This window comes from Xenopus laevis, chromosome 5S, assembly GCF_017654675.1.
Source record: "Xenopus laevis strain J_2021 chromosome 5S, Xenopus_laevis_v10.1, whole genome shotgun sequence".
Taxonomy (NCBI): Eukaryota; Metazoa; Chordata; class Amphibia; order Anura; family Pipidae; genus Xenopus; species Xenopus laevis.
In genome coordinates, this window is record NC_054380.1 from 111,026,958 (window position 1) to 111,099,046 (window position 72,089).

General features: G+C 39.7%; 1 protein-coding gene across 1 annotated transcript; it reads left to right on the forward strand.

Moving 5' to 3' along the window:
• The first annotated feature begins 6,118 nt into the window (after positions 1–6,118).
• slc25a36.S (solute carrier family 25 (pyrimidine nucleotide carrier), member 36 S homeolog) lies at positions 6,119–42,285 on the forward strand. The gene is given in 7 exon segments (NM_001099898.1): positions 6,119–6,481; positions 24,051–24,221; positions 26,572–26,649; positions 27,919–28,019; positions 37,968–38,034; positions 40,455–40,732; positions 41,304–42,285. Coding segments are annotated over 7 exon segments (930 nt in total). The 5' UTR covers positions 6,119–6,440; the 3' UTR covers positions 41,498–42,285.
• The last annotated feature ends 29,804 nt before the right edge of the window (positions 42,286–72,089 follow it).

Sequence of the window (72,089 nt, forward strand, 5' to 3'; positions counted from 1 at the left end):
CAGGAGTTCAGTGGTCTTCTCAATCCCCGGGTGACCAGCTTGTTTGGAATTGTGAGTTTGAGATAGGATGGCCTGGCGACACTCAGGTGGAACAAAAGCAACCCCCAAGGGAATGTTATCAGGAGCAGAGGCCTGGGCAGAAAGAAGTTCAGAAGCCAAGGAGGGAAACAAGGCAGCAACAATCTTGGAAGGAGGCACTATAGGTTCGGGATCTTCAGAATAAGAAATCTCGGGAACAAAACTCCTGGACAGCGCATCAGCCTTTCTATTTCTTGAGTCAGGACGAAAGGTGATGATAAAATTAAAACGGGAGAAAAATAAAGACCATCTGGCTTGACGAGGATTTAAACGTTTCAGGGACTGGATAAATTCAAGGTTCTTGTGGTCTGTAAAGATGGTCACAGGAATAGAAGATCCCTCAAGTAGATGCCTCCACTCCTCCAGGGCCAATTTGACCGCGAGCAGTTCACGATTCCCAACGTCATAATTCTGCTCGGGAGAAGAGAATTTTTTGGAGAAGAATGCACACGGATGTAACTTCCCATCCGAAGAAGACCTTTGAGATAAAACGGCTCCAGCTCCCACATCAGAGGCGTCCACTTCAAGGAAAAAGGGCAGAAGAGGTTCGGGGTGTCTCAGAATTGGTGCAGAAGAAAAGGCCTCTTTCAATGTTTCAAAGGCTTCCACAGCTAGAGGGGGCCAGTGCTGAGGTTTGCCCCATTTGCGGATAAGAGCAAGAATAGGAGAAATCTTGGAGGAAAAGCCTTTAATGAACTGCCTATAATAATTGGCAAAGCCAATAAACCTTTGAATAGCCTTGACGCTGGTGGGTAGAGGCCAATCAAGAATTGCAGTAACCTTGGCTGGATCCATCTTGAACCCCTGTTGTGAGATTATATACCCAAGGAAAGGGATGGAAGGCACCTCGAAAGAACACTTCTCCAACTTGGCGAAGAGTTTATTCTTTCTAAGACGAAGAAGGACTTCCTTCACCTGACAACGGTGTTCCTGAAGATCTTTGGAGAAAATGAGGATATCATCCAGGTAAACGACTACACATTGCCCCAACAAATCTCTGAAAACGTCATTTACAAACTCCTGGAAGACCGCAGGGGCATTACATAGACCAAATGGCATTACAAGGTACTCATAATGCCCGTCACGAGTATTGAAAGCGGTCTTCCATTCATCACCCTCTCGGATCCGAATGAGGTTGTAGGCGCCCCGAAGATCAAGTTTGGTGAAGAGATTAGCGCCTCTCAACTGATCGAAAAATTCAGAGATTAAGGGGAGAGGGTAACGGTTTTTGATAGTGATTTTATTCAGCCTTCTATAGTCGATGCAGGGCCGCAGACTGCCATCCTTCTTTTCGACAAAGAAAAAACCTGCTCCAGCAGGAGACGATGAGGGACGAATGAACCCTCTCTGAAGATTCTCCTGAATGTAGGTTTTCATGGCTGCTGTTTCAGAAGGAGACAGAGGATAGGTGCGGCCACGAGGAGGCATGGAACCAGGCAGGAGTTCAACTGGGCAGTCGTAGGATCGATGGGGAGGAAGAGTCTCAGCGGAGCCCTTATTGAAGACATCCGAAAAGGATTGATATACAACTGGAAGAGAGGGCTTAGAAGACACAGAGGAAACTTTGACAATGGGCACAGCAGGTAAACAGTTCTGTTGGCAATGTGGACTCCAACGGGCAACTTGTGAAGAAGACCAATCAATGACTGGGTTATGGGTGCATAACCATGGAAGACCCAGAACAATAGGAGTAGAAGGGCAATCAATAAGAAGAAAGGACAGTCTCTCCAAATGCAGGGTGCCCACTTTGAGTGAAATTTCCGAGGTGGTCTGTGAAATGATGGCAGAAGACAGAGGACGATCATCAATTGCCAGAGCTCGCAGAGGAATAGCCAGAGGAAGAAGAGGAACAGCATGTCGGCTGGCAAAAGTCTTGTCCATGAAATTCCCGGCAGCACCAGAATCTACGAAGGCTTGAACCGGGATCCTCCGGAAGCCAAACTGGATCTGTGCCGGAAGTAGGAAACGATGACCAGACGGTCGGGGAGAAGGACAAACTCCACCCAGGTAAGTCTCCCCAAACTTACCGAGGCATTGGCGTTTTCCAGGCTTTACAGGACACTCGAGGATGGAGTGAGCTTTGCCCCCGCAGTAGAGACATAATCCCGCCGCCTTTCTCCGGTACTTGTCCTGTTCGGAAAGACGGGCCCGTCCAATCTGCATCGATTCCTCAGCAGATGTAGGAGAGGAAGAAGCAGAAGCCGCAGGAGGTGGAGAGGGCGAGAAGTAAGCAGGATTGTTGAGCAGGGGTCTCTGGAAGCGGGGGGCCAGGATAGGCTGGAAACGAGGGTTCCTCTTAGAATGCTCACGGTCTAGCTCGACCTGGAACTCCCTCTGGCGAGTATCGACCTTCACGGCCAAGGCGACCAACTCTTCCCAACGGGGAGGAATTTCCCGGGATACGAGGTCGTTCTTTATTCTTATAGCCAGGCCGTTGTAGAAGGCAGCATGATAACCATCATTGTTCCACGACGTCTCCGCTACCAGGGTGCGAAACTCAATGGCATACTCCGGAACCGAGCGGGAGCCTTGCTGGAGCTGGAACAACCGAGCCGAAGAAGCTATGGCTCGTCCAGGAGCATCAAACACTGTCCGGAACTCATGGAGAAAGGTACAGGCATTATCGATCAGAGGATCCTTCTTTTCCCAAAAGGGTGATGCCCATTCTAGGGCCTTTCCCTGCAGACGAGAGATAACATAACCCACTTTGGCTCGCTCCGAGACAAACTGACCTGGCAGCAGGGCAAACTGGATCTCACATTGGATAATGAACCCTCTGCAAGCGTCAGGATCACCACTGTAGAGAGGAGGTGCGGGGATGCGAGGCTCGGAGACTTGGAGCGGGGTTGCAGGTACAGCGACTGGTGCCACGGGAGTCAAGGTAGACACTTTCTCCAGGACTGCGCCAATGGCCTGACCAAAGTGAGACTGGAGTACTTCATAAGAGTCAATTCGGGAGGCCAAAGCTCGAATGGTTTCACCAACATCAGGCGAAGCATGAGTCTCCTCCAAAGGGTCCATGGCCCAACTATACTGTAAGGGGCCCGAAGGCGCAGTAATAGTGTAGACCAAAGAGGAGACCAAACCAAGTTCGAGGTACAAGAGGGTTTATCAAAAGAATCGTCAAGGTACAGGCAAATAGATCAGACCAGGCAGCAGACAACAGGAATCGTAATAACAGGCAAGAGTCGGTACACAAGAATCAAAAGCAGTATATCACACCCAGGAACAGACGAACAGGAACCTATAGTTGGGCAAGGACTGGAAGGGGAGAGAGGTTTAAGTAGTCTCTGAGTTTGGCGCCAAAGTTGACGCACTGGCGTCAGACGCTGACGCGCTTGCGTCAGACGCAGACGCCAGCGTCCCCACGCTGACGTCCTGACGCCGGCGCCCATTCTGACGCCGGCGTCCATTCCGTCGCCGGCGGCAAATCCGGGAGCAGGAAGACGATGACACCATGGAGCTGCGCCCATCAGGAACCATGCGGTGAGGCAGGGGGTCGCCATCTTGGACGCCATCTTTGGAAGGTGAGTTAGAATCCATTACAGCAAGTAGCTTTAATGAATGCTGTGAATTTGCATAATGCCAAAACTGTGCTTTGCTTCCCAGAGACTGATAAATACATCACTGGTCCCTGACCCAGGGGAGTTTATAATCTAGCTCATCATGAATTGACAAATTAAAATAAACAACATGCTCATAAATTTCAAATTTATGTGTGGATTGTCTTGCAGAATAAATAAAAGTGTTTTTTGTGTAGAGTCCAATACCCACTTAATGTTGTTTGAAATTATTTTGTCCACGGAGACTTTTTTTTCTCCTTGCAGACAGTGGGTAACTATAGAGGAAGCAGACTACTATAGAGGAGCAGACTACGTGGTCGTTGAGGGTCTAGGGAATGGGGTCAGCTTTTTGGCAGGGGGCCCCAGAAAGTTCTTGTTTTGCCGCTGCTTGCAGGCTTTGTATTTGTTCAGCATGGCAGTTCCTTACTTCAACAGCACCTTTAACCTGTAGAACAGTGATCCCCAACCAGTAGCTCGTGAGCAACATGTTGCTCTTCAACCCCTTGGATGTTGCTCTCATTGTCCTCAAAGCAGGTGTTTATTTTTGAATTCCAGGCTTGGAAGCAAGTTTTAATTGCATAAAAACTAAGTATAGTGCCAAGTAGAGTCTCTTGTAGGCTGCCAGTCCACATAGGGGCTACCAAATAGCCAATCATTGCCCTTATTTGGAACCCCAAGGGATTTTTTCATGCTTGTGTTGCTCCCCAACTCTATTTACATTTGAATGTGGCTCACGGGTAAAAAAGGTTGGGGACCCCTGCTGTAGAATAAACATGGGAATGACCTATAATGATGGGAGTGTGAGAGACTTTAAAGGGGTTGATCATCTTCCAACACTTTTTCAGTTCAGTTGGTTTCAGATAGTTCACCAGAAATAAATACTTTTTCCAATTACTTTCTATTGTATATGTGTGACCGTTTTTGTAATTTTTCTTCACCTTTTTAAAACTGCTCTGGGAGAGGGGGGTTGCTGACTCTGTTCTAAATTTATACATTTAGTTGATACATTTATATTTGTCCCTGCTGAGCAGAATCCCAGAGTTTCATTAAAGGCAGCTGTTAGAATTAATACAATAGTTGCTAATATTCCGGAGATGCTGCTGAGAAATGTATCAACTAAATGTTGCAAAATTACAACTGGCTGCTCTGAATTACAGAGCTGCCAGACTCAAACACCAGAGACAGGAACCTAACATTTTTACTTTGATTTTGGAAAAATTGTAAAAAAAAAAAAAAAAAAAAAAAATACAAAATGGAAAGCAACTGGAAAAAAAAGTCTTTATTTCTGGAGAACAATCTGCAAACAACTCAACTAAAACAGACAACGCTAATTCACCAAAATCTGAAGTTAAAGTTGAATGGACGTATATGTTGCAGCAAATAAATTACACTACTCAAGCCCGGGAAACCTTAATAAAATAAAATAAAGTTGTTATATTGCCCTACACATGAGCCCAGTGTATAGTTTATGTGCCATATGTTAGGAAATGTAGGGGGGAAGCCAGTTACCCCAAAAAAAATGTATGCTCTTTTTCAGCCTATCACCCTGAAAAATGAAAAGAAGCTAGAATTTTTGGGACTTTTGAACTATTTTTTGAGGAACTCCTATCTACTCTATTGCACGTCGCCTGGTCTGAGGTGGATAAGGCAAGTCTGGCGCAAGAGGTAACGTTCAGTAAAATCTGCATCTTAGTGAATTCGCGTAGTTACGTCCATTCGCCAGAGCACATATTCGCCAGGCGTTAGGGAGCGAAGTACCGCTAGAGTCTATCTCCTTTGCTAGCTTCGCCGTTTGTAAAGCAGCAAAGTCCCAAAATAACGTCACTTCACCCTTTAGTAAATTTGCCCCTTTATTTCTGGAGAACAATCTAAAAACAACTCCAATAAAAAAGCGTTTGGAAGGTGTACAATCCATTTTTTATGTTTATTCTTATCGTCATTGCATTAATTGTATAATATATTTAGCAAATGAGCTGTAGCATGGGTGCACTTCCCTATTATATGGGCCCTAGGCCTAAACTTTACTGTCAGAGACTCCTGGAGTGAGCAATAATAGTCTCTCTAAACCACATCCCTATCCCATGATACAAGCAAGGCTTTACATGAAGTACAACCTATGCCCAAGTGTTTGACTTCCACATTTCTATCATAAGAGTAAGGTGACAGTAGAAAAGTGAAAGTAAAACCCCTGTGTTGTGCAGTGTGCATGCTCTCTTTAATCTGGGTTATGTTTTTGGATTAACCTCTCTAGTACTGTGTGGGAGACCGATTTGCGTGTCGTCATTTCCGCCTGAGCCAAAACAGCCAATGGGAATCTGTGTTTATGTCTAGACGCTGCATATTCATGAGAGTCAGGCGGTGGCGGAGCAGGGGGAGCGGCGCTGCGCTTCACGCTGAATTATTGCTGCTGGGAGTGGGAATAATGAGGTTTAGGCGACCACTGACCGACTGCCCCTTTCATGTTTAGTCCCGTATATATAAATATAGCGAGACGGAGCTGTGCATGGTTTGTAGGAGAGGGAGGGTCGTAGGAGCAGCAGCTGTGTTTAATGGCAGCGGGCCTAGCTACAGTCCTACTGCTTATGTGTGTGCGCCCGTTTCCTAGTTCGCTTTATTAATGATTCTTTCGGCTGGGCTACAAGGGCACTTGCATTCCTGGGTGCGACTATAGGGACGTTGTAGGTTCCAGCTGTAGTGGGAAGGGCACTATAGACTTTGCAACAAGGGTCAGAGGGAGAAGTGCTTCCAGTGGATCCTGCCCCACTGCTCCCCTTCTGCTGGGGACAAGAATGAGAGAGAATGAGCCAGAGAGACACCCTGGTGCATCTGTTTGCTGGAGGGTATGTGCCTTTTCTTCATTCAGGAATGTCCAACCTGTAGCCCTCCAGCTGTGGCTCAACTACACCTTCCAGCACCAGGCCATGCTGGGAGATTTAGTGTTAAAGCAGCTGGAGGGTATCCTTGTGAATGCATGTTTTCCATATTTAAATGCCTGTCATTCATCTTTTTCTGTCTTACATGCCGTTCATTGCCTAGCAGCACTGGCCGGAGGGCATCCTCGCAGTCTTACCGTGCAAACGTTGTGTATTTCTATTCTGCGCAGAACAACCCAGCTAGAGTATGGCATCGAAAATTGTGATCTAAATTATTATAGCAAGAAGAGGCCATTGCCCCAGAGAACAGATACACCGAATCCACTTTTTTGGATTCGGCTGAACCCCCGTGAAAGATTTGGCCGAATACCGAACCGAATCCTATATGCAAATTAGAGGTGAGAAGGGGAAAACATTTTTTACTTCCTTGTTTTCTGACAAAAAGTCACTCAATTTCCCTCCCCACCCCTAATTTGCATATGCAAATTAGGGTTCGGTTCAGCGGGGCCGAAGGATTCGGCTGAATCCGCATCCTGCTGAAAAAGGCCAAATCCTGTCTGAATCCCGAACCGAATCCTGGATTCGGTGCATCCCTAAATAAAAGTCTCAAAGAGCAAATCACTCCAATAAGACTAAAAATCCACAATGTAATATTGTTCCTTAAACTGTTATTGCATTGCGAACTTTAATTGCACACTCTTAAGAAGTGCTTGAAGGTGTCGTAATATTTTGGAGCAAACATAAGGACTTTTTCAGTAAGAGGTTTTATTACATTGACTGCGCATTGGCAAAACTATCAAATTCGCAAACTGTCTTCCACTGTTGGAAGTGGTCGCTAAACAGTATCCAGGTTCGCAAAGGTTATAATAAATTCGCGCAAATGCATAACTTTTCGCATTGCAAATAGTTTTTCCGTTACCGACTTTTATTACGTTCCCCTGATAATGTCAAAGCAAATCTTTATACTTTCCACCCTTATCTGTAAGTGCCAGAGGAGGGTGTCCTTTCGGTGTTGACGCCCCTTCTCATAAACGAATGCTTGTATTTCTTACATATGGGGCAGTTGTAGATTAGAAGGGTCTGCATTGACTGGCACTGCTCCAAAAACTTTTTTGCAGTCTGTCAACTGTATGTGTCAAGTGCAAGTTCAACTCTGCTGAAATGTTTGATGGACTTAAATATGACCTATATTTATATCCTACGCTGATTTAACACAACTGACATGGCAAGAATGCACAGGCATTTGTGATGTGGGAGGGCAGCTGCGTGGCCGTGGTGCTGTAAACGTTAATTGGGTGACATGCTGCGTATTTACACAGATTTAGAATAATGGCTTCATTTACCCAGTTCCTATATTCCTGTTGTGTTCTCATCATGTAAGACTTGTTGTGTTTGGTTTGAGTGCTGCTATTGTGCTACAGTGTCGTGAATGTGAACTTGCTCTTTTGAAGTTGAGATTACAGTCATGTTCTCTCCGATTCCTTCCTTCAGGGGGAATATTGCAACGAGCCTGAAAATCAGGTAAAGCATTGAGGATAGCTTGTGGCAGTAATAGTACAAATAAGACATTGCAGGAGGTTGCATCGTTCTGCTAATGACGAAAGCTTTCTGTTTGTAGGATAAAGGCAACATGTTCGTCCGTTATGAAAACATAAAACTGTTACACCAATGTTGGTAACTTTGTAGTTAGACATTTTATCAAGACAATTTTCATGACATATAAAAGCCATTGCAGTGTTGTAGGCTTTTGATTTGATTTCACTATTCACCGCTACAGGGCATTTAGCTTGGCAAATTATTTCATTGTATATAAAATTGGACATGCTCAGCAGAACTGAACACCTGGACTTGACTGTTGGCAATCCCATTCTGGTCAATTAGGCAACTGGATGGCTAAAGTAGGTCGCTTGTCTGAGGGACCTTATCACAAAGTTTTGCTCTGCTGATGACCTATTACAGTTGTAGATTTTTTGCCAACAGATGGCCTAGTTTTCTCTTTTGCACAGTTAAATCAGAATTTTCATTCTGTTGAGGAGCCCCAAACATACATCTGTAGTCATTGGTGACAGAATGCTTTCTTACATAATCAGCTTAAACACTACATATTTCTCATATGATATTCAAACCCCACTTTATTACTTCAATTTGTTTAAATAATGTTAAAGGTAAGCTTATTGTATCTTTAAATGAAAAGAAACTTGCATATGTCTATATATATATATATATATATATATATATATATATATATATATATATATATATATATATATATATATATATATATATATATACACCTACCTACATACATACATACATACATACATACATACGCACACACACAGGTATGGGATCCGTTATCTGGAAACCCATTATCCAGAAAGTTTCGAATTGTTGAAAAGATGTCTTCCATAGACTCCAATATAATCAAATAATCCAAATCTTTAAACATGATTTCCTTTTTCTCTGTAATAATAAAACAGTACTCGATCCCAACTATGATAGAATGGACCCTTATTGGAAGCAAAACCAGCCTATTGGGTTTATTTAATGTTTACATGATTTTCTAGTAGACTCAAGGTATGAAGATCCAAATTATGGAAAAATCCTTTATCCAAAAAACCCCAGGTCCTGAGCATTCTGGTTAGCAGGTCCCATACCTGTGTGTATATGTACGGTATATATGTGCAAAAAATAATAATTCCCCAGCAGGAAATCCTTTATAGCACTAAATGATCCTGCCCCAACAGTTGAGTCTTAATCTTAACACAGGCAACGCATGCTAAAATAATAAGAGTAAAGTTGTGAATTATTGAGTTTGAACACCTTTAGCATACATGTATGGAAACTGTAGGACTAAACTGTATGTCTCTGAAATAGTCCTTAAGATAGTAAAGTTCTGGAGCCTTGCCCCGGTGCTGTCTTATTACAGTCAGAAATAAATTCACTTCAGTGTTGCAGGCCTGACAGCTCTCTAATTTTGTCTTCTGCACAGGGTTCAAACACTTATTTGATGTCTTGCAGCTTTAAATAGAATATATGGTCTATTTATAAGGTTTTCCTAAGAAGAGACTGTTTATGTGTGAGGAGCTACCAGATAGTGTCCACTAAATATTCTGGGATGCATGATCTCAGCACACCATGTATATTATACATAAGTTATTATTTCATTGTGCAACTGCAGTTTATTGTCTAATCAAGTCCCGTGGATACTGTAATTTTCCATTTTCCATTTCCATGTTTCATTAAGGGATGATTTTTGGCTATATAATAAGACATAAGCAGCGATGGGAAAGCACTGCCTAACTTCTCTATTTTAACGATGACTCAACCTATGCAAAAATCCCTTTATTTTGCAAACATCAATGTACAAAGTGATTTATAAAATGCATTGTAATTTCAAGTTGTCTTTGTCTGGCTGTGACATTAGGACTATAATACCTTATATTTTCCATAATGAAGCAAGTGGAAGTAGTGATCTCCGCTGATCCTGTCAAAACGTTATCCTCTGTATATAGGATATATACATACATATATGTATTTATAGGGGATTTCTTTCAACAGTGTCAAACTTTTTTTCCCTACATATATTCTTGTTCTCTACAATATATAACATTTCTCTCTGGTGCACCTATTACACCTTGGTGGAATTTTAAATTACTCACGGATCATACCAGTGCAACTAAATTCAATTGTCTTCATTCTTGTTGGATTTTCATTAGTGGGCACCATACCCATATATCATTAAGTTAGATAATGATTGGGGCAGGTGCAGCTACATGCCCATCATGAATATAGGCCCATCATATTTTACCCATGAAACAGCTGAACCCCCCAATTTATACATCAATATATCATCATCTTATGGTGCTTTAGATGCACAGTCTGTGCTTCATCAGTAGATGGGCTTAACCAACCTCTACAATAAAGGATTAATAATGCTTTTCATTAAATGATCACACTGGACCACAGCAACAAAGATGGTTATTTGTGATTCAATTTGTTCAGTTATGTATGTTCTCCTTTTTTATGTGGATGATTAATGTATGTGATAGTTAATATGCTTCATCTTAACTATCGCCTGTAGTCTAAAGGCCCCCATACACGGGCCGATGAAAGCTGCCGACAGACTGAGTCGGCAGCTTATTGGCCCGTATGTGAGGCCATCCGACAGGCTTTCCCCATCAATGTCTGGTTGAAAGTCGGACCGATCTCGATCGGGCATGTTAAAAAATCCCATTGGATCGTGGCCACATCTGTGCGTTTATGCGGTCCCGCAATCGACTGCCCGTATCGGATGCATTCTGGCCCAATCGTTGGGCTCTGGGACCCATGAACGGATCAGCCCTGATATCGCCCACCTCAATGTGGGCATATCTGGGAGAGATCCGCTCATTTGGCAATGTTGCCAAACGAGCGGATCTCTACATCTATGGCCACCTTTAGACATGCCTGGTGAACTTGCATTTCTGTTACAGGCAAACAGACTTGGCAAAATAATATTTTTAAAGATTTAGGGGGAAATGTAATAAAATTAGCAAAGAGAACAAATTTGTGAATAAAAATTAGCATGTTATAGTGTAATATTCTTCATTATGCTTTTATTGCATTTCGTATCTTTAACTCCTTTTGAAAGTGGTGTGAACTTTTGAGGCAAATGGAACAACTTTTTCATTAAGTTTTTTTACATAAACTGCACACTATCGCAAACTAAAATGATTAATTACTATTGTTTATTTAGTAAATCTGATCAGTTACTATTATTAAAAACTAAAAAATTCCCAATCGATATCCTACTGTCACGTGAGGGCAAAATTATTCACTTTAAAAACTATTATTTGCATTGCAAAAAATTTTGTGTTAGCGACTAAAACTATGTTCCGCCATTTGTGTGTTTTGGCTCCTAAACAGATATCAACAATGTATCAAAATGTATCCATGCTGATAACTCTTCTGGTAGTATCAGTGCTACTTTAGTAAAATATTTATTAATTTGAAATAACGTAAGTAAAAACATAGCATGTGTTCCTTTCAACACAAGAAGTGATTTCCAATCAAGAGTCTAAATGATTTTAATTCACTTTCTGCTGTAGCTGAAAATTACATATACTAAAGGAGCTAATGGAGAACCACCATAAGCAGTGTGAGTTTCTATTTTTGGGTCCAAACGCAAATTAAAAATTCATGGTATAATCCCAAGAGAGAGAGACATCAGGACGAAATCTGGAAAAGCATGATAAATTAAAGAAGAGTATACACCATCCAATATTTTTTTAAAAGCACAGCAAATCCTTGACCGTGGGTGCTGGGAGCTGTAGTTCACAGTAACTGGAGAACACCAAATTGACAGCTCTGACTGTGTACTCGTTGTTAAATGAAGTGTTGTCTCAGATTATGATTTTTGCCCTAGGGATGCACTTGTTCCCTTGTTTTGAAGTACCTGTTAGTTGTTGGATGCTCTACACATTAATTTGCTCTTTATTATACAGCTATATTGTGATAAATTTGATTTATTTCCCTAAATCTTGTGGTTTGCCAAGCTACACTTTCTTGCCAGAATTCACAGCAACTCCTTGTTCTGCATACATTATTGCCTATTTTGGCAGAAGAAACAGTTACAAAAAAGGAAGAGGGAAAAAAAAAGCAAAGCTAGGAAGATATAACTCGGCGATCTGTTGACATTGGCAACAATATACTACTACACGGGCATTGCCCTAACAAGTGTTGTAATAACCATGAATCAAGCCACATTATTGTTGATTAAAGGCTATTGTTATATTTGCTAATATGAATGGAAAGGCCGCAATGTAATTACTGTTCATTTCTTTTCTTTCTGCGCTGCTTATTTCCTGGATAGGACAAGGTTTCCTCTTATAGCAAAAGATAAGAGTCCAAAGAAAAATACTTAATAGAACTGCACATAACTGTTTTAAAAGCAGCACATTGGCAGTTTAACCATGAACAATCCCTGTAAAGTGTTGCATAGACATTTTACCTCTATATAAATTAAGGATAGGAGTATTGAATAAAGAATCGCTTTTTTCCCTCTCCTCTTTGTGCGGATCTAGCCTTGTTGAAAATGGCATCCCCATAATTACTAGGTGCCATAGGAAAGTTGGTGCTACGAAGTATCTCATTTATTTTATTTTTTTATAGGTCTATGGTGCATTGTACTGTTTGAGGCCTTGGGTGCTTACATATTTTACGCGTGGTTATTTTGCATTTGCTTGCATCTGTCCGTTTTCTCTCCGGCCAGTGCAATTTATTTTTAATTAATTCGTTATGAAAGTCCAGGTAGACCCTTTTTCAAATCTGCCCTCTTGCATTAAGGACATGTACTATATGGACAAAGCATCTGGTCTGAACCTGCCTGTCTGATATCTTTTTCCAAAGCCAATGTTATGAACAAGACGTTGATCCTTCATTTTTTTCACTTTAACAGCCTCTGATTCTGAGGGAACATACTGGAACATTGTTGGTTGGATTTGTTTCCATTTAGCGTGGCTCCTAATTATTCTTCCAATTCATCTCACAGTAAAGCAGTTGTACATGGGGACAATATTGTGCTGTAACAGGAAAGGGCCTTCCCTAAACTGTTGCCTCAAACAGGAAGCATTGAATTGTCAAGATTCTCTTATGGCATGAAGTGTCAAGGTTTGCCTTCACTGGAACCGTGGACCTTAGCATAGGCCCTGAAAAACAGACCATTATTCCAGATATTACTGTCAGAATTATGCAGGCAGATTTTTCTGACATCCACCTAACTGCAAGATGAAGAAGCCTCTGGTCTCTCTAGAGAAGTGATTCCCAACAAGTGGCTCAGGAGCAACATTTTGCTCACCAACCCCTTCGATGTTGCTCCCATTGGCCTCAAAGCAGGTGCTTATTTTTGAATTACTACTTTTGAGACAAGTTTTGGTTGCATGAAAACCAGGTATACTGCCAAATAGAGCCTCCTGTAAGCTGTAAGTGTACATAAGGGCTTCCAAATAGCCAATCACATCATTATTTAACAGCTCAATGAACTTTTTTCATTATTGTTTTGCTCCAAAACCCTTTTTACATTTGAAAGTGGCTCACAGTTGGGGACCCCTGTTCTAGATAATGTTATTCATCTGCTTAGTAGTCTGATGTTGGTGACCTTTACACCACTCCATCTTATGCTTGGCATTGTGCACCTTAATGTTAGGTTTGTATGTGTCTGCTTGCCTGTGGAAACCAAAGTTGTTGTGCTCCCAACAAATGGTTCTTGTCCTGATATTTGTTCCTTTTCTTTGAGTTTGGGTGTCTTACCACTTTACAATCACAATGTGGTTTCTACTAGACGTTTCCTCTTCAGTTTCTTCACTTTCAGTTGACTACATCAATTTCCTAAACTGACTTAGCACCATGAAAGGATGGAGCCTCTCTAAGTCAAAAACTGTCTGTGTTTGCTCCTAACGATTACTTATCTATGTCCTAAATTTATACAAGGTCATTATACAGTGCCATTAATTTGTGTGTTGTCACAGGCCTATTCTAACAATATCATCGCATGAAAACATTTACACACAGATATGTCTTTATTTATACAGCAACAAAACCAACACGATGAAGCCTCAGGAGAAAGTACAGCCTGTGATTCAATAACTTGTAGACAATCTTTAGTTTATTACATGGATGTGTTTTCTCTAAAATGGATATATTGGTAGTGTAAGTAAATGATGTATTTTCTGCTGAGCCAATATGGATATTGCCAGCACCCAAGACATTCTTACACAATGTTTGGCAGTAGAGCTGTGGTGGGTGTAAGTATCTCTGTACAACATTCTTAAAGAGGTAGATCAACTTGTAAATACATTTCTTCTATTAAATAAGGATTTTAGCTTAAGTTTTCATTTTTGGAATTTCCCTGTAGCATCTTAGCAAGCCAGGTTGCCTACCTTTCAACATGTATTTGCTACATTAGTTGATAAATTTCTCAACAACATAAATGGAATTTCAGCAACTAATGTATAAACATGAAGAGGTACTCTATGCCATTCTTTAGTAAACTAAGTGAGAACAATCAATAGGGACTGAGGCTGCCCCTTCAAATAGTAACAATTAAGAGAAACCCATTGGTATCCCCAAATATAGTTTTTCAATTGGTCTATTGGTCAATGTTGAGCCTTCAACACAAAATGTTGTTTGGATTCAAAGTCATTGATCCCAGTTAGACTGTGAAGGTTCAGCTATATTATGCTTGTCTGCTTACATTTCTGTTTTGAAACAAGAGGATAGGACCAAAAGAGAAATTTAAGCAAACAAGCATAATATAGCCATTTTATTTCTGTTTTGGCCCTCTCCTATTGATCCCCCATTCTTTCAAACTGTTGCCTTGTTAAACAAGAGTTATACCAAAGATTTGAAGGATGGTGTATTATATTTTTTTTTTTTTTTTTTATGTATACATAGAAACTTTGCACCATATGTATGCTGCCATACATGTTGGGAACTGGTTTAGTGATCTAGTTGGCACAGATACTTTTGTCATAAATCACTGGTCACAACAGAAAATCTCCCATTATAGCACATAAGAATTAGGAATGAATTTGCATGCTATTGGAACTGACTGAGAATGGATGGCAGTTAATGTTTGTGTGGATATACTTGTCATCTAACTTATTACACATTCTTGGCTGTGAGCCGCTCACAAGTAGGCCAAGGGTCATGGCAAGCCGTTCTTTGGAGAAAACTATGCTTAGGAAGGAATGTAGTCTGACTTGGTAAAACAGCTTCTCGTTGTCTAAAAGCAAGATATTCCCCTTCATTAGAAAGGTACTCAATGACATAAAGGACACACTGTCTGAGAATCATAACATGCTACATCTTCTTTTGTTTATAATTGTATCGCCATTACATTTAAGTCACCTTCACAACAATAGACTTTGCTTAAAGGACACCTGTTGGGCAAAAATATCATCCCCAACCAAAAGTGTGGGGGAGTCTGTACTCCAGTTGGGAGAAACAGAGCTAAGAGCAGCCATGTCGACATGTACACCGCGCATAATGTGCTTTTGACATCATGCGCATAATGTCCAAGTCGGAGCATTTGTTCATTATGCACCTGCATTGCCCCTACATGGCGGCTCACACTCCGAGCTCCCTCCTGGTGCGAGTGTCCTAGCTCTGTTACTCCCAAACAGAATGCAGACTCTATTAGCCCACACCTTTGATTGGGGATAATATATTTGCCCAACAGGTGCCCTTTAATGTACAGTTCCGCTCATACATAAAGTGCAGAATAAGCTCTATTAAAGTGAACATACCACATTTTAAACAATTTCTAATTAATCTTCTTTGTTTTTAATTTCTTTGTTTCGCAAAGCACTGATTTTAGGCTTTACTGCTGTCTTGTTAAAAGATCGGAGCTGTAGCTAGCTAGTTAGTTAGTAAGGTGAGGACCACCTTCCACTTTTGTGCTTGGGACCCTTGGGAGTTGTTAAAGGAAAACTGTATCCCCCCCACCCCAAAATGAGTACTTAAGCAACAGATAGTTAATATTATATTGAGTGGCATATTGAAGAATCTTACCAAACTGAATATATATTTAAGTAAATATTGCCCTTTTACCATTGTTGCCTTAAACCACCATGGTCTGTGCTGCCTCAGTGATCACCTGACCAGAAATACTACAGCTCTAACTGTAACAGGAAGAAGTGTGGAAGCAAAAGGCAGAACTCTGTCCCTTAATTGGCTCATGTGACCTAACATGTTTGGTTTGTTTGTGTGCACTGTCAATCCTAGGATCCCAGGGGGTGACCCTTATTTTTTTTAAAATGGCAGTTTTCAATTTATGATTACCTAAATTTATGATTACTAAAAAAGTATATTATAATGAAAATGATTTATTTACACAAAGCAGGATTTTACGTATGAGCTGTTTATGCGCTATATTTTTATAGAGACCTACATTGTTCGAGTAGTATCGTTTTCCTTTAAGCTTACCAGGTAGCTGACTGGAAGGAGGTGGAACTATTATTTCAAATCCGTTCCGATTAGTTACACACAGAAAATGAAATAAACCAAACTGTCTTGGGTCATTTTCTTTGTCCGTGCCAGAAATGTAGACACCTATCCTTATTATAGACTTGAGAAAATGTGGAGCGGTATGATCACATGGCAGCTCTACCTACAAGCACTAAATAGAAACTCTATACCATAAGTACATTGCATATAGATCACATCATAAGGCATTTATTTCACTTAGGCTAATGCGCACAGGACATTTCGTCTGCCACTGTCATACAGTGGAACATATCAATGCTCAGCGGCGGATAAAATGCCCCTGTCCATCTTCCACTGCTTGTAATGTTAGCTATACATATTAATACATATTTGTATACCCCCAGTTAATTTGATTTTTCCCTCCCCTTCCAACACTTTTTTTCAGTTCAGTTGGTTTCAGATAGTCCACCAGACTTTTTCCAATGACTTTCTATTTTCTATGTGTGACTGTTTTTCTAATATTTAAGTGTAAAGTGTAATTTTTCACCTTCTAAAGCAGCTCTGGTGGGGGGCCGACCCTGTGAACTGTTCTTAATTGATACTTTTCTTATCTTTGTTCCTGCTTAGCAGAATCCTTCAGTTTCTTTAAAGGCAGCTGATAGAATTGATCATAGACGCTGCTAAGAAATGTATCAACTAAATGTTGCAAAATTGTACTTTTCGTATCTTTGTCCCTGCTGAGCAGAATCCCTGAGTTTTATTAAAGGCTGCTGTTAGAATTTATCATAGATGCTGATGAGAAAGGTATCAGCTAAATGTTGCAAAATTGAAACCGTTCAGAATCTGCACCTGAATAGCCAGACTCAAACACCAGAGACGGGAAATTGGAAAAAGTCTTTATTTGGTAATTGGAAAAAGTCTTTATTTCTGGTAAACTATCTGTAACCCCTTTAAGAAATATATTTTATGTTTGTGGTGCATATGGATATCCAGTGGCAGTGTTCTGGCTATTATGTTAGACATCCAGTCACTCCAGCCTTTATATATTACATTTTTGTCTAACTAACAATATTGAAAACATGTTTGATTTTGCACATCTTTTTGCCCAGTTTTTATTTTTACACTGAATAATTCCTTTAATTGCTGCTGAGCCCTGACACCTTATTACTTGCTTGGGTAGAGGATTATTTTCTTTTTTTATTCCTCGCACACATCACTCCTGGCTGCCAAGACTGGCCACACAAAAGAGGCGTCTGTCTTGCAATTAGGCCATGGTGTTCCTTTCCCGTAGTGTTTGTGTAAAAACGGTTCGTTAATGGGCATACTGGGCAGAGTGCTGCTCGGCACACTTCACTCATTAGAGACATTGTTGCTGCCCTTGTTCCCTTTTTAATATTGCGCACACTGGGGCTTCAGTTTGTTTACTTTTATCTACAGTATTTACAATACCATAATGTTGCTTTAGGTTAAAGGTGTGTGTTTCCTTTGAGGTAACTTTTAGTATGTTATAGAATGTCCAATTCTTAGCAATTTTGCAATTGGTATTCGTTATTTATATGTTTTAACTTTTTTAGTTATTTTCTTCTGACCCTTTCCAGCTTTCAAATGGGCGTCACTGACCCCATTTAAAAAACAAATGCTCTGTAAGGCTACAAATGTATATTTATTGCTACTTTTTATTACTCATATTTGTATTGAGGCCTCTCCTATTCATATTCCAGTCTCTTATTCAAATCAATGCATGTTTGCTAGGGTAATTTGGACCCTAGATTGCTGACAATTGCCAGCTGGAAAGCTGCTGAATAAATAAAAAAAGAAGAAAAAAAACCCACATAAAAAATGAAAACCAAATTACAAATTGTCTCAGAATATCACTCTCTACATCATACTTACCGTTTATTTAAAGGTGAACAACCCCTTTAATGGCAGACTGAATGATTTCTAGCTTTCTGTCACCTGAGCATTTCTTGCTGCCCGGGGGGAGGATAAGTACAGGTATAGGAACTGTTATCCAGAATGCTCAGGAACTGGGGTTTTCTGGAGAATGGATCTTTCCATAATTTAGATCTTCATACCTTAAGTCTACTAGAAAATCATTTAAACATTAAATAACCCCAATAGGCTAGTTTTGCTTCCAATGAGGATTAATTATACCTTAGTTCGGATCAAGTACAAGCTACTGTTTTATTATTACAGAGAAAAAGGAATTCATTTAAAAAATGTGGATTATTTGGATAAAATGGTAACTGTGGGAGAGGGGCATTCCATTTTTCATTGCTTTCAGAATAACGGGTTTTCCCGGATAGCAGATTGCATACCTGTACTGTAAATGGGCTGCATTTAAACCAGTACTAACCTGACGCCAAGCTAGTACTTGGTGCTGATTCTTACTGGAGGTGACCTACATATCACTGCCTGTGTGATAAACTGTATTACATAAGTTATATTTGTTTTTATATTAAGGGTTTGCTATCCATTTTTAACCCTGTTTTTCTTAAGAAGGCATCCAGTGGATTATGTTATTTGTTTTAATAATGTAACACTAGAGGTTAAATACCTATGAATGGACAATGTTTGTTCTGTGTGAAGTAGACGTAGGAAAACTTTTTTTTTTTTTTTTTTTACAGCTTCCCCTCCTACCAGTTCATCCAGTAAAATGTAAGAGGTGAACTGATAATTTGTAGTTTCCAGCAATGTCATATTCATATTTATTCTTTATGCATGTAAAGTATAACAAACACCTGAGTCTCTTTCTCTGGTAAACAATAATAGGGAAAACACTTAATAAGTGTAAAGTTGGAATAGCGATGTGAAGAAATTGCAAGTGAGAAGGATTAGAATAATCATTGAGCTAAACATGGAATTTAGGTTTTATTCTACACAGACCAAAGCTGAAGTTAAATACAGCAGTAAGAGGTACTTGTATTCCAAAGCTACTGCAAGGGAGATTCTGCATAGCATGAAATATAAGATGTGGCTGTTATTATCTAATATTTTGTGTTATTATATTCTTATAACAATACTCCCATGGAGCGGACACATTTCTGGAGGATAAGCTATTGGCTATGATGGATTGTGTTCTCAAAGACAGAATCATGAATGAGAGGCTGCCTTTTAAAAATAGTCATAGGTCATCTTTTGACCTCAATCTGCTCAGTTCTCTCCTTTAAAACTAACGGCACATCCTCAGCAACAGTTATGTTGGTAGAAAATTTGAAACAGTATATCTAATATAGGTAATTCTAAAACAGGAGTGTCCAAACTTTTTGCAACGAGGGCCAGATTTGGTGAGGTGAAAAATGTGCGGGGCCGACCATACAGCCTGACACTGATATCCCTTCCGAGGTAGCTAACTAGCGATTTAGGCCCTAAATCTAAATCATACTTTTTTTTTAATTTAGCCGCCTTGCCCAATTATCCTCTTCATCTAAATACTGTGTTATTGTTGCTAAAAATCTTCTGATTGGAGGTGATAATATAATTGGTTACAGAAAACCCCACACATTCTCCGTGGCTGTTCCTTTAAATCACTCATATTTGGCTCTGACTGCACCTTCTGTTGCGGCTGCCCATAAGGCATCAGGGGACACTAGAGAACTATTTGTTAAAACTGGCATCAAAGGCGGACAATGATCAATATTCTTTTTTTCACTTCAGTAGGGATGCCAGGTGTCCACATACTGTCATTCTTCCCGGAAATTGCCGTGCACCTAAGGGGCTGAGAACTCAGTGTTGCTTTACTCCTGGCGCGGCTACGTCATGGCACCTCACAGGGCACTTACTTGGCTCTGTAGATTTTCCTCTTCCGTGTCAGCCATTGGTCGCACCACGCAACCGCTTCGGGTCAGTGTAATAGAACAGCGAGGTCGGCCACTTACGTTACACGGGAGAACTGAAGCCTCGGTCTCGCTAAAACTATTTGCTAAACTGACTGATGCCACCAGATGGCGCAAGGTGGCGTTAACTGTGACTGAATACAATGCATGTGTGTTTCACTACTCATCCGAGCAGCTTCTTCAGTTCAGCTGATTGTTGTGGGAAGTCCTCCGCATATAAACTCTTCACATCCAATCATAACGGCACATTGTAACTCTTCAGAGAGGTGACATCTGAGACTCACAGAGGTTGTGAATGCTCTGTAGTTACTGTGATAGGATTACCAAGGTATCACGCAACTCCTAGAAACGGGTATTACTTGTGAGATATGCATGAATGGTTGTGTCATTACGGGAACTGACTGTTTCGTCAATGTTATCTATATCTTGTAAGCCTATCCCCACCCGTTGACCCTACATGTTATTGACTCCCCTTGCAAATAATAATCATGCTACATTTTTATACGTACGAGCAGACTTTGCTCCATTATTCTGCACATGCATCAGGTCCCCAGTTCTAGCCTAAATTGCAAGTGATAACTACAAGTCCTGGACATAAGATAAGGACATTGTATGTACAAGAAAGAAGATGGTAAGCATGCAAGGTTTACTTGTCCTTTAAAGAAAAATGTCTGTATTTGCATGGTGTTCAGTACTAATGTGTTTTGCGCAAAATATAAATGAAAGTGTAAATATGGTAAATTTGTCTTAATTCTGCAGCATCTCTTTTACAATCATTGCCTTTGTCTTCCCTCTGGTTGCCCTTTATTAATGGCAGCATGATGATGTCTCCCTTGGGGTTGTTTAACACTCTGGGGTACTGCTTACCCAACCAGTTTGTGTGTTGCCTATTTATAGCACTTTAATCATTTCCCCATAGTGGGATTTATTTGTCAGAGGCACCTTGGCACCGTGTGTCAGTTAATTGTGAATAATTCAAAGGGAACACAAATGAGACCATCTATCTTGTGATACATTTCAGTCACAAGCTGAAGCTTTCTAAATAACCGGTTTCAGAATCATAGATTCCATATTTGTATTTTGCATACTTTATGATAATTTTTTAACAATGTGTTTTTGTGTGCGTTCTTTTTTTTTTTTCTGTGTGCGCCTGCCAGACCAGGCATGGCTCTGCTGTACAGTTTTACACTTGACTATAAGTAACCGTCGGTTCACCTTGCTATTTGTCTGATTAGACCTTATCAAATTGCCCTCTGTGGCAGTATAGCCTGTGAAGTAAATGTGAAGTGCTGTTATTTATGGCTCTTATTTTTTTTGTTATTCACTAGAATACACCATGTAACCATCGTTATGTTATACTATATACTACCAATGGGCCCCCAGTACCCATCCATTTTCATAGTAGGAAGGTTTGACCTGTTGCAACCGAGCAATAGAGTCCTTTAGATTGCATTTGATACATCCAGGTATGGGACCTGTTATCCAGAATGCTCAAGTCCTGGTGTTTTCCGGGTTATGGATCTTTCCGTAATTTGGATCTTCATACTTTAAGAACCCACTAGAAAATCATTTAAACATTAAATAAACCCAATAGACTGATTTTGCTCCCGATAAGGATTAATTATATCTTAGTTTGAATCAAGTACAAGGTACTGTTTTATTATTACATAGAAAAAGGAAATTATTTGTAAACATTTGGATTATTTTGATAAAATGGAGTCCAGGGAATCCTCGTGTTCCATACACCCGACTTACTGTACCTACACCTCCTACATACAGAGGCTATTACAGTTACATACTGTGGTTTGCTTGGCCTTTATTAGCATTTAGCTTTAATAAACCACCTGCCCCAGTCCCCTCTGGTGTGTGTTGTCTACTGCAGAGCACAGAAATGTAAAAATAAAAATGCACAGAAAGGTATAAATTAATATTATGTTAAGACAAGACAAACATCTGTCTTGTTGCATTTAATAAGTAATGCTATATGTTTCAACTTACATACAAATTCAACTTAAGAACAAACCTACAGACCCTATCTCCTACGTAACCCGGGGACTCCCTATAATTGGTATGGATAACGGATCTCAAACCTTTCTTGCCTTTTTGGCATTCACCTGATGTACACTGCCGCATTCTCCTGACCCTAACCACCTGAACAACTCCTTTATTATTATAGTTGATGTATTAAATGTTTAGTTTTACAGCAAAGTCTTTCTGATCTGATTAGCAATGGAAACACTTTTATTATAGAATCTTGTATCACAAGCCATAAGGTGCAGCCCTTGCTCTCTGCTGGGTCATTAAACTCATTGATGTCCTGGAAATACACGAACCGGTGTCACTTCTGCTTTATTGCACTTTCCTGTATCTGTTGGATGATTGAGATCTGTAGCCATTCAGCGATAGAAGCTGTACCTGGCTTGCATTGCCCTTGAAGCTGAGCATTGTTGTTGTTATTATTATTATTATAAAGTATTTTTAGAGCACCAACATATTGTGTTGATTGATAAATCACTCCAACACTCAGAACATTGTTCCTAGAGTCAGAATCAAGTAACAGATACTGCTTTCAATAGCAATCACGTGCAAATTACTTTGCAATCAATGCAAATTTGTAATTTATGTGTTTTGGAAAAGTTGCCCAGAATTACAATTCTTACATTATGGAAACAACTCATATTGTCCTGTTCTATATAAACAGATAACTTTTCACGGCTGATGCCACATGCACACAGTTTAATGGGACCGTTTTATGATAAACCATTAGACAGAATCTGAGCTGCACATGCAGATTTCACTTAATATGGTGGTTGACTCATTTATTTGTCCACAGCGTGTGAAGAGAAATAGAACATTTGGACTGAACTTTGCCTTAGTTTGCATTGTGTAAAGTTCTGAAGCTAAAAGTTTATTTGAATTTTTGTATCTTGAAACCCGTATATATCAGACAATGGTAAACCATCTTTAAGCCCATACCTGGGCATATCAAGGCCTACTAGTGGTAAAATGCTCACAGTGAGTGAAAAAGATCCACAATTAGTAAATGCAGTTTAAAAGTTTTAGTAACATTTAATAAGTATTTATTAGGACATTTGTAGCCTAACACGTTTTGTGCCAAATAGGCTCTACTTGTGGTACTCCTGGTGAGGGTCCCAGATGATGATCCCATATTTTTAATCTCTAAATTGGGCAGTAGGCTAATTACTTTGTGATGGCCACATTGGTTTAGATGAAGAAGTAATAGAAAATAGGGAGGGGTGACAATGGAGCTTGGGAGAGAGAATCGAGGATGGAGATTAAGTAAGCAGTTGGGTAAGCAAACAGAAAAAGGATGGCAGGGTGTCCCAGAATAAAAATGTAAGGGTAATGATACACAAGAAGATTATCCATGGTTTTGTCATCTGAGCATTTTCCCTCTCCAAATTCATTTATTCTTTTTGGTAATTGCCTGCAGCTAGAAATCAGATGATTTTTGCTGAAAACCGCTGGCTAATGCATTTTCCTTCATTCATTCCATTTCAGCCAATAATTGATTGCAATTCAGAGCATTTTGTAGAAGCTTTGTACTATTTAGGGAGCGTTTCTTTGAAGAGTAGCACTATCCAAAAAGTTTGGAAATTGGATATACTACAGTAGGTTTTTTTTTTCTGAAGTCATAACTAAGTTGCATCTTAGATTCTTGCCATTTGTATCTCCAAAAACTAATAGTTTCCTTTTTGTCTTTCCTACCATAGTTGTGGAGGCACTGTTGGTGCAATTTTGACTTGTCCATTGGAAGTTGTAAAGACCAGACTACAGTCCTCATCAGTGACTCTGTACATCTCTGAAGTCCATTTGAACACTGTTAATGGTGCCAGTGTCAATAGAGTAGCAAGAGTATCACCAGGACCACTACACTGTCTCAAGTAAGTACAAACTTAACATTCTTGATAGGAAGGGAAATTGGGCTAGTGCCTGGTTGTGATTGTGCTGTCTGCAATGTGATGCTTTGTGGAGATTTTATATTTCATAGTGGAAAGACTATGAAAGAAGAACACTTATCAAGGCTAAAACTGCAAACAGAGTCCGTAACACTATGGAAAAATAAAGCAAAAAGAAAATAATATTTTCATCAATGAATGGTCTCATTTTAAACATTTTAAAATATATTGTGGCATTGCCCTTTAAAGGAAAACTTTACCCCCAAAATGAATAGTAACATTGGATGGAGCATCATTTCTACAGGTCAGGAAGGATGAAAAATAACTTGCCACTGCCAATTAGTTCATGTTGGTTGGATATGCAGTGAATGACTTAGCTGAGTGGTAAGCTGTTACCATTGATCCATTTCAGACTGGATTTCGTGTGTGATACATAATTCAGTTCAGTCATCGGTAAATGTTTGTGGCGTTCTCTGATTTACTGAAAAGTTTGTTTTTCAGGCTGATTAGGAATGATTAGAATGAGCGTGATATGAGCATAATGCGTGGGTTGTTCGGTTCATAGGAAGTTTCCGGCTGCCTTCTGCCCTTTTTCTGCTAACAGAACATGCACAAACAATTAGTCATAATAAAGTCTACATAAACTTTCTAGATTTCATCAGAATGTATGGTCTTGCAGTAACCAGAAGAAATAGTAAGAAATCAAGAAAAACACTCATTTCTTTCTTCAGTCTTGTCCATCATTAATCCCCAAATAGCGCCAGGGTTTCACTGCAGTATAAGTGGAAAATCTCCATGTAATTGAATAGTGTTTGTTCACAAGCTGCCTACCTGATGACAAGCCTAGGGTAATATAAACACTGCTAATGTATGAATGAAACTGATATATAAAACAGATCAATGCAACAGGCATCTAATAAATTGAAAGGCAATTTGCAATGGGGACATGTGAAGGTCTGTCTGCAGGGAGTCCTTTATAGACTGCTGTCACCTTTTTCTCCAGTTTCAGCACCAAGGCCAGGTTTCACCATCCTTTTTCCATAGAGGTCCAGCATTCCCTAGGCAATTGCCCATTCATCCAGGCATTTAGGTTCTCTTTAGCCCCTAAAGAATTAAGGAATTTCAGATGAACTAGATGAGCAGGAGGGAACAAAAAACCTGTTTAGAAAAGGGGATGTAAAGGCAAAAAGATAAAATCCCATCTTTACGTTCTTTAATGAAACAGAAATCTATCTCCAATATACTTTAATTAAACAATTACCGTTTTTATAAGAAACCTGACTGTATGCAGTGAAATTCCCCTTTCATTTTACTTGCTCTGACTGCTGCGGATAGGAAACCTTAGAAGGTCCCTAACTGCTCTGCAGGGAAAGGATCATACTTTCAAATGGCTGGGGGGAGCCGCCCACCATACTTCCCTGAACTCAAGCAGCTTTGTTTGATACCCTGCAGAGCAGCCAGTGATTGTGTAGAGATTCAAATCTGCAGACCCAGTGCAGTCTGCATATTCTGATTATTAATCAGTCCTGCTGTATCAGCTTCTATGGCAGATATTATTTGACTTGTGTTGTTTATGACGATCCCTAAGCTTAAGCTCCCAACAGCAGCCCAAACTATACTGAGCATGGTCTTGGTCTTGCAAAGATGTTTCAGTTAAAGATGCTGCCAACTTTGAAAGCACAAATCATTTGTTTTATTAGGCTTCTGATGCAGGATGTTCATGTTTATATTAAGTATACAAAATACAGAATTTCTAACATTATTCTGTTTTAGACTTTAGTTCTCCTTCAGTAGTTTAGTGTAACAGCAGACATACAAACATTTTTGGGATGTGACGTATGCCTTTACTTGTCTTTTCTTATACAGGTATGGGATCTGTTATCCCGAAACCTGTTATCCACAAATCTCCAGATTATGGAAAGTCTGTCTCTCATAGACCGCATTTAAGATATAATTTGTCCTTATTGAAAGCAAAACCAGCCTAGTAGATGTATTTAATGTTTACATGATTTTCTAGTAGACTTGGATCCAAATTACTGAAATATCCATTTTTCTGAAAACCCCAGGTCCTGATAACAGGTCCCATACCTGTACTTCAACCTCCAATCTTTCATTGCTTGTAATAGCTATTTGCTCTTTACACAATTCTGGAATTGTTTTTATTGGACAGAATCAAATTTGAGAAGCCTTTTTATATAACTGAAGACCTCCAAGTTTTTTTTGGGGGGGGGTCCTTCTCTCAGTTCAAAGATGGCAGACTTTGTTCTATTCTAAGCTTTCCACACACTTCCTTCAATTTATTTTAATTACACATACTGTCTTGTTTGTTTTCCAGAGTAATCTTGCAAAAGGAAGGTCCTCGTTCCTTATTCAGAGGTCTAGGGCCTACCCTGGTGGGCGTGGCTCCTTCCAGGTAAGTGAAACTCTAAGCTGTATCTGTGTTGCTCATTTAACCCTTCCAGTACTGTCAAGTGTGATGAAAACGTGCATTTTTGGACCAAAATCTTCCCCGTGTGAAATCACTGAACAGGGCATAGATCAGAGCAGATTGGAGTTTTCTCTGCTGGCAGAGAACACGTGTGTGACGGTTAGGGTGACATGGTGTTTTCAGCACATAATATTTCACGCTGCAGCTTCCACTGACACCTGGAAGCAGAGTTGCACCAGAAATGACACTTTCAGGTATTTTCCATTCAAGGTAAGGTTTTAGCCCTGTGACGGCTTTCAACTGCTTTGTCTGACACTTTTTGTCATGTCACAACCTTAAATTGGCACCTGTCCGTTGCTGTGTGTTTCATGAGAAATGCCTGATTTTGGACATTTTGCCATTGTGCCAAAAAAAAAAAACAGCTGGCAAAAGCCCCATGTCCTCCCCTCCCCATATGTCACAACATTATGTTCTATTTTACATTGTGCTTCCCATTTACAAAGCTTTAACATGAAATGTATATACTAGTTTATTGTTGTTCTTGACTGATTTATATGCTTGTATAATCAGGTGATATATTGGCCAATAACCTCTTCTACAAATATACTACAGGTATAGGACCTGTTATCCAGAATGCTCGGGACCTAAGGTTTTCCGATAAGGCAGGCCCGGATGTGTGGAAAGGCCACCAAGGCCAGGGCCTAGGGCGGCAGGATTTTAGGGGCAGACATGCTGCCCAACCACACCCGCATTGGTTATGAAACACTAGGGATGAGTAGGAGATACAATAGTTTTTTAAATTTCCCGTCCTCCAATCCCCATTGCTCCGGTCCCCATTATGAAAATTTTCACAAATAAAAGGGAGGGGTTGGGGGCGACAAAAAGCAGCAGGCCTAGGGGTGTCCACTATGTAAATCAGACCCTGGGATAAGGTATCTTTCCGTAATTTTGATCTTCATATCTTAAGTCTACTAGAAAATCATGTAAACATTAAATAAACCCAAGAGGGTGGTTTTGTTTCCAATAAGGTTAACTATATCTTAGTTGGGATCAAGTACAAGGTATTGTTTTATTATTACAGAGAAAAAGGAAATCATTGTTTAAAAAAATTGGCTTATTTGGATAAAATGGAGTCTACGGGAGACAGCCTTTCTGTAATTCTGAACTTTCTGGATAACGGATCCCATACCCGTACCAATATTATGTCATGGAAGCATTCTCTGATACTAGAATTCATTTTTTTTTTTCTTACAGAGCCATCTATTTTGCAGCTTACTCAAGCTGTAAGGAAAGGCTGAACCATGTATTTGCAGCAGATTCCACCCAGGTTCACATGATCTCCGCTGGGGCAGCAGGTAAATGTCTATGTAGTTGCATATGACTGATGGCAGGTCAGTAGAGAGTAATATCGTTAAATGGTTTTAAACATTGCAAATTGACTGCAATCCACACTTCTAAGAGCATAGATATTCGCGCATGCACAGTGTAAATCACTGTGCCTAGGGGTAATGCTGAGATATAAATCGTATCATGCCCTGCTTTACGTTTTGCGTTTTCACTACATTTATTTTTTACCCATGTATTTGTGGAAAAATTAGAAACCACTGAAAGGTTTCATCTGAACCGGTCATGTATAAAGGTCAGTTTGTGCCTTTCTCTTTCCAGCTCAGAGATAAGGCCACACCTGGCACATAATCTTTTATATTGTTTTATTATAAAAGGTCTATGAGTAAAGAATTACTATTTCCATCACACTTGTGTATGAGAAAGATGGAAGCCACTAATGAAAGGAATTTCTCTTTATCATAAGCATTTGTGACAAAACGAATTAAAACTAATTGGGAAATGTTCATAATGGAAGCTGAAATGTTCATTTTATATATAAAATCTAAGCTTCCACAAACAGGGCACTTGACCTGTTTAAGCCTAATTTGTACTGGGGATGCACTGAATCCAGGATTCGGGCTTTTTCAGCAGGATTCTGCCCTGCCATACCGAATCTGATTCCTAATTTGAATATGCAAATTAGGGCGCGGAGGGAAATCTCGTGACTTTTTGTCACAAAACAAGGAAGTAAAAAATGGTTTCTCCTTCCGGTCCCAAATTAGGATTAGGTTCGGTATTCGACCGAATCTTTTGCAAAGGATTTGAGGGTTCGGTCGTATCCAAAATAGTGGATTCGGTGCATCCCTAATTTGTACTAATGCCGTTATTGGGCCTGCAAACCAAATGATTAGATTGGAGGAATTTGTAAGAAGGTGCAGCCCTGGTCACTTCCATGTTGACCAATTACATTTTTGTAGATCAACTGCATTCAAATGGGATCCCATAATGGTCTGTCAGGACCACCTTCTGAGAGGCCCACATAAAAAAAAAGAAATTGGTCATGTCCGAACATATGAGGCCAGATTAAGGGTTAATTTATAATTGTCAAATAATCTTCCTTTAGAAAAATCATTTATTTGATTTGTATTTGTTTTTTATATCTTCATGTGACATGTAGCAAGTGGTTACATGTAATTCCTCCTTGGCAGCTTCCTCACTGTCACACGCCCAAGCCTTTTTTCTGGAACGAACATTTTATTTATGTTCAGTCTCTCTTCTCTTTGGCACTGCCTTTGTTTAAATTGTAATTATTTTCTAAAGGATAATGCGGACAATTTCGAGAATGTTGTCACCATTTCACAAAGAACATCACCCCAGTGACAAAATGCTAGAAATCGCCAGTTCAAAATGGGTATCACCAGTTTAAAATGGTAATCGCCACCAACAACTAGTATAGTGAGACACAGATGTGGCATAAAGCATTTTGAGTGATATGCACCCCAGTATTTGACAATAGCTCTCCTTGAATTGGAATGGAAACAACTGACTGATAAAATGCTAGAAATCGCCCAGTGAACCATTAACCTAATGCTTCACTTTTGTTATGTTTTTTACTCACACACACTAATCTCATTATATTCTACCCCTTCTCCCAACAGTTTTTACTTTAGCATGTTTTGTTATTCAGACAATCCAACTACCAAAGATTCTGGACATAATTGTGGTGCTAAATTACACTTTACTACTTTTTCTTAAGCTGGCCATAGACGCAACGATCCGATCGTACGAATCGTGGATTTGTACGATTTTCGGAACGTGTGGGGAGAGTCCAGACATTTTTCGTCCAGCAGAGATCGGTCGTTTGGCCGATCAGACAGGTTAGAAAATTTCTGTCGCCTGCGGATAATATCTCTGCATGTATTTCCGATCGTACGATTTTCAGTGGGAGACTGTCACCAGCTTTGTCAGACATAACTATCGTACGATTGCTGTCAGGGGCAGAACATCGGCTGATCTGTTCTTTTACTACTTTATTTGATCGGAATGGTTAGTGGCGGGTCGGGAAATGGGAAAGTCTGATCGTACATTGATTCGTACGATCGGATCTTTGCGTCTATGGTCAGCTTTACACTAAAGCTGGCAACACACTGAAAGATTTGCTTGTTTTAAGAGGTCAGCTCACAAAAGGATCTTTGTCTGCAGAGGTCTTAATACAGTCCATTGGGACAAAGGTCTGATCTGATGTGGTCCTCACCCCAATGCAATTTGAAACCTGCTAGATCGATATCTAGCCATTTTTTAAATATCAGTCAGGCAAACCCACTGGAGGGCCCCATACATGGACAGGTAATGACAATTCAGTTTGAAGGAGCCAAATCAGCATCTTATATCTGCCCATGTATGGCCAGATTAAATGTTGTTCCCTGATTGCTGAACAAATGCTACACAACACTGCTACTGCAGACTGTATCCCCATTCTAGCTGTAGGGATGTTAATTGTATTTGTAATCATTAAAGGGATACTATCAAAATGAATCAGTTAATAGTGCTGCTCCAGCAGAATTCTGCACTGAAATCCATTTCTCAAAAGAGCAAACAGATTTTTTTATATTCAATTTTGAAATCTGACATGGGGCTAGACATATTGTCAATTTCCCAGCCATTGGTCAGGGCCACCCCTGAGGGTTCAGACTTTGGTCAGGGCCACCCCTGAGGGTTCAGACTTTGGTCAGGGCCACCCCTGAGGGTTCAGACTTTGGTCAGGGCCACCCCTGAGGGTCCAGACTTTGGTCAGGACCACCCCCTTAGCGTCCAGACTATGGTCAGGGCCACCCCTTAGCGTTCAGACTATGGTCAGGGCCACCCCTGAGGGTCCAGACTTTGGCCAGGGTCACCTCTCAGGGTCCAGACTTGGATCAGGGCCACCCCTGAGGGTCCAGACTTTGGTAATTGCCACCCCTGAGAGTCCAGACTTTAGTTGCAGGAAAAGTAGGGAAGTATTAAATGTAAATAGGGCAACTATTAGACACTGGTGTTTGTTAACGGTTCAGACATGTGTATTTAGAAAGTGTTTTATGCTTGATTATACAGATATTTAACCCTACCCAAGCTGGCTACACCTACAATAAATTCAGGTGCATATTTTAACTTAAGTTTACAACTTTAATTACAGACATCCACCCTGTAAAAGAAAGAAATTCTAGACCATAAATTGTCAGAAGGGTACAGGTGATTGTGTTCATGCTTTGAAGTCTGATTATAGCAAGGCAGAAACATTTCTGCTCAGTTCATTTTGTTTTTTTCTTAGGCTTTCATCACGCGCTTGAAGCTACCCTTAAAGCTTTGAGAAACGTTAGCATTTTACAAATAAATGATAATAATAATAATGCTTTATATATCGTTGGCCATGTGAAATATAAGATTGAGGAGTCAAAACCCGAGCACTTCCAGTCACAGCAGGAATTGTATTGTCTGTGCCTTTTAATATGCTGCACAAATTGGCAGGCTTGTGCCTGTTAGTATTAAGCAGTGTATTTTGGCCAATACAGCTGAAATTACCTGCTACAGACAATAATAAAGTAATAAATATTTCCCTATATGCTCTTAAATATAATGGGCCATATTTCATAAGCTATTCTGGGGCAAATATAGTATATAAGGTCAAATGTGCTAGAGATATGGGATCCATTATCCGGAAACCCGTTATCCAGAAAGCTCATATCCCATAGACTCCATTTTAACCAAATAATCCAATTTTTTAAAAATGATTTCCTTTTTCTCTGTAAGATTTAAACATTATCCTAACTAAGATATAATTAATCCTTATTGGAAGCAAAACCAGCCTATTGGGTTTATATAATGTTTACATGATTTTCTAGTAGACCAGGTATGAAGATCCAAATTACAGAAAGATTCTTTATCCGGAGCATTCTGGATAACAGGTCTTATACCTGTACTGAATTGTAATTAAGGAATTATGCAATTGATCTTCCCACAAAATATTTTGCCTTTACCCTGTACTTTGGCACTTGAAGTCAATGCAAAGAACCATTATGCCATGTTTACCATTTGAGTCTGATCCATTACTTGAGCTGACAGATTACTGGGTTGATTTTTAGCTAATGTATTTAATAGGGATGCACCGAATCCAGGATTCGGTTCGGGGTTCAGCCTTTTTCATCAGGATTCGGATTCGGCCGAATCCTTCTGCCCAGCCAAACTGAATCCGAATCATAATTTGCATATGCAAATTAGGGGCGGGGGAAATCACGTGGCTTTTTGTCACAAAACAAGGAAGGAACATTTTTTCACCCTTCCCACCACTAATTTGCATATGCAAATTAGGATTCTGTTCAGTTTTCGGCCAAATCTTTCGTGAAGGATTCGAGGGTTCTGCCAAATCCAAAATAGTGGATTCGGTGAATCCCTAGTATTTAAGTAGAAATAACCTATGTTTTTAAACATACTTTAAAGAGTAAAGATACTTTGGAGGTGCAGTTTATTTTTCCATAAGCAGTTCAATATTGGGTCAGCTCATACTTGTTTTATATATTTGCCTTTATGTGTGACATATTGCCTGCCATTAAAAAATGAATGCATGTAATAGTTAGTCAACATAATCTCATGGAACTGTATGCTTAGATATATCTGATACCAGAATCCTGTGTGTTAATGCAGATATGTTAAAGTCACACTCTAAACTCTGCCTAATGGCAATAATGGGCCTCAACAAGACATGTAAGGCATAACATTCCAAATAACCAATGTAAATGCAGTTAATTTAATGATACTTTTATGTTGCAACTGTTTTCTTTTCCCTGTCAATTTGAATTTCAAATTTACTGAAATCCTTTCCGTGGGTTTCATTGGTACGCAATGTTGTGGACCACTGCTTGTTTTTGCGATACAGAAAAGCCTGTGTCTATTTTAGGCATTTACTGTACATTTCAACTGTGAAAAGCGCGAGATTGTGTCATCTCATGCTCGCCTCCTGCAGGTCTCGTACTGCTGCAATATGGACTAAGTAGAACGTCGTGAGTACTTGACCCTGCTTCTCTTTGCAGCGAAAAGTGTAAGAACCACACATGGGAAATGTATTTTTTCTTTTAAGGGAAATAGAACTTTCTTTATTAAAGTATTAAGAGCAAAAGCCCAAACTTAATCCAACATGTAGTGATATTTGGGCTATCTGTTGTGGTGTATGTGTGTTTTCATATTCATTTTATTTTCTTCCTTGGATTCACCATGTTCCTTAAACACAAATGCTAAAATACATACTATCATTTTTATTAGGGGGTATGTCTTAAATGTGTCTATACAGTTTGCTTAATATTCTGTAGCATAACTCTCAGGTTATGCTCTAAGAATTACCCCCAACGTCCAACATTTTGTCAGCCCCCCTATAGCTTTCCCTATAACAAAGTTAAATAGATATTAATAAATGGCTGTATCAGTAATTCAGCCGTAGTTTCACAAATATCTGGGACACAAATTTCCCCCTAATTGCCCCTCGGGCTGGGATCAAAGGAGTATTTAGCAGACTACATGGGCATTCTCTGCAAATCTCATCATTAATGGCCTTCAGGTTGGACTCTTCCAACTACTGCTCTGGAGATGAAGCCACTTATTTTGAAAACCACTAAGTATATCTTATAATAACAGTTACTTCTTTGTGTCTTCACAAGAATGCATATATGTATTTTAGCCTGTGTTCTATTGCCCAACTGTCCTGCTGCTTCTTCGTTCTTCGTTTTTTTTTATTGCTTCTGTCCAGCTGTGTCCTTAGGTGCTGTGAAACAGGTTTGCCATGCCAACTGAACACATGCTTCCACTTCATGTCATGCATATTTCTCCATAGATCACTTTTCAATTGTCCTGCATATACCCATGCTTCTTGGTCCTTATGAAATACAAATTCAAAGAAAATGGCTCTGTGGGATCTTGGCCTATTTGCAATGATAGAGTCAAAAAAATTGACCTTGCTACATCATACTTGTGATTGGTCATTTTTTACATATAGCGTATCATATAAACTCAAGACAACAAGACATTTCCACTCTTTTTCCTCTGTTTGAATCTTTGGAAATGGCTGCCAATTTTTATGTTATCAGATACACTGCTTTTGTTTGATCTGGCTTACTTCTCTGTGGAAGCTGGGCTAAGTCCAAAATATATTATTTAAAGCAAGCAGCATTGAGCAAATATGTTGTGAAACTTTCTAATAGTGAACGAACTGAAACAACATTGTACAGTGTATGATAGAAAATGCAGAATGCTTGCAAAGTGCTCTCTCCGCACCAAGGAAATTCTTCTTAACGTCATACGGACACTAAAAAAGTAATTGTCACTTGAAGTTCCTAAACCTGACTGTTTTGCCAACCTGACTGTCCCTTCTTAACCTGTCAGAGTTTATAATCCTAACGGACAGGGTAGTAAGAAAGGTTTTTTAAAAGCATCAGGCAAATATTTTTATGGCAAAATTAGAAATAGCATTCAAAGACGATGTTATGATAGATGATAAAAAAAAAGGTAATTTTCTGAGGTCAGAAAACCGTAGCCAAACCCAAAAAAGAAAGTAATGTGAAACACAGTAAAATGCATTTATTTGTAAGTAGTAGGTACCTGTAGTAGTATTAGTAGTCTGTCTTGGACTACAAAGGACTATATTAAACCACCAACTAGGTTGGTCAAAATTGTAAAACGGCACTAAAGACTGATTATAGGAGTATTGAAACCTTGCAGGTAACATATTGAAAACAACATTTGGCTTAGCTAAATTCTGACTATATCTAAAGATGTAATAAACCAGTTGTTTAATAATAAGATGCTGTCACAAGGAACATGTAGACCACAATGAGGGATTATGAAAAGTGCCCTTTGGTCCTGGGCATAGATATATGAATGATATGATATCTGTATAAAATCAAAGCTGTAACTTCTAATAAAAATAGCTTATTAAATATATATGAGGTCAAGTAATCTGTAACTGATTAAAATTGCGTCTTTTCCTTCTCAATTTGCATTTCTGATCTGTGTTGCTCTCTTGCAAGCAATGTTCCCTCTAGTTCTTTCTCTGCAATGTCTTATATCTTTTGTTCTTTGTTTACATTTTTAAAAACTGTGTGTGTGGTCAGAATACATGCAAAATTTTGTGTTTTCACACAAATTTCTCGGCGCGCACCACAATTTGTTGTGTGTGGGCTGGGCTCAAAATTTGTGTGCATGCACACAGCTAAGAAGGAACATTGCTTGAAAGGGATATGCTAATGTCCCACATTGTTCATCTTTACCTTCTGATTTCAAGAGGGTATCGCAAAGCCCTGTGTTGTTGTCAGACCAGGCTTAAAGGACAAGGGAAGTCTATGAAACATAGTCTTCTATTAAAAGCATTAAAAAAGGTAAATAGGCTGTGCTAAATAAAAATGTTTCTAACATAGTTAGTTAGCCAAAAATGTAATTTATAAAGGCTGGAGTGATTGGATGTAAAACATAATAGCCAGAACACTACTTCCTGCTTTATTAGTGGGATAAACCAGGTTGCAAAAGCTTTCCTTGTCCTTTAATGTATAATTAATATCTAAAGTAGACCCAAGCATGTTCTTTGCCATTTTGTTTTTCACGTGTGTGTGTGTTGGAAGAATGCTGGGAATGTCCTTGCAAGCTTTTCTCCATATAAGATGGCCACATATTCATGTCTAACTAAGCATGATTATTCTATCACTTCTTTTGAACACTACATTAAAATGAACTTAGTCCTGTTTAGATTTTTCCTGTAAGAAATCTAGCATCCTTTCCCTGGATAATGAAATATCTCACATTTTTTACATTTAACCTGCCTTCAAAGACAACTATACCCAAAAACAACTTTCACATAAATTCATTTTTATTATACAGGCAAATGCCTGTATTCCAAATTTTATGTTAGATTACGCTACATTAATTGGATCCTGTATTCATGTCCACCAGGAATGATAATACCTGGCTGAGCTCCAACTAGTTTATTGCAGAACCAAGCGTATATATGTTCCCAGAGGGATATATATAAGAGAAGAGATCAGCGCCTGTGGCAACAGAAATTAAAAACAAGCATAGCGTAATACGTTCCAAATAGGTAATATCACCCTGTGCATGCACTTAGTATTAAGTCCGTGTTTTCTCCCCTTTTTCCCTTGGATAGCTGTTAGTGGGGGGGGGGGGTGATAGGGTAACAATAGAGGTGATAGGAAGATGATGACTTCCCTGCGAAGAGTTAAATAGACTCCAGGAGTGCTTCCACCTTCTATAAAAATGCCTACTTACAAACCACAGCAGTGGTGTTATGCATGTAACAGAAAGCTCTTTTCTGGTCCCTCCTTTGGGTCACGATATTCCTTCCAGGTTCCAATGCCAGAGATAAAAACCAGTGATAGTGTAATACCGTTTTATTAAAAACAACTTAAAATCAATTAAAAATTACACTCACATTTACCCTGACAGGGTTTTGCGCATTCAGTCCAATAAAAAGTCCATATGGGGTTGCGAGTAGTAGTTCTGCTTACTCACTGCCAGACTCCCTCGTGGTGCCTTGCTTCTGGGCTCTGGTGTCCCCCAAATTGTGCCTAACGCGTTTCGCTGTACGTGGTCAGCTTCCTCAGAGGCGTAGTTTCCATTAATGTTTGCTCTGCTGCTTTAGTTTATTGCAGGTAGGCTGTAGTTTTAACCTTAGGCCCTGGCAAGTAAGCTGCCAACTCAATCAAGGGTGTCTAAATTGCTAGGCAATGCTGGCCTGTGTACAATCAGTAGAGTTGATGACTTTTAAATAAGCTAGGAAATCAAAAGATAACTATACTTCAGATAAGTTATAACTATAGATCAGTGGACATCAAAAACTCAAGAAATTTGGGTTTAGATAACTAATAACGTCACTTTTTATGCTTGCTAATATTTTATGACTCACTGATTTAAAACTACTACAAACCACATTGAATATGTTGTGTGGGAACATTGTATGATGCAACCTCAGAGCAAGCTTGTGTTTTTAGTAATGATAGTTTAAAGTTTGGTTTTTTGTGGTTTTTTTTGGTAAATTCTATGCCCTAAATATGCTCTGAGCCTTGCCTTAAATCACTGTAGGGGGATAAATACAGTGGTGGGCACAAGTGCTGAGTAAATTAGCCCTGCTGGATGATATGGGTACAGATCAATTGAAAAGGTCAAGTAGACATAGTCCTCTCATGGAGAGGTGAAGAGATGAAGCCTTTGGTTGTTCTTGGGTATCGTAGTCCTAAATATACTTAGTTGCTTGTCAGGCCAAATAAATTCTATGTTAAATGCATGTTATGTTATTTGAGCAGTTCTTCTACATGTTCTTCTAGTGAGCTCAGTGACAGATATAGTATATAAGAATACTATATATTTATGAACAGTGCAGAGCTGAGACCAACCAGATCTATAGCAATATATGGTCTGGTGTTTTATTATGTAATTATATAACTTCCCTCCTGTTGCACTATACACAAATCCTCTTCGCATGGAAAGAATGGGTGGGAGTTATCCTGGAAGGGCAAGAATGTTCTTAGCTGCAAACTGTAAAGGGGATTTACCATTAAAAAATTTTTTTTACACATTAGATGCTCCATTCACTTTCTTTAATTGCACTGTGTGTAGCCTTCATACTCTCCCTGACTGTCTCTTCTATGATGTTTTGCATCACTTGTCTTCCATGATAGTGAGGTGCCATTTCACTAATATCACAGATTGTACAGATTTTCTTGGTCAATAGTGCATTCATTGGTATTATATCTACTAAAACCAGAGCTGACTGGTCAGTAAACATGTACTGTTTGTTTTCAACCTGTATCTTACATGTCATCGCATGTCATAAACTGAAAACTAAGCACAGGGAAAATTCCCTATAAGCCTCAACCCCATTTGATTGTGTTATGTCACCTTTATTTTTGTTTCTCATGCAAAATGTTTTATTTCCAACTTCATTTTAGGATTCACAGCCATAACAGCCACCAATCCCATCTGGCTAATTAAGACTCGCCTGCAGCTGGATGCAAGGTAAAAACATTAGTATCTATGCAAGTTTGTAATAAAATATGCAGCACACACTACACTTTGGGCTACAAACAACTGCAAATCTGACATTTTATTAGTTTTGTCTCATGGAAGTTAAAAAACACTTTCTTAAAATAAGCAATTAAAAATTCTGCACTGTGTCTAAAAATAATCAAGTGAATCCTTCTTATCCCCTACCCTCCACAGTCTGCCTTTCTACATGCAGAGGAGTTGTTTTTGTTGGACAGGTGGCTCTAATACATCATTGGCTCTTTTCCTAGAGTGTGTATTTAAGCTCACCATCTATTAAAGAAAATAGTCTGAAACAAAAAGGAGATAATGATGAGGAAATGGTACCAAATTATTAAATTATTCATACATAGGATGTTTTTCATTTGAGACAATGTGTATTACATTTTTTTTGTTTTGTGACCATTTCCTTTTAAGAACAGGAGACTCAGTGAGATCTGTGGATAAGATACTTCCTTATTCATCATGTGACCAGCAAATAATAAGCACATTCACAGTGTTTGTGCACTTGTTTACTTCGACTCAAGAACAAGAAGCTCTTTCTAATAAAGAATTTGTGTAGTATTAGGGCCCATAGATTGGAAGATAGCTGCGTAGGTGGTAATTCAAGTTTAATTTCACTGCATATTACACCCCTGCATGTATCTGCATGTTGACAGAACATTTTTTACAAATAATAAAAACGTTGTGTTCTTAAACCAACAGTATATATTTGTATAGTTGTTTGTGTATGTTTATTTCCTTTTCTGAACATGTTGTATATTATTGCCTGTACTTCCCACATGGGAATGACCAAAAATAGTTTTTTTATTAATATTTGAACTGCATGGTTTCTTTTAATAACGGATTTTGTTGTACGTCTAAGAATAGGGGTGTTTCAGTAAACAATTTGTTATACAGCAACATGATTCTCCAGGGCACTAGAGCTTTCTTAAAAGTTATCTATATTTAGGACGTATCTGAATAGCTGCATGTCCCTTTTGAGTATACAACATGAGTGCAGGTAAAGACTTGAACTTAAGTAAACCGCTATCCATAATCTTTATCTTGTTGCAAGATGTGCTAAAATGTCTTAGGGTGGAGAGACACACGTGGAGATTCGGGGAAATTTAGTCACCCGGCGACAAATCGCCTCTTTTTCGGGCAACTGAACTGCATTGGAGCTCTTTGTTTTCAAAAGTTGCCCTGAAGTTTCCTTGTGAGGCAACTTCTGGGTGACTTCGGAAAATGGAGGGCTCCGAGTGCCATCTCGCAGGTGATTTAAATTCTAGCCGGCGGAAAGGCAGTTCGGGGAGATCAGTCGCTCGAAGAAGAGGCAATTTGTCGCCGGCCGACTAATCTCTCTGAATCTCCACGTGTGTCTCTGCTTTTAAAGGGGTTGTTCACCTTTAAATTAACTTTAGTATGACTTAAGAGACTGATATTCTGAGAACATTTGCAATTGGTTTTCATTTTTTATTATTTGTGGATTTTGAGTTATTTGGCTTTTTATTCAGCAACTCTCCAGTCTGGTTGCTAGGGTCTGTATTACCCTAGCTAACATGCATTGATTTGAATAAGAGACAGGAATATGAATAGGAAGAGGAGTAATAAAAAGAAGCAATAAAAACATTTATAGCCATATAAGCATTTGTTGTTTTTTTAGATGGGGTCAGTGACCCCCATTTGAAAGCGGGAAAGAGTCAAGAAGAGGGCAAATAATTCAAAAACTATAAAAAATAAATAATGAAGACCAATTGAAAGGTTGTTTAGTTATTCTATAACATACTAAAATTTAACTCAAGGGTGAATCACCCCTTTATTTTTTTGTTTTCCAGTTAGGATTATGATACAGCTATGGGATCTGCTACCCAAAAAAAAAGCTCCAAATTATAGGAAGGCCATCTCCCATAGACTCCATTTTGATCACATAATTAAATTTTTGAAAATGTTTCCTTTTTTTCCATAATAATGAAACAGAACCTTATACTTAAACTAAGATATAATTAATCCTTATTGGAGGCTGTTGGGTTTAATTCATGCTTACATGATGTTTTATTAGACTTAAAGTATGGAGATCCAAATTAGACAAAGATCACTTATCAAGAAAACCCCAGCAATCTGGATGACTGGTCCCATACCTTTATTATACAATAAATGGAGGTTGCTGCGACATTTTTTTCCCCCATACATTTTGCTCAACATTTTTTTTTACCTCAAGCATCTTTTTTTTATAGTCTTTACTTCCAAACCATTGTGTTATCTAGCTACTGCCTAACTTATATCTTGATATATGTGGCACAGTTCTCCTTGCCATGATACTGAGTGTTCCCCAGTGGATAAGAAGTACAGGAGTGTGTTTCGGGTGCTTTCATGACTACAATATCTCTTCCAATTTTCTCTACTCTCTTTAGAAATCGAGGGGAAAGAAGTATGAGTGCACTCGAGTGCATACGCAAAGTGTACAAAACCGATGGCATGAAGGGGTTTTACAGAGGCATGTCTGCCTCCTATGCTGGCATCTCTGAAACTGTTATCCACTTTGTTATTTACGAAAGTATTAAACGCAAACTGCTGGAACAGAAAATTGCTGATGAAGATGAGTCTGTAAAAGAAGCCTCAGACTTTGTTGGACTTATGCTGGCAGCAGCAACTTCTAAAACATGTGCCACCTCACTTGCGTACCCACATGGTAAGATGGAAGGAATGATTGACAGGAGGTTAACTGTAATTGTTTTCAAAATAGATGGAGTTTTTGATAGACTTTTTAGGCAAGGTTTATAAAATGTATATTCACAACATACATAAATGTGTATATGTGTGTTTCTAGGAATGTATGTAAAGCATATGCAATCTTTAAATCATGTTAAATGGGCAACATTCTGGGGTGTTATGTGCATGATACATATATTACAGGGGTCCCCAACCTTTTTTACCCGTGAGCCACATTCAAATGTAAAAAATGTTGGAGAGCAACATCGGCATGCAAAAAGTTCCGGGGGTGCCGAATAAGTACTGTGATTGGCTATTTGGTAGCCCCCTATGTGGACTGGCAGCCAACAGGAGACTCAATTTGGCAATACACCTGGTTTTTATACAACCAAAACTTGCCCATAAGCCAGGAATTAAAAAATAAGCATGTGCTTTGAGGTCACTGGGAGCAACATCCAAGGTTGGTTGGGGATCACTGATATATTGGATAGAGTGATGTAGTTTTTTGGAACAATATTTTCATACTATCTTCTTGGTTTCTTCTTTTTCAGAGGTTGTACGAACTCGTCTCCGTGAAGAAGGAACAAAATACCGGGCCTTCTTCCAGACTCTGTCACTGATTGTAAAGGAAGAAGGTTACGGGGCCCTTTATCGAGGTCTCACAACCCACCTTGTCAGACAGATCCCTAACACAGCAATTATGATGTCAACATATGAGGTGGTGGTTTATTTGCTGAATGGATAGCATCCTTCTCTTTTCTTATCTATGAAGAAGACGAGACCAAATGGAATTAAAGTGGACCAGAAGGCACCAACAGAAAATGGCAAAAATTAAAGACTGGGAAACTATCATGAAGTGCACTATTAGCTGTACACAATGTGAAAGGCATGATGAAGAAGCAACAGGCATTCCTGCTGCATTTATTATGTGTAGCACAAAGAAGTTTTGATATGGCGGATGCCCAAGTGGGGAATGCTTGTCAACACCAGCCATTTTAGAATTGAGTTTTTCTTTCTCTAAAGTGGTTTAGTGGAGTCCTTCCTGTAAGGCTTGGTGCATATTCAAATGGAAGTTGCAGAGAAAGGACATCTTGGATGGAATGCTTGTTCACAGTAAGGGCTCATGTACACTACAGATTCCTGTCTTCTACTAGCCAGAGTCTTCCAGACCCCATGACTTAAGTCAGAAGAATGTTGAACCAATGAGTCTCATACCGCCGGGCCATAATTAGCTCATACCATCCAAGCAAGTCTGTAGTGCATATGAGGCCTAACATAGAATGTGCAGGGGACTAGGGAAGTTGTGCATTAATCCCATGTACCTCCTTATTCTATAATATTCAGAATGGTCATCCCATCTGAGATGGACTTTTTTGTGTAATCCTTCCAGCTGCTACATAGGTCCAGTTTCTTCATGGTGTAATTGCCAAGAGTTTCCTGGACTGGGCTTTTAAAATGTTGTGCAATTTGTACATTGTTTTACTTTTATTGAGCCTTTGTAGAATAGTAGAAATACACTTGAACATTATCCTGCTTTAAGGCTGATAATTGTGTTTCCTTATTCTCACAATGAGATTAAGGCCACGCATATATGAGGTGCCTGAGTACAAAATAAGAAAAGCATCTTACTTTAGCTTAAATAATGCATCAAAGGTGAAAGAGACGTGGTATTTTTCCAGAAAGCACTAGAACTACCTGTATTGTATTTTATTGCAAACAAAATGGCCTCCTGACAATACTTTTACTGTATATGTAAATGTCGTAAAGCGGTCCCAAGTATCAAGGTTTTCGCTGCAGCACTGAACACTCTTTGTACTCTTTCATATTGCAAAAAAAATGAATAATTAGGAGTGGTCTTAAATAGCTTTGTAAGCTGAAGCCTTAAACGTTCATCTCCCATTGGTGTAACCTGCCAACACACCCAAATAGCTAAATTCTTCAGTACAAAAAATGTCATTCCCAGCAGGACATGAGGCCTGTTTGGATTCCGGCAGTCTTTGATGCATTGTAACCACAAAGGAATCTAACCTTTGAAGAGGTAGCAATCACTTGTATGCATCTTAATTGATGCTTCAAAAACTATTTTGTGTTTGTTTGTTTTTTTTGTTTTTTTTTTGCTTGCCACAATATTTTTATTCTCTTTTACAACAAAACGATGTTAAACTGAAGAGTCTGCTGAAAGCTGAAATAGATAACATTGAGAGCTCAATAAATGTTCCTCTGCTCAAAAATGACACAAAGCACCAAATGAAAGTTGCAGTGAGGTTTTTTGTTCCCCCTATTGTGTGTTTTCTTGTTTAATGGGTGTAGGCATTTCTCTGGTTGTACTGCAAGTTAGAGTGATATCACCCCCCACCCTTTTTCCTCCCAGCAGCCAAACAAAAGAACAAAGGGAAGGTTACCAGATAGCAGCTCCCTAACACAAGATAACAGCTGCCTGGTAGATCTAAGAACAACACCCAATAGTAAAAACCCATGTCCCACTGAGACTCATTCAGTTACATTGAGAAGGAAAAACAGCAGCCTGCCAGAAAGCATTTCTCTCCTAAAGTGCAGGCACAAGTCACATGACTGGGAGCAGCTGGGAAATTGACAATATGTCTAGCCCCATGTCAGATTTCAAAATTGAATATAAAAAAATCTGTTTGCTCTTTTGAGAAATGGATTTCAGTACAGAATTCTGCTGGAGCAGCACTATTAACTGATGTGTTTTGAAAAAAACATGTTTTCCGATGACAGGATCCCTTTAATTTCCCATGATAGAGTCCCATTAAATGTTAACTGAGGGTGGGTAAGATAGTAGGCTTCTGTGATATTATATTTTAAAAGGACCTTGTCTCAAGCTAGTTCACCTTAACTGTTTAAATCATCTCCCACAACCCTCCTGTTGATTTGTAATCCACTAGCAAGAAGCCACAGAGGTAAAAAAAAAAGCCAATATTTTATATAATGCACCTGTGTTTTGTTGCATCAAGGTGAATTTATTCAGGCTGGATGACCAAAATGTATCATCTTTCACAGTTGTGTTGTTTCAATTATAACATTTGGTCAAGTGTGTGCTACATACGTGTGAGCAAACAACATGTTTTGCATGTGCTGGCACTGTAATTTATTGTTTATGTAGTAGCACAGATCTTAGAGTAACATTGTGGGGCCATTAATGATATTTTCCATATTAGAGACAACACCTTGGGCTTCTAGTAGCATGTATGGAGACATACTGTAAAACTCCTGGAAGGGTTTTTTTTTTCCTGTACTACGTACTGGAATATTGGAGGGTATAGCTGCCCTTTAAGATGACCACAAATCGTCCATTTCTTGTGCATTCCAGCCTTTCCATCAATCTTTTAGGAAAGAACCAGCTCCTTGCACTTCTGGATCAGCAGGTAACCCCCACATGCAACAACCATGCTTTCTGCTTTAAGTTTCCTTGATTTCTGTAGTTTATAGTAATAATTTGAGGGCCACACACACACACACAAGGTAATGGGCAGCCATGATAACTTATTTTAATAATGCACCATGTGTAACCACTTAAGCAAATTGCTTTGGGCTGCATTTTGATTCTACTCAGTTGTGGGTTAGTGGTGTAGATTAAGATCCTTAAAGGACAAGGAAAGGCAAAAAAATAAAATCCCTTTTTACTTTCTTTAATGAAAAAGAAACCTATCTCCAATATACTTTAATTAAAAAATGTGTACCATTTTTATAAGAAACCTGACTGTATGCAGTGAAATTCTCCCTTAATTTACTGCTGTGGATAGGAATTGTCAGATGGTCCCTAACTGCTCTACAGGGAAACAATCAGCCCCCGCCTTACTTACCAGCCATGCAGAATTCAAGCAGCTTTGTTTATGACGATCCCTAAGCAGCCCAGACCACACTGAGCATGTGCACAGTCTTAAGGTGGCCATACACGGGCCGATAAAAGCTGCCGACAGACCAAGTCGGCAGCTTATTGGCCCGTGTATGGGGGCCCCCGACGGGCTTCCCCGATCGAGATCTGGCCGAAAGTTGGCCAGATCTCGATCGGATGGGGTTAAAAATCCCGTCGGATCGCGGCCGCATCTGTTCGTTGATGCGGTCCCGCGATCCGACCGCCCGTTTGGCGAACGCTAGGATCCGATCGTTGGGCCCTAGGGCCCACGATCGGATCAGCCCGATATTGCCCACCTCAAGGTGGGCATATCGGAGGGAGATCCGCTCGTTTGGCGACATCGCCAAACGAGCGGATCTATCCGTGTATGGCCACCTTTAGTCTTGCAAAGATGTTTAACAAAGTTACAAGACAGCTCCCTGTGGCCAACTTTGAAAGCATAAATCATTTGTGTGATTAGGCTTGTCGTGCAGTACATTCATGCTTATGTTTAGTATACAAAATACAGCATATCTAGCCTTAGTCTATTTTAGACTTTCCTTGTCCTTTAAAGGGATGCTGTCATGGGAAAACATGTATTTTTTTTTTTTTTAAAACGCATCAGTTAATAGTGCTGCTCCAGCAGAATTCTACATTGAAATCAATTTCTCAAAAGAGCAAACCTATTTTTTTTTTATATTTAACATTGAAATCTGACATTGGGCTAGATATATTGTTAGTTTCCCAGCTGCCCCCAGTCATGTGACTAGTGTTAAGCTAAACTTCAGTTAGTATTTACTGCTGTGCTGCAAGTTGGAGTGATATCCTCCAACCTCTCCCCCCCCAGCAGCCTAACAACAGAATAATGGGAAGGTTACCAGAAAGCAGCTCCCTAACACAAAATAACAGCTGCCAAATTGCACTAATAACAGCACTCAATGATAAAATCCAGGTCCCACTGCGACACATTCAGTTAGATTGAGTAGGAGAAACAACAGCCTGCCAGAAAGCAGTTCCATCCTAAAGTGCTCTTTCTGAAAGCACATGACCAAGCAAAATGACCTGAGATGGCTGCCTACCCATCAATATTACATCTTGAAAAAAAATACACTTGCTGGTTCAGGAATGAAATTTTGTATTGTGGAGTGAATTATTTGCAGTGTAATTTAGAAATATAAACTACACCATAAAAATGATGACAGAATCCCTTTAAGTCTGCCTCCAGGATTGCCTGGGATTGATGCAAAATCTTTCGTGATTTATTTAGCCCATATACAAGCAAACAAAGGGCAACATTTCAGGCCCCATTGGTCCCTTTATAAAAAGCAGTTTACTGGACACAGATTATCATGTGGGTATCAAGCGTTTTTAACTTGGTGGGGAACAAACAGATGTCATGTTTTCTACTGACAAAAGTCCACTTGTGCTTTTAGACAATTCCCATTCAAGTGACTGGGTCACAGATTTGAGCATTTTGCCTCTACCCCTGAAGCTATAAAATGTACTCAGACTTGATAAGAGTTGATTAAAGCTATAGAAACAGCACCATTCATCCTCCAGCCAGAATGGACCTGTTGATTCTAAAATGCACACAATTCCCTGTGATTCCGGTCTACCCTGGTACTGTCCTTTGCACTAGCAAACTGTATTGATCAGTACTTGCACACTGTCATTGAGCGTGGCCCCTTCCCCTATGGACTGTGCTATTCTAAAGAAATTATGGGTGGATTTCATTTGTTAAATAAGGATATTTCTGAAGATGCTTTGTCTTCACTTTCCTATCATTTATCCCAAGGTATCTTGCACCTTTGCGCCTAACTGGCAGCTTTCTGCTTAAAATGTAGCCTTTCAATCTGATTATGAGAATTGGTATATCAGTTCATATGTTTCCTGCTACATTGTGTTGTACAGCTTTAGTTTTGGCATCAGAGTGTTTGCTTTTGTATTGCCTGCCAAAGATATAAAGGTGAGTCTATAGTCACTGTGCGACAACCATTAAAGGGGACCCGTCACCCAAAAAAAATATTCAAAATCCTATTTAATCACATTAGTCAAGCAAAATGAACTTTATTTACACTATATAAATTATTTGATTCTTGCTTCCTTCAGTCTGGGAATTCATAATTATAGCAAGCAGGCAGGAGCCATTTTGTGTACTGATCAATTAAGGCAAGCATTATATCATCTCAGAATCTTGTTTGTGCACCAGAATGGGGGACCTGATGTCCATCCCCATGCCCTGGCTACACAATTAAACAGTGAAGAGAATGAGGGAATGTGGGGAGAGCAGTGACATCTAGGTAGTTGTGAATGGAAAGTGAAAGTAATTGTCTGCCCCGCCTCTATGCCATTGGCATAGAGGAGGGGTAGACAATATTCGATTGACAGCTGATATATTTAAATGAGCTTATAACAGCTATGAATGTTTTAATAAAAAATATAAATTGGATTTCATGTAATTTGAAAAGGACTTTTATTATACAGCTTTTTGTGTCTGGGTGACAGGTCCACTTTAAACAGTCTGAGCCTTTAACCTGTAATTTTTTTAATGTTTTGTGCAATCTTATGATTTTTATATGCAAAGCAGGTAATGAATGGGGTGTTTAGAAAAGCAGATGACTGAGTGAGGGGAATAATGTACCGCTATTTTAAAATCTATTAGTTTGAGTTCCATGAGAATATACACATGCCTTAGCCTGCGTTTTGGCGCATCGCGTAGGATCCTCCGAAAACTCATAGAAGTTGTCCGTGTAGTTCTACCCTTATAATACACGGTTGTGTCGTGAGACACAGGTAACATCTCTAAGGAGCAGTCACTGATTGTTAGGATTTATTCTACAGGCTAGCCATGGCTATTATGTATTACATGCCCTATAAGCATTGGCCAAACCAAAGGGGGCTTTAAACGCTTGATAAACTGTGTTGCTGATCTTATCCAAGCAATAGCAAAATGTATAAAAACCTTGCTTTTCATTGTATTGTATTCACATTCTGGGTATCTACCCTGTCTTCGCTTACGTATGATCCCCTAGTGGCCTTGTCCCAAAAATCCACATTTTCAGCTTGTAGTTTGAGCATATTTTCAAATATTTAGTTTTTTTTAAATCCACTACTTTTGGCCTGCTGTCCATCCTGCTCTCCTCTCTTAATGCTTTTACTTTTGCTTTGCATTATACAGCTTAGACAAGTTGCAGTAAGACTGAACTTTCATGCAGTTTTTTTGGCCTCTGCTCACTTTGTTCTGCTCATTGACAGCCAATGATTCAAAACATTTTATTGCAAAGACTCGATCCTTTGTCAGAGAGTCTGTGAGTGAGAGACTGTGGGGGTCATTTCTAAAGTTCGCGCAGCGCATATTTTTAGCAAATTTTTTGCGCATGTTTTTTCCTGAACGCTAATATATTGCCCGTCTTTTCGGTTTTTGCGATGGCGCACAAATGAGACAGGAGTTTGTGCGCACGCACCCAATGTGCGAGGTTGTTGTGCACGAAAATAGCATTGAGCGTAACTTAAATTCGCAGTTTGCAAAATTGTTTTGCGAATATTTTATCCGCCATCACAGTTGTGGCGTAATTGAGTGTGCTCATAAAGATTTGCGAATTGTGACATATTTAAAAAGCTCTTAGACATTCGCATTGTGAAAAAAAATTTGCAATTCTGTTTGCACCCTCTTATTCAGCTTTATAAATATAACCATGCGCAGGGCAAATATATTCACTTTGCGAACCAATCTGCCCTGCGCAAAGTTTATAAATGAGCCCCTGAGTGTGTACCTGTACATAAGCACTGATGCTATTTATTTCAGAGTGCATGAGTTCTTTGCATTATATATGTTACTTACATTAAAGAATAACATCTCAAAAACATTGTCCACTGTAATAGTGGCCAATTTGGAAATTTCAACCCCACGTCTGGCCCTAACTTTTGTTTTTTTTTCATTCCGCACTAAGCTTTACAATGGATGCAGATGGCATAGTGATGTCCCTGGATAGCACTGGGCTGATGTGAGTGCATTACTACTAAAAAGGAAGGGACCCATCTTTAAACTTATTTCCCCACCCTTCCGACCCTGGGCCTAAAGCTAAATTTCTTAGCCTGGACCTGCCATCACAAGGGTCGGATGAGTTCCATGACTTATCTATTGGATTGCTAAAAAGATAGGTACCTTGGTTTGTGTGATAGAAAGCCAGACAAAATAACCTTCATTATTTAGATGACACTTAAAGGGATACTGTCATGAGGAAAAAAAAATTTTCAAAGTGAATCGGTTTATAGTGCTGCTCCAGCAGAATTCGCAACTGAAATCCATTTCTCAAAAGAGCAAACAGATTTTTTTATATTAAATTTTGAAATTGACATGGGGCTAGACATATTGTCAATTTCCCAGCTGCCCCAAGTCATGTGACTTGTGCTCTGATAAACTTCAATCCCTCTTTACTGCTGTACTGCAAGTTGGAGTGATATCACCCCCCTCCCTTCCCCCCCCCCCCAGCAGCCAAACAAAAGAACAATGGGAAGGTAACCAGATAGCTCTCTAACACAAGATAACAGCTGCCTGGTAGATCTAAGAACAACACTCAATAGTAAAAACCCATGTCCCACTGAGACACATTCAGTTACATTGAGAAGGAAAAACAGCAGCCTGCCAGAAAGCATTTCTCTCCTAAAGTGCAGGCACAAGTCACATGACCAGGGGCAGCTGGGAAATTGACAATATGTCTACCCCCAAGTCAGATTTCAAAATTGAATATAAAAAAAATCTGTTTGCTCTTTTGAGAAATGGATTTCAGTGCAGAATTCTGCTGTAGTAGCACTATTAACTGATGCGTTTTGAAGAAAACATGTTTTCTGATGACAGGATCCCTTTAAGGTGTACTCTTTTATTCTGTAAGCAGATGCTGAGATGGTAACTCTAATCATGAAAATGAAATGGTCTCCATTCTTCTAAATCTTGTATAAAAAGCAGAGCCCTGATGCAGAATCGCATGTGTGTATATACAGGTATGGGATCCGTTAGATGGAAACCCATTATCCAGAAAGCTCTGGATTACGGAAATACTGACTCCATTATAATCAAATAATCCAACTTTTAAAAAAAGATTTCCTTTTTCTCTGTAATAATAAAACAGTACATTGTAACTAATATATAATTAATCCTTATTAGAAGCAAAATCAGCCCATTGGAATTATTTAATCTCCTAGTTTAGAGACCAATGGCTTCTGAGTTTCACTGTAAGCATTCTAAGGCATAACCAAATCCATTTCTGCTCTTTTTGTTGCGTGCGTGTGTTTATAAGGAGGCAGCCGCTTTCCCCAGGACAAATCATTCCACAGTATTTTCAGAAGGTTTTCAGGGTTCCTCTGCGGTGAGATTTCGCTGTGTTGTTGCCTCCTCGCTGTACAAAGTGTGTGTCCACTTGGAGTCCTGTCAATAACAAATGTTCATTTTCTGGAGCCATTTGTAAAGTTGAATGTTTTTAATACAATGTGTTCCCTGTTGCTAATAAAATAAAATCCCTTTGTAGGGAGCCTGGCCTTCTCATCTTCATTTCCGCTTTATCCGTGTCCGAACTTGGAGGCAACAAAATTATACACACTGTTGTTTTATATGTTCTATAAAAAAAACTTAAATGAGATGTACACCCTACATAGAACTTAATTCTGTTCCACACAGCACCCACATAGAGGCTCCTCTTACACATTTTCAATATTAGTGTAAAAATAAATATAGAATTCAAAAGTCCTCAGAGCAATTGTACGTTGTTGTATGGGTGGGTAAATGTCTCTTTTTTTTTTTTATACTTAAAATAACATGCAACATAAAGCTTTATTGATTTGTAACCTATTCCTTCAATATGATGATATTGCTCTGGATGTTCTTGCCATCTGTGGGGTTACAAGGCAAAAAAAATAATCTCAATAGGGGAGGTAAACAACTAGGGATATATATATCGGACAAAAAAAAATTTCAAAATTCAAAGTAATTTTTTGGATACTACGACTTTGAATTCGATTCGAAATAAAAATAGTTCGACCATTCCATAATCGAAGTACTGTCTCTTTAAAAAAAACTTTGAATTCAATACTTTGCCAAATTAAACCTGCCAAGTGCTATGTTAGCCTATGGGGACCTTCTAGAGAATTTGGCCATTTGCGGTCAAAGAAAAATCGTTTGCTCGATGGATGAAATACTTTGCATCGTTTTACTTTGACCGTAAATGGCCGAATTCGATGTAAAAAAACTTCGACTTTGATATACGAAGTTGAACTATTCCAATTTGATGGTCGAATTTCGAAGCTTTTTCTACTTCGAAATTCAACCCTTGATAAATCTGACCCTACGTATCGATAAAGATCAATGCTGGGATCCTTTAAAGGGGACCTGTTGTGCAAAAGAATTATTCAAAATCCTATTTTATCACATTAGTCAAGCAAAATGACACTATATAAATTATTTAAATCTTGTTTCCTTGAGTCTGGGAATTCATAATTATAACAAGCAGGCAAGAGCCATTTTGTGGATACTGTTATTGAAACAAACCTTGTATCATCTCAGAATCTTGTTTGTACACCAAAATGGGGGACCCAAGGTCCATCCCCATGCACGGCTACACAATTAAACAGTGAAGAGAACGGGGAGAGCGGTGACATCTAGGAAGTGCTGAATGGAAAGTGAAAGTAATTGTCTGCCCCGCCTCTATGCCTAGACATAGAGGAGGGGCAGACAATATTTGATTGACAGCTGAGATTTCTAAATGAGTTTACAACAGCTATTAATGATTTAAAACAAATTAGAAATTAGATTTCATGTTGAATTTGAAAAGGACTTTTATTATACAGCTTTTTGTGTCTGGTTGACAGGTCCACTTTAAGGAAGTGGTGGGCCATTGTATGGCTGCCGTCGATATCTGTGCAGAAAGTCATTTCAGCTGAGGTCCTTTTTCCTCATTTCACTGCTTTTGTTTTGTGGCAGATTGGTAAATTTCACCCAGGGGCAAACAGGAGTATCATAGACTAGTTTGGTAATATGTCTAATAGGCCAAAATGGCAAATAAATATCCAGTCAGTGTGTAGTGAAAGCCACTGGTCGTGTTCAGCAATTCATTGCATACGCAAACAGATTCTGAGCTGTTTCGGGTCCCTGTTTGTGTTCAGCCTTATTTTTTATATTTTTAACTTTCAGGAAATGTAATTTGATCCCAATGCTACAGTTGCAAAATCACTTTAAATAAGGGTTTCTAACTGTTTCAGGCAATCGAAAGTGTGGGACTTCACAGCCCAAATGAATTGGTATAGAATGAATGTATGTGCCTTATTAAAGTAGTCTTAAGACTATTGTAGCATATAAATTCTACTTACTAAAAGAGGTAGTAACCAGCATGGAATTCCAGGTTTGGATCCCGACCTATAGGTAGAAAGTCACAGCTGTGCTATGTGCAGCGACAGGTCCCTTGTGCTGAGCTCTATTCCACAATATTTATATACAGTGTTTGAGAAAAAACATGAAATACTTTTTCATTTCCTGCAATCTTGACTTTGCTAATAAGGGCTCCTACAGACGAGCAATTTTCCCTGAGCTTACCTGCATTCAGTTTTAATGCGTTCCACCGCAGGAAGGAGCACAACTTATTCATTTAAAGGGGCTTGTACTCACACAGGCACATGTAAGCTGAATGCAGGTGGAACTAGGAATGCACCGAATTCACTATTTTGGATTTGGCCGAACCCCCGAATCCTTCATGAAAGATTCGGCAAATACAGAACTTAATCCAAATCCTAATTTGCATATGCAAATTAGGGGTGGGAAGGGGAAAACATTTTTTACTTCCTTGTTTTGTAACAAAAAGTGACACGACTTTCCTCCCACCCCTAACTTGCATATGCAAATTAGGATTTGGGTTCGGCCAGGCAGAAGCAGGGCCGGGTCGGGCCGCACAGGCGCCCAAGGCGTCGGCTTAGCCCGAGTGCGCAAGAAAGACAGTAGTTTTTACTTCTCTTGCGCTCGTGCGCATGCCCGAATGCGTTCATGTGCAAAACGTACAAACCACAAGAGTCGGGCACCGGACTGGGGGTAGGCAACAGAGGAGGTACATGCCTGGTGCCCCCCCAGCTTTGCACCCTAGGCATGTGCCTACTCTGCCTAACCCTTGACCTGGCCCTGGGCAGAAGGATTCGGCTGAATCCGAATCCTGTTGAAAAAAGCTGAATCCCGAACCAAATCCTGGATTCAGTGCATCCCTAGGTGGAACACAACATACTGCATTCACCTGAGTTTGGTGCTTACATGCATCCATGTGAGTACAGCCTGGTTTAAAATAATTGACTGCGTTTGTCCTTTGCTCCTCAGCGGTGGAACGCATTCAAACTTAGCACAGGGAAAACTGCTTGTATGTTTGAGCCCTTACTGTGCTGTCTCTGCGGAGAATTAACTAGAAAACTAGGATTGGAGTTTATAGGTTCTTTACGAAATCTGCCCCCTAAACATTTCTAATATCTGATAACTGGCACACAGCCTGGAACGTCTTAAATGAAAACAATACCCGCAAAATTAATACTTAAAGGAGAAGGAAAGGCAATTTACACTGGGGGTGCGATAAGTCAGACACCCCAATTGATTATATTTACTTACCTGACACCCTGGGCCAGTGCTCCTATCAACAGAAATTTGCACCAGTCTAGGGTTCTTCCAGTGAGCACCATGGAATTATCCTCTTTCTTCTTCGGTTTTCAAATTTTCTGGGGCAGACGCATGCGCAGTAGAACAAAATGGCCAGCTTTTTCATTAAAGTTCAGCGTATTTCTGTACTGTGCATGAGCAGCCGTGAGAAGACTAAGGAAGCAGGAAGAGGATCGCTCTGTGGTGCTCACTGGAAGAACCCCGGGGGCTTCAGGTAAGTAAATATAATCACTTGAGGGTGCCTAACATTTGGCACCCCCAAGTGTAATTTGCTATTCGTTCCTCTTTTTAACAACAGTTTATATCATATTAAAGAATCTTACCAAAGTGGAATATATATTTAAGTAAAAATTGGCCTTTTACATATCGTGCCTTGAGCTACCCTTTTGTGATGGTCTCTGAGATCACCTGACCAGAAATACTACAACTCTTAACGGTAACAGGAAGAAATGTGGAAGCAAAATACAGAACTCCATCTGTTAATTGGCTCGTGTGACCTAACATGTATGGTTTGTTTGTGTGCACCGTGAATCGTAGGATCCCAGGGGGCGGCCCTTATTTTTTAAAATGGCAATTTTCAATTTATGTTTACCTTATGTACTTAATATTTCAACTTTTTTTTTTATTATTACAAAAAAATACAACAATTCTGCATGCAATAATCTGCTCAAATGATATTATCAGGAAAAGCTATAAATGTTGCGGGGTGGGCCACTGTATATATCAATGACTGTAACAGGCAATGCCAAATATAAGGCTCCCAACAGCACTCAGCTCCAAAGTGACCAGCTGCAAGTTGTAATTTAAACTCACTATTAAAGGAAAACTATACCCCCAAAATGAACACTTAAGCAACAGATAGTTCATATCATATTAAGTGGCATATTAAAGAATCTTACCAAACTGGAATATATATTTATATAATATTGCCCTTTTACATCGCTTGCCTTGAGCCACCATTTCGTGATGATCTCTATGCTGTCTCAGAGATCACCTGACCAGAAACACCACAACTCTAACTGTAACAGGAAGAAGGGTGGAAGCAAAAGACATAACTCTGTCTGTTAATTGGCTCATGTGACCTAACATGTATGGTTTGTTGGTTTGTTTGTACAGTGAATCCTACGATCGCAGGAAAATGGCAATTTTCTATTTATGATTACCCAATGGCACATACTACTAGAAAAGTATATTATTATGAAAATGGTTTATTTACATGAAGCAGGATTTTACATATGAGCTGTTTTATGCAATATCTTTTTATAGAGACCTACATTGTTTGGGGGGTATAGTTTTCCTTTAAAACCATGTTCCTAGAGGGACGGGGTTGGCTCCTAATTTAAAAGAAAAATGGTGTATAGCTCTGCTCTTGGAAGCAAAGTCAAATAACAGTCCAGAAATAAAATCACATTATGGTCTCCTCAATCGATCCCCAGTCCAAGGGCCATCAATTTTTAAAAAAAATTACATCAGTTAGAAAAGATCCAACACCAGTAATGCAGTAGCCAATATAATTATAAAAAAGTAAAAAATCTTTATTAGGACATGTGTAGCTTGACGCGATTTGTGCCAAAAGGGCATTTAGGCCCCGGAAACACATTCGGATGAAGTGAGCAGTTTTGGTGCGGTTTCGTGCCACGTTTTTTTTTTTTTTAGAAAAAAAAAAGCCGACCACCTTGTAGATACGCTAGCAGTTTAAGCTTAGGCAATGGCGCGGACCACATTGAAACCGCTCGCTAAATCCGCATGTGGATCCATAGCCTTACTCATAGGCTCCCTAATTTAAAAGCCTCTATTCAGGATTGCATTCTGTTAATGGAGCATAATAAAACAAGGGTGCCCTGCAGCTGCTTTATCACTCTCTACACAGTCACATCAGTACACAAGACGTGTATCCATTAATGGAAGCAAATTAATCCACTTATTGATTCCGTTGTAAGAGTAAAATCAATGCTGTAGATTAGCCGCACAATCCTCATTCATTAAGAAAACATGCAATCAGTGCGTTGCACAAGTCTCAGCAGGTTCACTGCAATTGCATAAAGTTCCTACAATGAGAAAGCAATGTCAGTAGGTGCTTTAAAGCTAAATGCAGTGCTCTCTTGTTGAATCCATTGATATAAACACAAATCGTTTTAAATAGTGATGAGCGAATCCGTCCTGTTTACCTTCCCCCCGAAAAATTCGGGAAACTGAAGACATTTTTGAAAGGCATTGAAGTCAATAGGCAACACATTTTTTTTTTTATGTGCAAATTTTTTTATGCACATGACAATTTTTTCTTACTCCAAATGCATTAGAGACAAGAAGCATTTTTCTTGTGGCCACATTTTTGACGTGACAAATTTTTCTGCTGAGGATTTCAAAGCAAATCCATGCCTGGTGAAAACAATTGCTCATCACTAGTTTTAAAGGCTCACACAGTAAAGTGCAATGACCTTAGGGCTCTTACGGACAGGCATTTGAAGCTGCATTCGGTTTTATGCGTTCAGCCGCAGGGGAGCGCAGGAGTAGAAGCTTTCAATGCATTTCAATGGGGCTGTACTCTCACAGGCACACGTAGGCGCCGAACGCATGAAAAATGCAGCATGTTGCGTCTCGACCTGCGTTTGGCGTCTACATGCGCCTGTGTGAGTACAACCCCATTAAAATGCATTGAAAGCATCTACTCCTGGGCTCCCCTGCGGCTGAATGCATAAAAACGGAACGCAGGGGATCGCAGCTTCAAACGCTTGTCTGTAAGAGCCCTTAAACTGCAATAGCACCAGAGCTGTTGTCCAAGGAGAACCAGTGGGGCTGCTGCCTACCTGCTCTGAATATGTTGTTATTTATATAAAATACAGTTAAAGATATGATTCTTATAATACCCGCAGAGGCGGGCCAGGCGCCCTAGGCAACCAAGCTGGCCAGCTCGCCCCCCTCCTTCCCCTGTAGATTGCGCGTGGTGAATCGATCTGATGTATGCGCATGCGTGGTGAATCGATCTGATGTATGCGCGCATGCGTGGTGAAGCGCTCTGACGTATGCACTCGCCCCCTCCTTCCCCTGTAGATTGCGCGTGGTGAAACGCTCTGACGTATGCGCGCATGTGCGGTGATGATTTTTTGCGCATACATTCTCCTAGAGGAGCGAGGTTCCGGTCTCGGGGTAAGCAGAAGAGGTAGCTGCCCAGCGCCCCCCAATTGTTGCGCCCTAGGCAGCTGCCTATTCTGCCTACCCCTAATTCCGGCCCTGATACCCGCTACAAATTATTTTTTATGATAAGCAGCTATAACAAATGGAAACATTCAAAATGTAGCCTCTCCTATTGCCATGATTTATTTTGTATTCCTTTTTTCTAACCAGCAGATGGCATTAGAAACACATGCAGTGTGTTCTTCAATAAACCAGCTTTCATACAGATATCTAATATGGGAATTCCCAACCTTTTATACCTGTGAGCCACATTCAAATGTAAAAAGAGTCATGGAGCAACAAAAGCATAAAAATAGTTCCAGGGAGGTGGCAATTAAGGGCAGTAGTTGACTATTTGGTAGTCTCTATGTGGACTGACAGCCTACAGGAGGCTCTGTTTTGCAGCACATCTGGTTTTTATGCAACCAAAATTTACTTCCAAGCCAAGAATTAAAAAAATTAGCACCTGCTTTGAGGCCACTGGGAGCAACATCCATGGGGTTGGAGAGCAACATGTTGCTCGTTAGCCATTGGTTGGGGATCACTGAACTAGACGAAGTAAATCTAGAGCAAATGGACTTGCTGAGTAATCATTGCTCACTACCTGAGCAGCTTCTTCAATCCAGTTTACACCTACTAGATATACCATGACCTGGATGAATGTAAACCTTTATAAACAAGCAGTTCAGCTTTCCACCATTACTTAGTCTGAGGGGCTCACCAGTTATCACCTAAGCAGCAACTAGGAGGTGGCTTAGAATAGATTTTGTGGTTTCCCATTAATTTAACCTTAAAATCACATTACACCAAAACAAAAGTTGACTGAAGGCTTCTTTTGGCGCCTCTCCTTCATTACGTTCATGCATGCTTTTTAATAAGGGGAGGAATGCAAAGTAATCAAGCCATATACACCTCTCTGTGGACTTTTACCACAGACTAATATTTGCAACCATTCATATAAGAGGTATTTATAGATCATTGTCTTGCATGTGGAACCACTACATGGGCATCACGGTCCATCCAGTAGGAGGTTTCTTCCTCCAAAGCTGCACTTTCACTGACAGCTGAGCATTTTCAATGCTAACACATATTTTCTTTATGAAGCATCAATAAGCTGAGCTGTTCTGTTGCTCCTGTTAAAAGGTTCCCAACTGTCACCTTATCAAAGCCCAGAAGTCAATGTTTAGTGACTTAGAAAGGTAGCTTCCAATTTAGAGAATCTCTAGGGAATCTCACCATCCCATTCATTGGTAGGTAGACAGTTTATTACTAGTATTTGCTCCTAGATCCCTAATGATATCAACAAAACTTTATTCCACTGACCATGGCTAATAGTAACAATTCTGTTATACTAAAGTAAAAACACATGTAAGGCTGTAGTTCAGTAATGGAGCAGCACCTTTACTATCAGCGTTACCCTATATTTGCTCTAGATGCGATCTATTACTCTCAAGTGTGGTCTCTCGCAACAATATGGAGGCAGGGTATTGCGGAATGGTAATCTTTCATAATTCACAATAATGGGCACCAGTGGTTCTTATAATTTAACCAGAACGTATTTATTGAGAACAATCCACAAAGGAGATCAGTCATGGAGTAATCAATATATACCCACAAACAGCCCTGAAAGCAGAGCATACCATTCTATAGAACAAGTAAAAAGGCATATCAACAGTCCGCCAAAAGTTCTCTCAATCTTTGGAGACTCTCCTCAAGTGTAACCAAGGTGGGAAACTATCGGATCCCTAAAACCTGCACACTGGGTCCTTCTCTATGCAACAATGCCAATGGGGACCTAGACCCTTCTAACACTCCTTGGTGGGGGCCAAAACTGCTTAGCTAAATAGCCCTGAGGATGAATGTCTTTCTTAGAAAGACCTATGAGAGGAGATAGCTGCACTTAACTGGGTCCACTCCTTCCCCTGGGGTAGTCTCTGGAAAAAAGCTCCTGGAAGCAAATGGCTTTCCTTTATATATATTTTAGCACAGTGCCACCTTGTGGCTAAACTAGTGAGCGCTAGGGGTTATGTTTTGACCCTGAAAGAGGATCATGATTCCCTCCAAAGACTAAGGGGTTCTTTAGCAGCCAAACTGTAGGGGACTGCACTATTTATTAGTCTCCCACAAACATTATCCTTAATGGGTTATTTTGTTGCAGCGTCACAAACACATAATGAATCAGATACATTCAGTGTCAGACTGTGTGGCCTTTGCAAGAAACATAATAATGTATTACTCCAATATCTAGCCATCAATATGTCCAGTTTGTCTTAGCATTGAAAGGAATGCTTGGTCAGAATTCATATGAGAGCACTTGTGATAGCTCTTGAGACTCCTGCCCGTGAAAAGTACGAAGAATAAAAAAAATGCTGCCTAAAATATTTTAGTGATACATAATGGGCAGACAATATCCTAAACAAAACTTCCTATGAGCCGTCAAAACAAAATTAAAATTTTTCATTGCTTTTTTTTTTAAATTGCTAAAATAATAAATGTGGTATAACAGCGCCACATGCTGGTAATTATGTCAACTGCTACAGTCCATTTCATTTCCTGAGAACAAAAAAAATCTTGAACTGTTGCTCTGCTTAGAAATGTCCATAGAAATGTTGGCAGACTCTTCTCTGCTCACTTATTTTATTTGCTAAGCAGAACAATATTTTGAGACATGTATCCCAGACATAACTGATTTCAAATGATTAAGGAAATGGAAACCCTCAAGCGAATGCATAAAATTGCTCTTCTTTGCATGCTTGCAATTTACTTTGTTTTCTAGTTTTCAAGATGTCAAATTGCTAACATGATTAATGAGTGTGGTACAACGGTGACTCCTTTTGGTCATTGGAGTCAACTGCTAAAATGGCAAATTTTTCTCATGTAAAAAAACGTGTATATACTGCTCTTTTAGGGGTTATTTATTAAAGTCGAAAAATTTTTTTACTATAAAATCTGAATTTCTTTTGAGATCTGCCACCTCAACCTGCCGAGGTTGTATGTAAGTCAATGGAGAGGTCCCTATACTATTTGGAAGTTTCTGTGGTCTGCTCTGGAATTAGCCTGAAAATCCAACTATTTTGGGCTTTTTGGGCAAAAATCTGAATAATTCTGGCTTTTCAGGAAAAACCTCAAAAAAATCAAGCGATGCTGGATAAAAATCTTCAAAAAAACATACAATTCAGGGTTTTGCTCAATTGTATTGAGTTTTTCCCCAATCCGATTAAATTGGGATTTTTTTAATAATAAATAAGGTAAAATAGTGGATTCTAGTTTGCTTGGACTTTTTTAATCAAATAATCAAAATTTAAAAAAAATCAAAAATCAAAATTAAATAATCCCCTTAATGTAGGGTAAAAAGAGCCATGAATCCGCATAAAGGCTTCACAAAAATTCTGTTGGCTGTGATAAGGAAGATAAAGAGAAACCCACAATTTGTTTGGCTCAAGAGTGAGAAAGAAAATCTTTCTTGTTCTAAAATAACAGGTGGCTTTTCTAATGCAGCCCCCCTCGCACCCAACGTATACCATTTTGAGTGCTGGAGGGGGTGTAGGGGAGGGTGCATCGTTAGTGAGGAGAGCACAATTGCACTCTATGCACTAGCAGAGCTGAAATTTTGATTAAAAAATTTGAATTTCGGCCCCTAAAATTACCAGAAGTGGCTTTTTGGCCACCCCTTGTAACTTGCAGGCTGCTCTCAATTGGCAGCAGCAGCCCTATTTGTTGAAATGAACGATCATAGCCCTGTATAACACCTAATCCTGTCTTAAAGGCAAATATGTCTGTAAATTGTTTTCATTTAAGAAAATTCTCCAAGATTGCCACTAATATCCCTTCATTTAGAGGCCACTGAAAGTCATTCTAACAAAGGCTGGCTCCTCTGGTCAGGAAAAATGATACACACGGTATTGCTCTTATTAGATTCCACAGCACTTTACAGAGAAGATTGTTTTAAGCAGCAATTTCCTTACTCATTAATGTATAAATGAATATCCTAATGTTGGGGCTCAAATGCCCTTTAAATGTCTTTAAAGAACAAAATCCATCCCACATCATAGCTGAAAGAAAGACACTTTTGTAACAGTGTAATAGTGTAGGGTGTGGGAATGCTAAACATTCTGTCACCACATCATTTCTCTTTTAATTCTACTATAATTATAATCATAGACTTCTGTAATATTGCTAGTTCACAGGAAGGCTCACATTCAAATATAGATACAAAACCATGTATGCTTGCAAGTGGCTTGGCAAGAACAAGTACAGAAGATGACCCCCCCCCCCCAAGAGCACTTGGGGGTCACTAAAAAACAGATTTTGACTGTTAAAATTATGATTTATAATCTCAAAAATTAGATATGAATAACTTCTGAATTTTGACTTCACAATTTTACTTAAAGGAGAAGGAAAGGCTGAGGTTACTTGGGGGTGTTAAAAGTTAGGCACCCCTCTAGGGATACAGAGGGTTAATTCCCCTCCATTCCTGAAAATCTGAACTACATGGTGGAAATCCCCTGCCCGTGCAGCTACAGGGTCTCCTAGGGTCTTGGGAGGGGCTGGAGCCTTGTCCCTGTGCAGCATGGCTGGCAGATGCCGGACGGTATCACAAGGTGTCGCTGCTGCACCACTTTTGAATATATAGGAGAGCCATATGCTCACAGGAGGGATTCCTGCTTTCACTTTCATGGAGAGAGGGCAAACAGAACTGCTGCAAAGATTAAAGGGGCTAAAATAAGTTTGATAGCCCTGCGGGCTGATGCAGGGTACTCCAAAGCCTGGTCAGCTGCAGGTGTAACAATGTTAACTTACCCTGGTGGTCCAGTGTCTTTTCCTGGTGGTCAAGTGTCCAGCGGGGATGCCTGCCGTGCCTCCTATCTCCTCACGTGCGTCCTATCTCCTCCTTGTTATCCTATGGCGCACGTGGCGCCCACTTCTGGGTTTTACGCGCCTGCATGATAAAGTAATTTAAGTCACGCATTGGCGCAAAATTCAAAAGTATTTAAAGGGATCTCAGTATTGGAAACATGGCTTGTTGTTTGGTTCTGTTTGCTAGTTCCTGGATGCTATTTTAATTTTCATAATATTCCCCTTGTAAGAATTCACCCTATGGCACCTGAAACCCCTGAACCACCTGAAAAACTGGAATCAGCACAGGCCAGCATTTGTTCAGTGTCCCTGAATATTCACGTGATCTGGTGATCTTACTATAACAAGCAGGTGCTCAAGTCACATCATACAATAAAATACAGAATTATGTATATATACACACAATTGCTGAAATAGGCATATTTTTTACTGGCGTACTTAACAGTATCCGGCACAACAATATGAATCTAATCTCATAACTGCCCTGTATTATAAACACTTAAGCAGACATAGATATCAATCAGTCATTGCATTCTAGTGTTTATAAGGATGTAGGTTAGAAATGCGACCCTGTAAACTGAATCATTTACACTGGTTGGCGTTCCTGCAAAGCGAAATATGAATGTAAGACCTATTGCCCTTATAAATCAAATGAATACTTCTTTCCCAGCTCAGTTATATTTATTGGTTCAATTATACAGTGGGTACAAACTCATAAACTATGAGATGGATTTCCTGGTGCATTCCTGGCTTGCCATATTCAGGGTCCTGCTATTAATTTCGTATCTGGGGAATAATAACTTATTGCTATACAATATTTTCAGTAAGGAGCGTGGGGAAATCTGCCAGCTTCCTAATACAATGTTTGTTCTAATAGCTGCAATTTATTTTTGCCCATTTATCAAGGCTTCCATAATAAATGAAAACTCTGATTAAAAGTCCATTATCAGATTTAAAGTGAAAGAATCATTTTACAAGGTTTGTGGCCTTTGATTAAGTTTAAAAACTTGGGGGCTGAAATGTTAATTTCTTTAATATTTTTTCTCCTGTTTCAATGAAAACTATAGGTAAGTCATAGTTCTTTAATGGATGAGCGGCTTTATCACCTTACAAAGCCCTACTGTTGCTTTACGGCAGAGACACACACGAAGATTCAGGGAGATTTAGTCTCCTCTTCTTCGGGCGACTAATCTCCCCGGATTCTAGTGCTAGATTCAGAGCGCTTCTTTTTCCGAAGTCGCAGAAGTTTCAGGCAACTTCGGGCGACTTCGGAAAATGAATCGTGCCATCTCCAGGGTACTAGAGCTTTCTTAAAAGTTATCTATATTTAGGACGTATCTGAATAGCTGCATGTCCCTTTTACAGTATACAACATGAGTGCAGGTAAAAACTTGAACTTGAGTAAACCGCTATCCATAATCTTTATCTTGTTGCAAGATGAGCCAAGATGTCTTAGGGCAGAGACACACATGGAGATTCAGGGAGATTTAGTCGCCCGCCTCTTCTTCGGGTAACAAATTTCCCCGAACTGCCTTCCCGCCGGCTAGAACACAATGTGGTGGGATGGCACTTGGAGCGATTAGTTTTCCAAAGTTGTCCGAAGTTTCCTTGTGAGGCAACTTCATACGACTTCGAAAAATTAAGCGATCCGAGTGCCATCCCGCCGGCGATTTAGATTCTAGTCGGCGGGAAGGCAGTTCGGGGAGATTAGTCGCCCGAAGAAGCGACAACTTGTCGTCCGGCGACTAAATCTCCCCGAATCTTTGCATGTGTCTCTGCACTTAACATTCCAATACAAATAGCAATTAGGAGCTGCCCAACAGTATTCGAGACTGGAGCTTGCTAAAAATAAAATGATATAGGTGAAGCTGTAGGCTAATGTTTGTCAGCAACAACTTTTTCTTGCAGCACACCACTTACTTATCACTGCAGGGTGCATTCGTATCCCAAGCTGCTTCCAAACCAATTTTCAGTTTTTTGTTCACTAATGTGTGTTGCACCTGAGGAAGGGGGTTGGTCCCCCGAAAGCTTGTGCTTCAAATTTCTGCAAATAAAATGAGATAAAGGCTTTGCCAGAAAATTAGGTGTGCTTCTTCCCTCCACAGTCTGGCTAATGTTTGTCAACATAGAAAAATGTCAGTGTAGCTATTGCCTTTTATTTAGGATCATTCCACCAAATAATTTAGTGTATGGTCACTATTTAAAGGCGTAGGTACCTAAGGAACTGCACATGCTCAGTAGTATTGTGTTGATGTTCATGGTCACTGGTTTAGAGGCCATTGGAAATCGATTCATTGTTCAGACACTATGTTATATCTATCAAATCTTGGCGAGAATTAGAGATGTCGCGAACTGTTCGCCGGCGAACTTGTTCGCGCGAACATCGGGTGTTCGCGCTCGCCGGAAGTTCGCGAACGTCGCGCGACGTTCGCCATTTTGGGTTCGCCATTGTTGGCGCTTTTTTTTGCCCTCTCACCCCAGACCAGCAGGTACATGGCAGCCAATCAGGAAGCTCTCCCCTGGACCACTCCCCTTCCCTATAAAAACCGAAGCCCTGCAGCGTTTTTTCACTCTGCCTGTGTGTGCTGAAGAGATAGTGTAGGGAGAGAGCTGCTGCCTGTTAGTGATTTCAGGGACAGATGAAAGTTTGCTGGCTAGTAATCGTTTTGATACTGCTCTGTTATTGGAGGGACAGAAGTCTGCAGGGGTTTGAGGGACATTTAAGCTTAGGTAGCTTTGCTGGCTAGTAATCTACCTTCTACTGCAGTGCTCTGTATGTAGCTGCAGTGGGCAGCTGTCCTGCTTCTGATCTCATCTGCTGACTGCTGCAATAACAGTAGTCCTTGTAAGGACTGCTTTTATTTATTTTTTTGTTGTTTTACTACTACTACTACTACTACTATAAGAGCCCAGTGCTATTAGTCTAGCAGTGTTGGGGAGTGGGACTGGTGTGCTAATCTGCTGCTCCTAGTAGTTCAGCAGCACCAACTTTAATTTTTTTTTTTAATATTCATTTTTTTTTATTTTACTTTTTTTTATTTTACTACCGCTGTAGTAGTGTATAAGTTGACCTTTTAGGCATTATTTGCCCTGTAGGCATTATTTGCACACTGTTTTCTTCAACCCGCCATCTAGCTGTGTGACCTTGTTCACATTCTGTCTAAATATCCATAATATTACCGTCTCCAGAAAAAACACCGGAGTGACTTTTTTCAAGCAGCCATAATATATTTTACGTAATCCGTATCCACCGCTGTAGTAGTGTATACGTTGACCTTGTAGGCATTATTTGCACAGTGTTTTCTTCAACCCGCCATCTAGCTGTGTGAGCTTGTTCACATTTTGTCTAAATATTGATAATATTATCGTCTCTAGAAAAACCACTTGAGTTACTTTTTTTCAAGCAGCATTCATATATTTTACGTAATCCGTATCCACCGCTGTAGTAGTGTATACGTTGACCTTGTAGGCATTATTTGCACAGTTTTTTTGGCCGCAGCCACTGAAGCACAGAGGCCAGAAAAAATATGCCATATAAATGCTGAAAATAGTCATTTTTTGCCATACGTTGACTCAACGTATATGGCAAAAAATGACTATTTTCAGCATTTATATGGCATATTTTTTCTGGCCTCTGTGCTTCAGTGGCTGTGGCCAAAAAAACTGGGCAAACAATGCCTACAAGGTCAACAACTTTTTTTCCGACGTTCGCTACATCCCTAGCGAGAATCTAAACCCAAAAAAATGAATTGAGGCACTTTTGCAATTTACATTCAATTTATATTTTTCTGGAATATTTGCATTTTTATACAGCTAATATCAGGCTTTTGGCTCAACGGAGAGTCAGCAGCCCGAGGGTTAACTGAATCCAGGAGGAGCATAAAAAGTGCTTAGACAGGTGGAGGCTTATTTATAAAGTGTATTAAAGGTTTTTATACTTAATAAATCTTACATTTTTAAGATTTTAGAGCTTTTAAGAAATACAGGAAACCCCACTAGTTACCAGGGCAGCAAAAATGACGTTCCTGGTAACTTTGAGAAGAATCTCCAGTTTTCAAACCAAAAATTTGGCTCTTCGAGCGCAGGGAGCACAATTTTGATTCTTTGTACTAGCATCTTGGTCCCCAGGATCACCAAAAAGGGGATTGCAAAGGGGAATTGGGGGCAGCAGCAGCAAGACTCCTCAGGCGGCAAAGGGGCCAGGATTGCCTCTGGGAAAACCACAACTTTTTTGAGATTCATGGAAAAAATTGCATTAGTAAATGGGCCCCTTAGAGTCACTGACACTCTTGGCCTTTATAGAATGTAAAGCCTGTCTAGCAGTATAAAACTGTCTTAAACTGATAACATCTCAGAAACCACTAATTTTGTATTGAATTTAAATCCCCTCTAATTAAAACCAAAAAAGAAAATGGCCATTAAAAGTTATCGTGACTGTAAATGAGACCAATAAACAGCAGTCTTTTCTTATTTAGATTCAGTCGCCTATTATTTTTATAGCTGTTTGGTTTTTGTCATCATCATACCGGCCAACTATAACATAAACATCATTTCAAGACTGATAAGTTGTTATTTCAAAGTAGTAGGTGGAAATTCTAAACCATTGTGTCTGAATTCACATTTCTCAACCTCAGCTTCTAATCAGAAACATATTTTGTAATGACCCCTGCAGCGAATTTACATGAAAAATAACAAAGAATGAGGAATCATTATCGGAAAAGGGCATGTCGGAAACACACTGAATTTATGTTTTCTCCAAGAAATTTGACTGTATGTGTGGGTGGTGCCAATTTTGTTTTTTCCAAATATCTGGATTTTCAAATCACCATACTATTTCAGGAAATGAGTTGATTCATCCTCTGAGGAATTGTCTATTCCTGTTAAAAAGAGACTTGGTTGTAGTAAGCAATTTATATGTTTATATGTCCTTGTGGGCTGCTATATATAGAAAACCAACAATGTTCAATGCGCTTATGGGAACTCACATGACTGCTGAAAATGAAACAATAAATCAAATGTTATTGGCTATCTTGTGGAAGCTCTCAAACAACAGAGAAATGTAGCAGCCAGTGGTTCCCAAACTGTTTGAATGATCCCCTAGAGGAGCTTGAAGCAGTGGCAGTCCAGTCTAAAGACTACTTACAGTAGGGCAGGCCATCTGTGGGTTCTGGCAATTGCCAGAGGGGCTGCTATAAGGTCCCATAGAAAGTCAGTATTTAGTGGGCTGGTGGGAGATGTTTGGGCCTCTCTGTGGACTGATTGGGCCTCTGTGTACCTAAAATGCCAGGGCCTATTTTAATTCTCAGTCCGGACCTTCAGTAGGGTGTCTATTTACTCTAGATTAGTGATCCCCAACCAGTAGCTCTCAAGCAACATGTTGCTCTCCACGCCTTGGATGTTGCTCCCAGTGGCCTTAAAGCTGGTGCCTAGTTTGGAATTCCTGGCTTGGAGGCAAGTTTTGGTTGCATAAAAACCAGGTGTACTGCTATATATAGAGCCTCCTGTAGTCTGCCAGTCCACATAGGTGCCACCAAATAGCCAATCACAGCGCTTATTTGGCACCCAGGAACTTTTTGCATGCCTGTGTTGCTCCCCAAATCTTTTTATTTTTGAATGTAGCTCACGGGTAAAAAAGGTTGGGGAACCCTGCTCTAGATACTGTACATAACGGTCAGTAATGAGAAGATCTTTAAACTTCTGTTGACTTGCTTATTATATACATCTATGGCTGAATGGCTTATAGAGCCTGGGGGAACCACCAAATGTTGAACCTTAAAATGTGATGAAAATTTTTTTAAAAAACTACTAGTATAGGGCATCATGGGATTAAATAAACATTTTGTTTATTTTGTTGGGCAGGAATTCACCACTCTGATTATTTATGACCCAAATTATACTATAGCAACCCAATCCCCACAGTGCACTGATCCTTTGTAGCAGAAATACTACTGGGCCCCGGCACCACAATATTCCCATTAAGCAGGCCTCACATATTCATTTGCCCACTGTATTTGCAACATAACTTCATTCTAACCAGGGTTTAATCCCCGTAATGTACTTTGAATGTTACCTTACATGTTTCTCATCTATGCCACATATCAAATATAGTCATTCTTAAAAATGACCATCTGCACCAAAGACATTCAGTGATCGTGACCAGAAATCATTTATTAGTCCATGTCCTCCATCCTATTATATATCATTTGAAAAACAACCATTAAAATTTGAACTATAATAAGCATTACCGTTAAGCTTGATATGTGAGTATGACATTGTGTTTCTTCTTTTGACATATGTCTCATATTGTGCAATGGCCCAATGATTTTCAGCCTTGCTTGCCTTGCCATTTCAAAAACAAGTTTCAAAAGTAATCACTTGTCAAATACATCTACATATAAACATTACATCTAAACTACTTTTAAGATATACAGCTTGAACTGAATGGAGGTACAGTAGATCTTGCCTACTAAATATATATATATGTATTGCAAAACAACACTCGACTCACACTGACAAAAAGATTAACTCTTGGGGGCGCTAAAGTATTGCATTTATACTTTCATGTTATTATTAGGCATTAAACCATTTAAGGTGAATCAGGATTCACTTTAAATCAGTTCAGAAGAATAATCACTAATTTGTCTACCTTTACTCCTATTCCATTTGCCATTTCTCAAAAATCAATGTGGCAGCCATGTTCATTCCCTCTATGAGCTCCTACAGTCCCACCTCCAGCTGTTCCACATCCTACGATGCACCTCACATGTGATAATATCTCCAACTACTCTATATGTTCAGCCAATCTATATTAATTCTAGAGCCGAGACTCCTTAGGCTGCCATGTGATTTCAACTACATAAATCCTAGTATCAGGTGATAAGAGAAATAGATAGTATCGTGAATGAAACAGAAGCCATTTAGATGCTTTATTTACACCTCTGTGCTGGATTGAAGCTTTCCAACTTAAAATCTTGATAATTCCAAGAGATAATAATAGCATACCCTGTCTCATACATTAAAGCAGTTGGTCCTGCATACCAGAGAAGCTTCTAAGCCAGGCTACAAATCATTGCTGCTTATATATTCAAATGAATTCAGTACCCAGCATATTAAGACAAGTCAGGCTAAGAAGCTGAAAGACAAAGCTATGAATGCATAATTGGAAATAGTGAGAAGACAAGCTAAATTTAGAGTTTAATCTCGTTGTTTCTCTATTTTTAGGCCTTAGATGAGACCCATTTTCTGTATCTGACTGCAATGAGTTTAATTTTTCAGTCTCTTCATCTTTATGCAGTCCATCCATATACGGTAAATGGTTCATTTAGGTTATTAAATGAAAAGCCTCAATACAGATACAGAACATAGTGATTTAATGTTCAGCACAAACATCTACATTAAGAAGGGTAAAAAAACTTCCAGCTCTTAAATTCAGCTTATGCAAATCCTTTTAAATACATTTTACAAAAATGGAGGTGTTGGAACCACATTTTGGCCAAAATATGTAAGCTCACGTGTTACATACAGGTCTCTCTTTTAACGTGAATCCTACACTGCCTACTATGTACTAAGTGTATTAAAATACACCTGTGTATGAAACCTTTCCCTATAGGCCGATAAGCAATATTAGGGCACAATATATACACAAAAACTAGAAATCGTCAGCACTCAGTCTAACCCACGCTATTCATGATAATGAAAGGGAGATATTTACCATGGCCTTGAGATTCCATGATGATGACTTTTGTTTTGGTTACTATCTCTACAATGTACAGCTATAAACTTGAGCCAGGCAATTCTAAAACAGGAGTTTCCTTTATTTGATTTTAAGGTAGCAAATGTTTCCCTTTTACAGGCATTCCAGTGGGTAGTGGATCTGAATCTCATGAAGCTGCTTCAGATGTCAGGCAGCAAACAGTAATAGTATTTAAGTAGGTGTTATACTGTAACAGGTGCAGCCATACAGGTCTGGTTACTAAACTGATTAAACTATTTTCATTATATTGGGGCTCCTGCTGGACAGGCCCAGTTGCTAATTATTTGGCATTCCATGGTTCATAAAGAGACCAGAGTGACTTCTTTGGGCACAAGAGGCAACACATCAATAATAAATTAATAGTGTGCTGATATTTCACATAGAATGGGGCTAATGCTATGCCATTGTAGAGGAAATGCATCATCTATCAGATTCAAATTGAGTCTATGCTTTGATTGTAGCTGAACTTGGTGTTGAGACAAAGGCAACATGTCACTGTGTAGTAGCAAGGAACCTTTGGCAACGTCAAGAAATAAGACTGTAAGAAAACTACCTGTGCGACGGGGTCGCCCGCCACGCCATCGGCGGGGATGCCCGCCGCATGGTACTTAGCTCTGGTGCCATGTTGGTTCTAGGGCACGCGCGGCGCGCCTGTGCACCTCTTAAAGTTGCAGGCACGCTTTTGCATGTTTGCGCCAGCGCATTTTTGCACATGTTTTGGCGCGAATTTTGAAAGCTATTTAAGGTCCATTCAGTGTACAGCCCCTTGCCCGTGATAGAACTTGCTTCTAGTGGTTTCCTGAGCATCTGATCTGTATCTTGTCTGTCTGATTACCCGTGTTTGACCCAGCCTGTTCCTGACTATTCTGCATTCTGTATCCTGACCCTTGCCTTCCTACGACAACTCTTCCTGCTTAACCCCTTGATTGACAACCCGGTTTGACCCTTGCCTGCCTGACGATTCTTGATATCTGCCTGCCTCGACCCAGCCTGTCTGACGATTCTCTTGCCTGCTCCATTTGTACCGTGACCTTCGGCCCAAAAGACTTTGCTAACAGCCGTGCCCCTTTGCCAGCTAGAACATCTCGCCTTGTACCCCTCGTTAAGTCCAGGTGGCACCCAAGTAAGCTGAGGGCTCCTCCCGAAGCCCAACGGTGGTCACGAGCGAGCCGAGACCAGGGTGCTTGGCACTTGTTCTGGTATTGGGTGCCGGTCGTGACAAAGACCTAAGAAATAGGATTCAGAAACATAGCAAGGTCCAGGAGAAGTCCTATAAATAAGCCAATAATTTAAGTTTTGGTCCTTTAACACTAGGAGCACTTGTATAAGAAGCAGCATAAAAACATTGAGATACATAAATGCAGAAAAAGCAAATATACATAATGTTAAGAAAATGTCAGTTGGTTGGGCCAGTTAGAATATATCAGCAGCCATTCTTTGCAATGTAAATCTATTAAAGGCAATTTGTTCTGATACTAATATATGTTACTGAAAGGTGATACCCCTGATGGCGCCTCTTAGATATAATTAACGCCCCTTCCCATCGAGCAGTTTTTTGGCTACTGCCAAAGCTAAGGCTTCGCTAAAAGCCAGTGGAATGTCATCCTGTCAGTTTCTACTTTTTTAAATTGTTTCAACAATAATAGTCAGAGGGAGCCAATGGTCTTTGGAAATACTGCAAGTCCTTGTGGACAGACCCTTGTGTCTGTGTATGAATAATGTTGTACACTTATGTACAGAAAAGCAGAATATGTTGGGGCCTTATAAATAATTGCAATAATAATATTATCAAAATGCAGCTTGATACCAATGTGACAAAATGTTTTTCATGTTGCTTTTGCCAGCTGGCTGTCAGATTTGATAGTTTAAATGGTTTTGATGATTTTGGTTCCGTTGTGATGATTCAGCTGCTCCCTTGTCAATGGATCGCAGATAAAACATAGTGAAAATATTACAATATAGGACTCATTTACTGAGTGCTATGCATGCTGATGGGTGCACAAAATGACCCACATCGGTGTTACATAAACATAGAACATGCAATATATAGCACTGCACTCTGAGAGTGGTGCCCCTTTCTTGGGCTCCTTTCCAGATGTGCAAAGAGTTGCCAAGCACAACTCAAAGAGAACAGGTGTATTGTGGGAAAACATAGTCGCACTCCCTTTAATTTACAATATAGGATAGTGGTGCTGGGTCCCTGGCACAATATGAGAAAGAGGCCGCACAACACTTGCAATTAAGTAGAAAAAATATTTTTCAAAATGTATCAGTTAATACTGGTGCTCCAGCAGAATTCTGCACTGAAATCCATTTCTCAAAAGAACAAACTGATTTTTTTATATTCAATTTTGAAATCTGACATGGAGCTAGACATATTGTCAATTTCCCAGCTGCCCCAAGTCATGTGACTTGTGCTCTGATAAACGTCAATCACTCCTTACTGCTGTACTGCAAGTTGGAGTTATATCACCCCCCCTCCCTTCCCCCCCCCAGCAGCCAAACAAAAGAACAATGGGAAGGTAACCAGATAGCAGATCCCTAACACAAGATAACAGCTGCCTGGTAGATCTAAGAACAACACTCAATAGTAAAAACCCATGTCCCACTGGGACACATTCAGTTACATTGAGAAGGAAAAACAGCAGCCTGCCAGAAAGCATTTCTCTCCTAAAGTGCAGGCACAAGTCACATGACATGGGGCAGCTGGGAAATTGACAAAATGTCTAGCCCCATGTCAGAAAAATCTGTTTGCTCTTTTGAGAAATGGATTTCAGTGCAGAATTCTGGAGCAGCACTATTAACTGATTCATTTTGAAAAAAAAATTTTCCCATGACAGTATCCCTTTAGCTCCAACTGAAAATCCAGATACTGATCATATACTGTCATATACACCAAAACAGTTCAGGCACATCACTGCAACAGAATCAATGTTGTGTTACTACAATTTAGAACATTTGCGGGCACATTTACTATGGGTTGAATATCGAGGGTTAATTAACCCTCGATATTCGACCAT